Consider the following 72,089-nt stretch of genomic DNA (forward strand, 5'->3'; position numbering starts at 1 on the left):
CCTTTGCACCCATAATACTACCCTTCCAAGTGGGAAGGATTGTGCAGAGAGAAGGTTCACGCACTCGGGACGTCCTATCTGTTGAAGCAGGAAAAGTGAGTTGCGTCTCACCTAGAGATATTGTCCATTTTGGAGAAGAGTACCTACCTTTTAAGGGCAGTATTCTCCCTTACGATTTTGCCTTTCAAAAGACGCCTCTAGGAGAAAGGGATGTTGCCCCTCCACTTAAGGCATAATCTTTTCCATTACTCAACCGATGTGGAATTAAAGGTTTGTGGCCCCATTACCCCCCTAACAACTCCCATAATAGCTTTCAATGAGATGGCTTTTAGAAACATTCTCCTGGACTACTATGATCCCAAGGTTGTCCATAATTGCGTCTTTTGGAAAGAGGGCGGGTGCTTTTGGGTTGTTTATTGCTTCTGGCGTACAACCTAACAAGGTCACTCTTGCAAGCATTTTCCCTGTCCCAAAAGGTTGGGATGTTTGCATTCAGAGAAATCAATTCATGGATATGTGACCAAATATGGTTTGGGGATATTTGCATTCAGAGAAATCAATTCATGGACATGTGACCAAATATGGTTTGGATGCCCATGTTTCATTGGTTAGTGCTCTTGCAGAAATGTGCAGAAAGTGTTGAAGCATATATAGAAGTTGCAACATCCTTGCCCAACGGAGTGGCAGGTCCACAGCCTAGTCTCATGGGACATCATGAGTTCATAACTAGAGCTTAAGACTAGAGTGGTGATGGAATAAAGGCAATCAAACTCTTTCATGGTATGTGACAGAGAAAGTGTTACTCAATAACTTAATATTAGCCACTATTGTATCAATTTGGGCTAATTTTGGAGTTTTTTTTTTTTTTTGCTACAACGGATGGCTCATCCATATCTAATGTGAATACATCTAAAAAAAATTAAAAAACAATACATCACGAAGTGCATTAGGCAACTTCCTTTTTCTGATCTAGAGGGTATCTCTAGAATAATCAGCCATATACGAGGCCATCCAATCCATAGCTCTGTTGGCCTCTTGTAAACATGCCTAGTCTGAAACTCAATGTCACTCCTCACTATGATCTGGAGCCCCTCATCAATGATACTATCACCATGCCATTACCTTGCTTGACAAAGTATTAGTTAAAATATACAAAAAAGAATTTCTCTTTAGAAATATTAACTTTGTGCATTTAATCTAGCCTCTTTAGATTTTAGTCAAATTGACTAATACCAATTATAATACCTTGTCTGTGTTTGTCACAAGGACAATATTGATAGGACAACAACAATATACATGATTATATCTTTGTTCACATAAAACCATAAGAAAGAGTAAGACCAAATTGCAAACGTTAAACAACACTAGAAAGCCAATAGTAGAAAGTATGCAGCATACATTGCATCCACCCACTAATTCAGAATTCGACCTTCTCTTTCTTCCTCCCATGTTGATCACGTAGATAAAGCGTTCTCCACTCTTATCCATCTGTATCAGTTCGCTACGGCGGTGCGTCTCTTTGACCGCACCGTGCGAAGTCGGGAGGTGCCTTCGAAGTCGAGAGTCCTCGCGTCGTTTTCCCTTTTTTTTATTTTTTTCCTCCGCGTTTGCTTCGTGGGCATCGGCTCGTTTCTCGTTCGCTTCCAACCGAAAGCCTCCCTCATCGGCACGAACGGCGCACGTGCTTGGGTTGCCGTGCCTTCAAGGAGGGGATGGCTGGATTTTTTTTTTTTTTTTTTTACAACTGCGGCTCACACCAGTATAAATGCGGCCAACAAAATCAGAAAATAGAAAACTATACAAGATCCTGACACATACTCACTATCCATCTAAATGAAGCATTCAGAGTGATAAGCTGTAAAGAAAACAGCCCAGTCAGCAGCACTGTTGGCCTCTTTTTAGACGTGCGCAGCCTGATGAGAAGCACTCTCCTAGTAATATGTGAATCTCATAGATCAGCGGCCGGTCCTTGGTTATACGTCTCCGACCTCGGATTCATTCAATCATCATGGTCGAATCTTTCTCGAGAATAATGCGGTCTGCACTCAGTATCTGCGTTATATAGGAGACACTCTTCTAGATAGCTCTAAACTCATCGCACATCAATGACGAGCCGAAGATCCGCCAATTCTTTGCTGCAACTAGTTTAGCGTCGTGGTCTCAGATGATAAATTCTTTACCTCCTCCGCACCTTCCTACATCCGGTGAGAGGAGGAATTGGATCAAGTGGTTGGTGGCGGCGTATCCAAAGCCTATTCCAAGACGTGGAGACCACACGGGCCACTCGTCTCACCCCCACTCTCTTTTCCACACCTTTCTTAATAAATTAAAACAAAGAAATCTATTCTTTTATTCTTGGCTTTCTGAAGGCTGGATAATTCTCCTTGGAGCCTCTTGTTCCCGTTCAAAACCGAGAGCCGTGGGTGGGTGTGGGTGACTTATTCCCACGCCCTCTATTCTCTTATGAATCTGGGGACCAATTAATAAGAATAATCGGCACCTTTTATATAAAATATTTCTTCGCGAATATTACGGGCATATCCTAAAATCCATGACCGCGCTTCGCCCGCGTCGCCGATTTTTTTTCTAATCCTCGCCGACCAAACCAATCGCTCCATTTTATTTCCCCTGCACTTTTTCCCTAAAGATTTTTAAAAAAGAGAATAATTAAATCCGGGGTGGGCCTTATGGAGAGACAGCTGGAGACGCGGAGGGCATTTTCGTCATCTAGGGAAAACCGGACGCCGGCGAAGTCGTATGGCGGGAGAGTTTCGCGCGCTCGCGGGACGGCGCACAAGGGGCGCGTACGGGCCGTCCATTTTTATTTGATGCAGATCTTATTTTTTTAAAAAAAATATGTACGGCGGTACAAGCGTATAAGAACTTTTATGCGTATGTCTATCGACGGAAGTTTAACGTGGCCAATGCTTCCTTGTTTTCTCTTTATTTTATTTTTTTTAAAAATATGGTAGAATATTATTTTTCATCATCATGATCACATGCCCACCCACCTGCGATGCAGTAGACAGCGAAATTTATTTAATAACCCACCAAAATGGCTTCAAAGCCCGGGGCCTGCCTGCCCTTCTTCTCTACCAAAACTACCATGGGGTCTGAAAACCCAAGACCGACCCTCCCAACCTCCAAACTTATGTTTGCATCAGTGTGGACAAGTATTAAGCCGTTAGATCGTTCTTCTCATGGAGGGGATTCTAGAATCAATTTTAGTACGTGTTTCCCCCACCTCATTCTTTTCGAATGATTGCTTGTGCCACCATTGTTTCTCACAAATACCAAAGAAAATAACCACAAGAGTATCACATGATATAGTTGATGGCAAATTTACCTTTTTTTTTTTTTATTGAAACGGATGTATCATGGTATGAATAAACTTAAAAAAATTAAAAGATAATAAGTTTCGGAAGGCACCAGATAATTTTCTCTCTCCCAATCAAAGGGCTTCTCCAAAATGGCTAACCATATAAAAAATTATTCAATCTGCTGCTTCGTTGGCCCTTTGATATATATATTTAATATGCAAGGTCATAAATTTATCAAACTTTACCTCAAAGGTTCTTGCATCAACTCATGATGAATCACCATGATCATCACAATCAATCTTAGGTTGTTGGAAATTAGACATTAAGAAATGCTTGGGTTCAAGTGAAACCAAGTTTGAGTTGTCACACCTTTATTATGACAAAATATACATGACGGAGCACAATAACACAGTTGAATTTTCTCTACTAAAAACACCAGCGGAGAAGGTGGTAAATTTGAAAACCCGTAAATGCTGAGTCGCTTTTCATTTCTGATTATGTTTATCTTAATTTCATGTATGCATACAAGTATGTAGATGTAGTGCATAGAACTTATGCACTGCATCATGCATCCATGGACGCACGACCAGTTGTACTCCCCACCGCTCCATCCGAGCCAGCCGGTCCACACGGTCCAACCTCCGTCATCTCCGACGGAGACTCCACGGCGCGATTCCGGGAGCCCTTTTGTACCCTTAACGCTTCCGTCGGAGGGGGGTGGGGCGGCCAGCGTTTTGGCGGTAAATGAAAGTCAGGCCGAGGACGTTTCCGTCAATTTGAGGCGACCACATATCGAAGACAATTTTTTAAAAGAAGGGAAGGGAAAAAGAAAAGATGAGGGGTGGTAGAACAAAGCAATCAAATCGGCGTGTGGGGGCGCGAGCGCGAGAGAGATGGCGAGAGATCGAGACTCCTCCTGATCTCCTCTTAATATTAATAATTCCTCAAAGGAGAGGGAGGGAACCGGACTCCATCCCCACCCCCAAATCTCTCCCCCTTATCTCATCTGTGTCGGCTTCCGTCCTTAGAAGCCCGATCGGCGATGCGGAAGGGGCGGGCGGCAGCGACCAAGGCGATGGCGGTGCCGGTCGCGGCCGGCGCCGGATCGGCGAAGGAGACGCGGTTCCGCGGCGTGAGAAAGCGGCCGTGGGGGCGGTTTGCGGCGGAGATCCGGGACCCCTGGAAGAAGGCCCGCGTCTGGCTCGGCACCTTTGACTCCGCCGAGGACGCCGCCCGTGCCTACGACGCCGCCGCCCGCGCCCTCCGCGGCCCCAAGGCCAAGACCAACTTCCCCCTCGGTCCTGGCTCCCCTCTCCCCCCTGGGCATCCTTTCCCCTCCTCCGCCGCCGCCGGATTTCCCTTCCACCGCCGCCGCCACCATGATCCAGCCACGCCTCCCGATCTCCCGCTGCCGCAGCGGCCGACTTCCAGCAGCCTGAGCAGCACCGTGGAGTCCTTCAGTGGGCCCCGGCTGTCGGCGCCGCCGGTCCCCCTCCGGTTCTCCTCCCACCTCCGACGGTCTGCCAACCCTCCGCCGCCACCTCGCGTCCTCTCCGGCGACCAGGACTGCCACAGCGACTGCGGCTCCTCCTCCTCCGTCGTCGACGACGGCGACATCGCCTCCGTCTACCGCCAGCCGCTGCCGTTCGATCTCAACCTTCTCCCACCCCACGACGATGACTTCCACGCGACTGCGCTCCATCTCTGATGCTCGATTCCACGGCCGAGAAGAGACAAAAAAAAAGAAAGGAAAGAAAAAAAAAGGACGGTTCCTTTTCTTCTCTCTGTCTTCTTCCTATCATTCCCTACGATCTTTGTTTTTTTTTTTTTGCCCCTTTTTCCCCCCTCTGATCATTTTGTATGGGGGTTTGGGACCTGGCTTTGGATAATGGAAGGTATTTAGATGGTATAGGTTTCAAGATCGGATGGTGTCGGATTGGATCTGTGGTTTGTCTCGGATCTCCTCTCTTCCGCTTTCTTTGTACAAAAGGATATCTGTCTAATTTGATGAATGAGAAAGAAAACTAAAACACCTACCTAAGTTGATTTCCTTCTTTTTTTTTATCAATTTTCACATATGTTCTTTTGGATCTCATGTTTCTTTCCATAGATTTCACACAGTCAGATAAAAATTTGATTTTTGAATCCCCATAACATCAAAGTTGTTGCATTTCATTCTCTCCTCTCTCTCTTTATGGGGTTGGAGGGTGGGGAGATGGATTAGCTGATGAAGAGAGAACGGCCAAAAGATTCTTACCCGGGGTGTGTGTGTGTGTGTGTGTGTGTGTGTGTGTGTGTGTGTGTGTGTGTGTGTGTGTGTGTGTGTTTCATTCTCTCCTCTCTCTCTTTATGGGGTTGGAGGGTGGGGAGATGGATTAGCTGATGAAGAGAGAACGGCCAAAAGATTCTTACCCGGGGTGTGTGTGTGTGTGTGTGTGTGTGTGTGTGTGTGTGTGTGTGTGTGTGTGCGCGCAAATTTTTGAATCCCCATAACATCAAAGTTGTTGCATTTCATTCTCTCCTCTCTCTCTTTATGGGGTTGGAGGGTGGGGAGATGGATTAGCTGATGAAGAGAGAACGGCCAAAAGATTCTTACCCGGGGTGTGTGTGGGGGGGGGGGGGGGGGGGGAGATCAAACTTTTGGCATGGAAGGGAATGATCGAGTGTTTTTTGGAGCTAGTTCTAAATTCCAGTTCATGTTCTTTCTGGCTTGGGTAACATCCAAGCTACTAGCTACATCAATGGTCCAATGGCAAATTTAGTGATACATGTTGCTTGTGGATTTATGGTTGCACTAGAACCTATATATTATGCTTTGAAGAAATGATACCAATGTAGATTAGAAAAGGTGGATCAGAACTTAATCAGGAAATTGTGATTGAGATTAGTTTGGTTGCAGCATGGTGTTCTCATGTTCTGTGGGAATTATAGGGTCTGTTTGAGATTTTATTCGATTATTCAAACTTTCTATTCGGTTTCAATGCTGAAGGACTTTAAAGTTGAGCACATCCTCTTAGTTTATCAAGATCTAGGAGCTTATAGATTCTAACATCTTTTGCTTGGGCTTATGTATTTTTGTTTGGTTGCCGATGCTAAGGTACTAGCGGCTTTAGATCATCACAAATTGATGGTATATGACTGTCCGGATTAATCTTTGGCTATCTGTTATCTTCAGATTATTCTTTGTTCTTCTGCCATTTGACATTTGTGGTTGGTTTTAGTTCTTTGCAGATTTCCTTTCTGCAATTTTGTCAATGCCGTTGTCCGGCATGCCTTTATATCCGCAATCAACAATGATCTTATTTCATATCAAATAACAAAGTTGGTCCAATTAAAAATTTTAATCGTGATGCTATTTAATCATTTCCTCTATTTGTGATCTCAATCATAGTCATATACTATACAGCTTGCAAGCTTTACAGTCTAGTAAGAATTACAAATCACTACATCATAAGTAATAAAAAAATAATCAATTAATAATATCAGATAACTGGATATTGTATCAATTGTCGGAAAACTCATATGTTACTTGCATATAAGTTCTTATTATCATCTTTTCAAATATATATATATATATATATATATATATAAAATTATTTGTTTAACAATAATTTTTTAAGTCATGTAATCCATTTTTATTAGTTTGATTTCTAAATTTTTTATCAATTTTTTTTTTTGATTTTGAACTAAACAAGATCATAACTTAGTCCAAGACTGATACCAAGACTTAGTCTAAGATTAATATTAAGATTGATACCGTACCATGTTATAGCTTATGATGGCTATCTCACTCGTGGTGGCTTTCCACGCATAAGTCCGCAGAGGCTATCCTACTCATAATGGTATTCCACGCGTAAGTCCGTGGAGGCTATCCTATTCATAGTGGCTTTTCATGTGTAAGCTTGTGGAGGCTCTTTATGTATCAGCCTATGAGCGCTATGACAAGATTAGTCCAAACCATATCTTATCCGTTTGATTTATTTATTACTTTTATTAATTCAATTATCACATATATAATTAATTATTCTCAAATTCAAAATATCTTTGTTCATATAATCATATTCTCAACTTCTAATACATATACTAACCACAAATATATGTGTACTGAAAATCATATAAAAGCATATTATCATATGCCAAACCGATACAAATCTCATGATGCAAATCCAGCAATACAAACCAATAAACATATATATAGGGATTCTTACTTCTATCGCAATCCAATGCAGTTACAACGCTACCAATCCATAGCTAACATGTCCAATCAATTTAATTTTAATATAATCCCAATTTATTCCTTATTAATCACTCGCTATATTAATGAATCAATTATTTAGTAATTACCTAATTTTAAAGTTCTAATATTGGAATTATCCATATTCTCTATTCTTTCTTAATTGAAAATTAAAATAATTAAAGAGTCAAGATCTTACCTCAATTTAAAAATTAGAGTATAAGATCTTGTTGGACTTTTTTTTAGTCCGGATGACTGCAACCAATGCAAAACCAAAACTGACTATAAAAATAGATTCGTATAGGAAAGATGTACGAGATCAACTAGATGATAACGCCCAATTGTTCGAATCGATTAGCACAATATAACTCAATCCATTTGATTAAGAAACATATATCCAATCGAGAAAAGGATAATAGACTAGGGTAATCAATTATGGGTCCAATGGTAGCTGATAATAGCTAGATGCAAGACGAATAGGGTCGACTAGGTAGAGTCAGTTCGCTCTGGCCAATCAAATTAGTCAAATCATGAAACGAGAAAAACCATAATATAAGTAACACAATAAAAACTAATGATGATAGAGTCTAACAGTGTTCGGCAATGGTCGGGGTAAGGCTAGCGCGCGAGTGGTTGCAACGACACTGGTCTAGGACTCTTTAATGGGGTCAACCAAGTAGTAACATCTGGGTACTTGGATTGATCAGATCTGGTTAGTCTAATAAGTCAATTCAAGAGTCAGGCTAAAGTATAGATAGCTCAATCAAGATTGATGATGATAAAATTCAAACAAGCTCAGTAAGTGCAGTGGTGGGGGACTGGCACGCCGCCCGACGACTATAGACCAGGGCCTTTCACCAGAACTGACCAAAAGTCCCCCTAGAGACGCCCTTACGCTCCTAGAGAGAGATAATTCAAGCAGAGAGAGAAACAAGAAAGAGTAAGGAGAGAGGAAGAGAGAGGAGAGAGGAGAGAGAAAGAAGAGAGAAATTGTCTTCGTCTTCCCTAAAACAAGGGAGAGCCGGTTTCTCCCTCTTCTTTGAGTCAGGGGGTGGCAGCCCAAGGGGGTCGAGCTCTGGTGGCAGTGGCCAAGGGTGGTTTTTTGATCGCAGCATCGCCAGCGACGGTGGTTGGCCGGCGCAAGGAAGGAGGAAGAAGACTATGAAAGAAATATGGGATGATCCACATCAATCTCGGCCAAGATCATAGTCGATCCGCTGACCGACGGCCATATGATCTCAGAGCCCTTGGAAGGTGGCAAGGGTTGGCCTATTTCAGCGGCCGACGACGGTGAAACTCAGAAGAAGAAGCCAAAATAGGGTCCTATTTCGGATCAAATCCTGGCGATTTGTTGGCTCAAATCAACATGGCAACAACTCTAAAACTAGGAAAAGAAAGAGAAGGAGGCGCTGGGCAATTACCTCAGTCCAACGAGGTGCTCTGGCGACCCTTTCTGGCAATGAATCGAGGAGATTCAAAGAAGGATCGTTTATATCGGTGGCAGTCCTTGGCGATTCCGGTGGTGGAACTCAAAGGAGGAGGAAAATTAAATAGGCATGATCCTAGAGTTCGAGTCAAACTCAGATTGCTCTTAGCGAGTCTCCGATTCTGCCAGAATTAGGAGAGGAAGAAAACTCCGATCAGAGTCTTTCTCCGCTTGGATCGTGCCACTGTGCACTGTCGGGCTAAGCCTGGCCCTTCGGATCGGCCGACGAGCCTATGGGATTGGGTTGGTCACGGGCGGGCTGGGCCTGGCCACTCTAGGACGACCCACCAGCCCAAAAAATTCTGGGTTATTATAGCCTTAGCTCTGAGTTAACACCAGAGAAATGTTTGGTTGAAGCAAATTGGATTCTGGAATGGAAATGAGAATGAGTGACTCCATTTTAACCATTTGGTTGGGAGGAGTTTCATTTCTATTTCAATTCGAGAGGAATGAGAATGTCTTAAGCCTACAAAGCTCAATCCCCACTCTTTCTTAGCATTCAAATTTCATTCCCATTATAAATCAAACACAGAGGCATATGGCCATTCCGGTTCCTATTTCAATTCATTTCCATTCCAATTCCGATTCCAATCGAGAACCAAACATGCCCTAGGTTGCTTGGATTAAGAATTTGAATCAATTTACCGAAGGTCAATGTGGGGATGAGAGCATTAGTAAAATGCTCTCAACCTTCAATTGATTACACTGTAATCTTAAAATAGTATAGTTTTTATAACCTTTGCAAGCATAAGTTAAGCTGTGACTCCGTTCTCCTTAAGAACCATATTTCTAGATTCAAAACTTCTTGAGTCTCCTAAAAATGTTCGTTGCGGAAATTTACACCCTTATTTTGAGTAGCAGGGTACAACGGTTTCAAGTATCAAAGCAGGGGTGATGGTTCTGGGAGAGGCCATCACATCCTCAACTGATGGAGTAATTTCATGGAACACCATACTAGAATTTACCTATTTTACTTGTACAAGTAAATTTAACATTAATAACTCGTATACGATATGTTTTATAAAGATCTTTTTCGAGTCCTGACAAGTAACAAGCTGGATTTCTGCTAATCTAGACCAAGATCTCCATTCATACCGGATGTCCAATAGGAAAGCAGAGCCATTATTTGTGCCTTCTGGATTGTCCCTCCTTTCTCTGCTTTCCACATGGCAGTCGATGCCTCATCGAGCACAGACACGAACTTAACATAATGAGACGCCTATCTATTATGTAATGGTATCAATCTCCTATTGCCACATAGGATAAGAAATTAGACGAGGAATAGAGTGATAGACAGCATCATTCCTATCAATAAAAGACTAAAGAGATGGAGTGGCTATGATTCAGTAAAAAGCAAGAAGCCATTAGTACGAGTTTGTATAGTTCACAGAATGTAGGAGTAGGAGATGAAAGACATCACGGAAATCAAAACAGAAAAAAATTCATCAGTTACTGATGGAAATGTCATTGCAATTGACGATCGTCTTTATAAGTTGGAAGTTGCCTCAATGGTCATATCTCTCCATTTGGCAATTTCAGGTTTGGGATTTGAGTTTTAAATGGTGCATTATTTTCGCTTCCATTTCCATACAGTTTTGTGATATCTTATACTCGGACTCTGATTGATGTGTTAAGACTAGGACTGTATAGGAGGGGATAGGAGTATACGTTCTCGAGTATTGGATTGATCTCCCTCCTTTTTCTCTGAAAAAAAAAGAAGGTGAGGACCTTCTCAGCAGAATTTCTCTTTGGAACTTTAGAATCAGTATCAAATTCATATTCTTTTGTTGCAATCTTTTCTTTTAGACGTAATGTTTCTTAGTTATCAATATCAATAGGATCCGGATCATCTATGCACATCCTTGCTCTCAAGGAGCAAGAAATTGAACTCCCACTTCTTATTCAATTGGATTGGCCAAAGCATATGAGCTAGTTTTCAGAAGATAGGATGTTATCATGCCTATAACCATACAAGAAACAAACAACCATGTTTAAACATCAAGTCCTCTATCTACTTCACTTTCCTCATCAAAAAGAAGGCCAAATTTCATGATTATCCATTTTTTTGCCAAATATTTATTTAATTTGAGGTTGTAAGAGAAGGCTTCATTTATTTAATTAGGTCAGTGGATAGTTGAACTCCTTGGAACTATGCAACTTGCTATTTATTGCTCTATTTCCCACAGTCTTTTTAAATTTATTTTCCGGGTACACTGAGGCTCACATACAATTGTAAGGTATAAACAGAGAAAGGGCTTTCCAAGCTAGTTGGCATGTATAGAATTAGGACAATCAAAAGTCCAGTCAGGCATTAGAGCGAGGATGAGATTAAACCCAAATTTCTTGGTCCTAAGATCATAAAGGAATGTTTTTTTTTTTTTTTTTTAGTACACCGGCTCTTCACACCAAATATATGTGAGTACAATTAAGAAAATCAGAAAAAAAAAACTGGGCTACGCGTGCAGCAAACATCTGCTTGGTTCATCCAAAGAAAATCTTTCGAGTGATGCGCCACATAGGAGGCCACCCAGTCAGTAGTTGTGTTAACCTTCTGATCGCATGTGTGACCCTGAAGGAGCCACAACCCCTGCTATCTGCTGTATGTCAAGGGACAAGGCTTGCCTATCGACTCGGAGGGTCGCCCGCAGATCCTCTCGATCACAGAGATTGAGTTGCCCTCCAGGTGGATGCACTCCGCACCCAGAGCGCGCCTCGCGTACGAAAGGCCCTCTCATGCCACCCACAACTCCGCTCCAATGATAAATGTGTCGAAGATCCATCGACCGCCAACCGCCACAAACCTGGAGTAGTGATCTCTGATGATAAAGCCCACACCTCCTCTCGTCTCGCCCAGCATCAAATTTTAGTCAATTGCACAATTGCAATTACTATTTTGGAGCGTTTAGTCTCTGATCAATAGCTCTACCTCAATCTTTGACATGAGACACGAGACTCCCTTTCCAGAATTTGGAGACAATTAATCACAAAACATAGGCCAAAGATCCGCACACAAACAAAATCTTCATTCAACAAAGCATCATATAATAAATCCCGATGACAACTCCAACGTAGAAAATTAATAGCCTTAGCCGGCAGCAACACCTGGCTGGAACAAAGAGGACACGACTAATTAGGAGTCTAACCATTGATTAATAAGCTTCGTGTGCGTATTATGGTTAAAACCAACGTGACTCAAAACAACCAGAGAGCCGTCGAGGAGGAGGCGTATAAGATATTCCGGTCAGGTCCCAGTGTATTACGAAATGGACGATAACATTAACAAGATATTGACAAAAATCAAAAAGGCAAAAACAAGAGGATACAGTAAAGATGGAATTTATGATTCGATTTGCCAATCCTATACGCAAAGCTCTAAACAAGTTTGGGTTGGATATAAATGAGTTTTTGGTCATAAATAAATCAATTCATCTAGACCTATTTATTAAATACATTGTGTTTAAGTTTAGATTTTTAACCCGTTTAACTTGTTTAGTAACTAGGTCGTCGGATCATTATCTAATCCATTTAGTCGGTTTAAAACTGTTTAATCTATTTGAAATCTATTTAATCTATTTCTGGCTTATTTAATTCGATCTCTTGGCCTCTTCAAATTTATTTAAATCATTTAATTTGATTTGACTTGTTTAATAAATAATTTATATGGACCGCATCGAATTACTTGTTTAGTAAATAGCTTGAATTAAGATATAATTTTTAAATTTATTTAATAAATAGATCAGATTTTATACAGGAGGAGGAGGAGAATGAGGAGAAGGGTACTTGTTCGCGCGAGCCAAGTTGGTGGTTGCTGCCTCGTTAGTTCGCTCTCCGCACGTCACCTTTCTAGTAGACATAAAAACCATCGAATGCCACCCTTATGGTAGCCCATTTAAAAGGGCCGCAAGGCCTTTCTTCCTCTTCCAGTCTCTGCGTCCCTGAAACACCTGCTCTTTGGGATCACCATGGCTGTGAGTAGAACTTCTCTTTGGCTTCCGTTTCCCGTCTCTTGTTATCTTGCTTTGCCATTTGATTGATTAGGTCATTTTGACGGCATCTTTTTTTATTTTTCCCTGTTAGTTCAGGGTTTTTATTCTTAGCATGCAAAGGAAGTTGGTTATTCTTCGGCTGGGCTGTTTTTACTTCCTTGGCTGTTTTCTTATTTATTATTACTATGGTTTGGCAAAGTGATTTTGATATGAAATTTTGATGTGTTTTTTGTTGTTTGATTTTGGCATCTTGGTTTCGCTTGATTAATTATGTGTTTATATCTCTGATTTTCACATTTTGAGACATCGACAATGAAAGTCATGCTTTGTGGCAAGCAATCTGCTTCTCTGTTTTATATCGGGTTATTTGTGTGTTTCGGGGGCGATGGAGTTTCATTTAAAAATACAGATGCAATTTATTGTTTATTGCCATGAAAACGTGTAGCATCTTGTTGATCATTACATGCAGTACTTTCGTACAATCCAGCAACCTAGTTATTATCCTTTTTATTTAAATCATTACAATGAGTATGTCTCAACTTGCATATTTTCTTGCCTAGTTCTGTTTTGTAATTTTTTATAAGTAAACTCTGTGGTATGTTTCAATGGTTTTTGGTTAGTTATAATTTAGGTAGTTTGCTATGCCTAATCTTTTGTTAACAAGATGGGCATGTAGCTTTATGACAACAGAAAGCTTACAGCCAATGGAACAAGTGTCATACTCATTGGTCTGTATTCTAGGCTTTTTTCTTTTTTCTTAATTCAAGCTACTTGTCATTTTTATCTTTAATGATAAAAAAGAATGCTGTTTAATCTTCATGTTTCGGATATTCTAGACATGTCAATTCAAAAAAAAAAAATCATGAATCACAAAAAAGGTACAAATAAATGCTTGAGCGAAATCTTAATCAGCCGAAAAAAAGTTCCAAACTATTTGTTTTGAAAACTGAACATGTATAGAGGTCAATGTCCGGCATGGCTACAAGGCCAAATTTCCCCCTTTCTAGTTACTTTGGTTGGTACACGTCTTCTGGTTGCTAGACTGAGAAGCATGTAGAATCAATAAACGATGTTCATTTTTGAACATGCTTTGGGTCTTCCTTCTGTCCCTTGTGCCATATCAAACTTGAAATCCACTGGGAAGAACAGTGTATTATTGTGGACCATGGTAGCTTTGATCAAATAATGCTTTTTGAGCTGGATTGTTTGTCTGGTCAGGATAACTGCGTATGTGGCAAACTTTTGGAAGTTCAAATGTCTAATTATGTAATAACCCAGAACCTCATTCAATATGGCTGGCTGAAAGGTATTATCTGGGTTTCTTGATTCTATATAAGTACTCAAGATCTATCCAGCGAATAACTGATGTGGGATTAAATACACGTCCACACGGGTCCTCACAAATTAAGCATAGAAAAACCATGGTTAGCATTGATTGTATGGATTGTTGATTAGCATCAGGCATTAGCTTACAACAAGAATATGGGGGTTGATTGTACAGTCCCTAAATATGGTTGTTATGCATGCTTCAGCTTCGTTGCCTTTTTTATTTTTTCTTTTTCTAAATGTACATCAGATGTAGATTATTTCATTAAAGAGATCTCAAGAAAGAAGTTTCGGAGGATGCCGCATAAATAGATGCCAAGATTTAGAAAAGATGTGTTATTGCATGGAAGATAATTAGATGCGGATATTGATTCGTCTAGAGAGATCTCCAGAAATCAGAACTTATTCCAAACTGAACGGTAGCCATCCAAACTGATTCGTCTAGAGTGAAATGAATGGTAGCCATCCAAACTGATATTCCCAACTGTTCGCCATCCTTATTCTTCAAAATGCCTGAAAACCAGAAGCCAGATGTGTAAAATTTAAGCCCCCGTTGTAAATTAACCAAATCAATTGGGATTTGGTCAAGCTATGTCATAGGAATATCAAAGCTGCCTCAGCTAGCCAATGCCTGCCCAAAGAAGTTTCTTGAGAAATTCTTGCCCACAGAAGTTGGTTTCTCACATCGACTGTTTTATTATAATCCGCATGATCTCTAATTTGATTGCTTGCCTTTCATATCGTTAACATTCAAAAAGTTAATATGCACTACATGGAAGCTTTAGTAATTACTCTTTAGCAGTCACATGATTCCATCATTTCTTTCTATTTATTAATATCCAAGTTTCTCCTCCCAACCTCAGTTAATTGTGATTTCTGTACATAGTGCACTGACTGCAACACTGTATTTTTCTGTCATGCAAAATTAGCACGTAATTTCTCATTGTAAATTCCTTTCATCCTTTCATGGTAGGCTTAGCTGACTTATTTTCGAAGTTCAAAGCTTCAAATGGCTAGCCATTCTCATGTACCAAAGTTTGGAAATTGGGATAGTGAAAACATTCCATATACTACATGTTTTGAGACGGCGCGCAGAGACAAAGGTGGCGGATCAAAGATTTTTAACCCAAATGATCCTGAAGAAAATCCACAAGCTTTTTACAATCCTGCGACATATGCTCAAGATAATCAACGTAGTGAAAAACACCATAATGATACACCTAGCGATTATCGTGGGGTGAAACAACATCGCAAGAAGCATCGCAGCAGGGAAGATGGTGAATTTCAGGGATACATGGAAGCGCCGCTGCACCAAAGATCTACTTTTCAGAGAGTTAATATGGGTACACAGAGCAGCAGCTGGAACCGTGGAAGCAGTGTCTCGAAGTCCAGCAGTGGTAAGAGCTACACTAGTAACTCACTTCTACAACCTCGGCATCGTCGCATGTCAACTAAGGACTCAGCTGAAGGTAGCCATGGCTTTTCACCATCATCGCTGCATCATGCTACAGCAAAAAACGGAAACTCTAGAGAAGGCGAGGCTGTAAGTAAACAGTTGTGTGTCATTTCTATAACTTTATGACTTGTTGCTGCAACTTGAGATTATTTTGAAAGAAAGAGAAAATTATGGATTGTTAAAAGGTATAAAATGCTTGAGTTTTAATTTCATGCAAACATGATGCTTCGTACTGCATAATCTATATGCAGCAGCTCAAATCATTTAGCTAACTTTACTGTGCTCTATTTTTACAGCAACAACATAAGGCCCCATCGGTGCCGAGATTTGGTTCTTGGGATGAGACAGATCCCAAATCAGCCGAGAGTTTTACGGTCATATTTAACAGAGTTAAGGAAGAGAAGCGGATGGCTTCAACTCCATTGCCGACACTTCCAGCTAAGCTAATAACCTATCCAGCAGCGCAGAAGAACTACAGTCATGCTTCGTCAAAATCAAAGGTATCTGATTTTAGGAGATATTGACCAAAATTTCCAAATTACATGTGGTTTCTTGTACGTTTCTTCATCTCATCTTTGTTATCCTTCTGCAGATGTGTTGCTGCCTATTTCCTACTGCTGCAGAATGATGATCATCAACTGCAAGGGTGTGCAAGCTTCTCATCTGAGTTTTACGGTGTACTCTTACTGCAGTATTTACTGATTGAAGTTTGTGTGATATAGTGATCATAAACCTTGATTTGAGATCATTTTCAAACAAGAGGACGTACAGCATCCACTTAGAGGAAGATGAAGAATAGATGAATAAGTTTTTCTCCCCATCTGTCTTCAACTGACTCTTTTTGATTTATCAGAACTAGCATCATCACGGAAGGTATCCTAAGAAAGAAAAAAAACCTACATGCCTTTCTAGCATTACTGTTGTAAGAAACTATTTCGGCTCATTTTAACTTTATTGTGGATTGTAATTCAGCTAGCAAAATTCAAGTAGTCTTTCAAAAAGGGTATAGCGTAAAACGAAATGTTCTGATTGTGCCTCTGCATCCTTCCCACCGGTGCAGGATAACTAAGGAAATCATCGTAACAAATTTTGGAAAGTAAGAAAAAAATTAATAAAAAGTATGCAAAAAAAAAAATCTTCAACACTAGGCGGGCGTGTGTAAATTTAATTAATATTTAGCAGTAGATCATAAAGGTACAATCGAACCGAATCGAGTAGTTAAAGTTCGAGTTCGACTTAATTCAAAATGTTTATATTTAAAAATTAATTCAAAATTGGTTGAGCTAGTTTAAATTTAATTTGATTAAAAAAAAAAAAGGAGAGAACGGACCGATTCAAATATCAACTAAGCCATAGCCGAACTTACTATAATTCATAATTAAAATATAAAATAATATAATATTATATTTTAAAATATTGATCAATATATGTGTGTGTATATATATATATATATATTTTGCTGACTAGGTTCGTGGGACCTCGAGTCAAATATTCTACCACTCCAGCTTGGACCCGAGTCGCGGGGCTCCACGCCTCCTCGCAGCGACGAATGGCCCCACGAGCGATGGCATCCCGATTTAAACGCCGTCAGTACATTTACTGATTTACCCCCTAAAAAATGCCGTGAATACAGGACTCCACCACGTAGGAGGCCATTTGACGGCCAATAGACACCAGGATCCCGATCAGACGGTAATGATGAGCCATTCGATTTACTTCTAATTATAGCACCGGGGCTTCCTAACTTAGCATCGCCCACCGCCATTGGCGTGGGCCCGTCTCAAGGAAACGACTATTTTTTTAAAATCCGCCAACGTTCTCATGCGCTCCTCTCCTTTGAGTCTTCTCTTTCGGACTCTCGGTCTTGTCTCTTTCTTTTTCTCCTCCTCCGTCGTCGCCTTCGCCGTTTAAATATCTATGGATTTGGTGACGTCTCCGAAGAAATCTTGCACCAGAGAGCAGCAAAACATCTACCAGCAATGGTTCTCCGTCGCCGATTCTGGTCCTCTTCTCCTCCTCCTCCTCCTTCACCCCGCTTTAATTACTTTATATTATGTTCCGATGATGGAAACATGAGGGGAGGAAAGCAAATTAGGGTTGAAATTCTTTTAAGATTCCAGTAATCAATCCAATTTCTATGTATTCTTACCTATTAGTTTTCTCAATTTGTTTTTCTTTGGTCCTTTTTAGATGGAGATGGACGGGTGACAGGTAACGATGCGCTCAAGTTTTTTGCCATGTCTAAGCTCTCCAGGCCGGAACTTAAACAGGTTTTGAATTCTGTCTTCTTTTGTTCTCGGGGTTTCTGAGTCTTTTCCTTTGTTGTTGCTGTTTTAATTTAATATATTTTGCTGTTTTTAAGGATCTTTGCATTTTTTAACACAACCAGACCGATATTTCTCATGGTCTAGAAGAATACGTCGCTATACATGAATAAGAGCCACCTCCCAAAACATTATTGGGCGTCACGATGCCAAAAAGTTTCAAAAGATTTGTTCTTGAATCTACATATTGTGTTGTTACAACTGCTGTAATGGTGTATAACGACCTACAACGAGGGATATAAGGGAAAATGAGTTTTGCTAAATATATAAAAATTATTAAAGAGTTTTACAGAATATATAAGACGGAAGACCTACAACCTAAGCCCAAGCTCATCTTTTATTTCTGATAGGAATATAAAGGTTGATAAAATAGATGTTACAAGTTGGATCTACAACATTGACCCTAATCTGGGCAAAAATGAGGGCTAAAAAAACAAAGGAGTTGGTAAAAGAAATAGCATTTGGTCAAGAACAAGCCAAAAGGCAAACATGCAAGTTTACAATCCACTAATATAGGATAAGAATAAGAAAAAAAATTATCCCAAACAATTTTTTATCCTCTTTTATAGCTTCTCATCAATCCTAATGATGATCTAGAAACCCTAGCATGCTTCTTCGACTATAACTGTCACACCTATGTTTCAAGAAGGGGTGGAAAAGTTGTTGGGCAAAATTCTTGATTGTAATTGTTCGGAGAAGTCCTAGAGAAGCATAGAAGGGGACGGCTGCACAATATGTAGCTCATCCATCAGTTTTCCAAGGAGAAGTCGATTACTGGTCTCCTCACTGGGAATAAATATCTACAAATGATAATCCAAAATGATGTTGAAGTTAGAATTAAATTCCATAAATGGTTATATATTTTGCCAAAGGACATTTCAAACTATTACCTGCATGGGATTATGGTAGACTCATTAGGGTTTCAATGCCTTACATTCTTATCAGCTACCTGAGCTTTCAAGCAAAATTTCAACTACCCATCTAGAGGTGGGCGAACAAAAGTTTTGCAATGTATCCAATTTGAACCTAGTTTCTTTGTGAATAACTTTTTATGCCAGCACAATCTCTTTCAAAATTAACACTTATATCTTTTGGAAGTAGAACATGGTCTTTTTGCAATGCTTGGTATGGATTGCCTTCTTCGGAGAAAATTCTTATATTCTCTCTCATAGGAGTCTTTATTGATCTATTCGACAGTGCAAAATTCATTTGCAACTTTAATACCTAAAATCCATTGACTTTGGAAATCAACACTATTAAATGCACTGTGTTTGCTGCTCAGTGAAAATCGATACCTAAGCTTTTTAAGGTTGCCAATGGCACATTCTGGATCTCTGGAAATATAACAATAGACTTGCAAGTAGGTTATAGCAACTTGAGACGGGATCAATTGCAGGATCAGTCGGCCACCGATATGTGCAAATTAATCCATGTATAGGTTGTTTATTTTCTTATTCCTTGAACCTAATAACCACTAAAGCCCTAACTTAATCTTAGGTTTCTTATAAACAAAAAAATTTGTAATAAGGAATTAAATATCATTTAGTTACATCCTAACTGTTTGCCCTTATTTTATTGAATATCATATTTATTACTGTATAAGCCATAGTCTTATGGTAGTTGACCTTTATCTTTTGCAGTTGGTATGAATCAACAGAGAACTGGCTTAAGTTTATTATCTGGTTGGATACATCAACTTATTGGACCTTTGCTTTGTTTGCAATGGTCTTGTCATTAGCTCTCTTAGATATTGTATAAGGACGGAGGAGTTGAGCGTGTACTTAGTCTTCTGCTTGGACTAAAAGAGCTACAGGATGTTTTGTCGCTAAAATTGACAAACTGATGGTGCACTCTTATTTGGAACAGATAGATGTTTATATGCAATACTAAAAGAAGTCTAGCCTAGCTTCCTAAGAAATAGGAAACCATTAAATTTTGAAGGGTTGAATTAGTAAATAGTAAATCCAGATATCTGATTGGGCACTTGTCACTGCATAAGCTGGTCTTTTCTCATTCAAGCTAGTCTTTTGATCTTTTCTATTTTATTCGTCATGATTAATAGGTGACAACCATTGTCTCTTCTCTTGCGTAAAATATATTAGATTATTTGTACGCTAGTATTATTTTACAGAACTTTTTACCAAAACTTTTTGTCTGTAGGTGTGGGCCATTGCTGATTCTAAACATCAGGGATTTCTTGGCTTCCAAGAGTTTATTATTGCGATGCAGGTTTAAGTTCACATTTGTTTTACTTTCATGATTTGTAGTCACAAGAAAGTTGATATTTTATCCAGTCAATAATTATTCTTTGGAATGTACAGCTTGTTGCGCTAGCACAAGAAGGGCATGAGATTACTCAGGATGTCCTTACTCATTTAGGTAAGAACTGAACGAGAAAAAAAATGAAAATTTGATATTCCATGATTATGAAAATCATGCTAATTTTGTTATTCACTTTGTACTCATGAATTTATTTATCCATGACAGACTTGGAGAACATAAAACCTCCAGTGATGGAAGGTTTGGATATACTTTTAGCTGTATGTCCGTTATTCTATATCTCTGTTTCGAATGCATAGTAAATCTTCAGTAGGAATTATTAATGCTCTTACGTATTTTTTCTGATCATCTTATAGAAAAATAAGCGTTCACCAAAGAGAAATGATCCAAATGTAGATGGTATGTAGCATATTTTCTCATGGTGCTAAATATTGCTAAATATAGTACAGTTATAGGATTGTTTCTGCTGATGATGCAGAATCTCCTCAAATCCAACCACCATCACCAGCTCGCTGGTTTAGCTCAAAATCATCAAAGAAGGTATCCTGTTTGGCCCTTATTGTTTGTTTTTGTTTTTTCCTTTCACTAGCATGTTGTATAGTGGCATTCTTCATAGTAGGGTTTTGTTGGGAATTTTTGGTCCCGTCATGGTGTACTTTATTTTATCTTCAAAGAATTTATGGCTCTATAGATCCTTCTCATGCTCGGATGGCCATGAGGATCAGTGGAGAGTTCATGCATCCATAGGTCACAAATAATTGCAGTTCGACCAGTGACATTTTACATATTTTTTGTTTTCTTATGTTGAACTCCTACTGTAATTCCTGTACTTATAAACAATATTATCCTGCTTCATTAGGAATAAATTGATGATGAGTATTATGAGAATTTGGGAAGTCTCTATTTCAGGATCCAAGCATGGGGACTAATCTTATTACTTGTCATCTCAACATTTCCATTCTAGCATAAGTCTGCAGGCTATGCTGCCTAAGTTTGCATTTGGAATTGGACCTGTCATGCTTATGGAATATTAAGAGTGTGGGAACTCAGAAATGTCATTAACAGCATAGTTCTAATTAGTAGATGGGAAAACAAAGATATAATAACTATTCATCTTTGAATGATTAAATGACATTTTCTAGTGTTTTCTAGCAAAGTTCACCATCTTGGTACTGGACCCCGTACCAGTACCATCCTGGTACAATATCAATATGCTCAGTACATTGTCGGTTTAGTGTAATTGACATCTAGTATGCTCCCTATACCATGTACCAGTTTGATACCCCTAAGGTACGATACACACCTAGTACACACCAGTACTGACTGGTGCTTATGACTAGAACTATTAGATGCCATTAATCCAATCAGCCAACAGATTGTATTCAAATATTATACAGAAAATAAGTTGGAACCAAGATGCTTATGAGATTATTCCACAAATGAAGCAGTAGTTTAAATGAACCTACAACAAAAGCTTATAACTTGACTAGATGCACAGCATAGGAAATATTGAATTGAGAGACGGCGTGAGGAACCATCCTATCGGCAACCTGATGGTAGCCAGTAGGTTTGAGAAGCAATCTGCTACGTTTGGTTTATGATTTAATATGAATCTCAGACAGGCACTTTATTGCAGGAGCTTTCCACTTCTACCTTGGCTTAGTTGGCTATTGCTTCCGAGCTTGGAAGATAACCGTGGTCATACGTAGACCTCATGAACAACCTTTTTTTTTTTTCCATTTGAGTGAAATCTCATCAACAACTTTGAAGAAATAATATGTTAAGGTGATCCAGTGGCTTTAGAACGACAACCGAAAACAATAAGAAGGTGAAGGATGGTCATTTTTATATCTTGCGTGAAAGTCTTCATGCAATCAGTGTTAACTACTCGGTCACTGAGTAATTCTTTATTATTACTTTGTCACAAATCAAGCTTTCTGAAGCTTGATCAAAACATTTAAGCAGAGTTTCCTTGTTGCAAATGAATTTGTGGGAATACAGGTTATCAACTAGAAGTGGAAAATGATTTGAAGTTAGACTGCAAGAAATCATAGATTTTGAGCTCTTTAACTTTCTTCTGCTATGTTTTTAAATTGTTACCTTAATATATCCATTTTGGCTGTTGTATAGCATTTCTCTTTGTCAAAACCTATGTTATCAACACTTATCGTATACACATGTCACACAGAAATAGTGATCTAACTGATCATATATGCGAGCATGTTAAATCTGGTGACCCTCTATGGTAGCTTATTGGTTAAACATGCAACTTATAATCAAATAGTTGCTTTGCCTTGCGAATGCCAATTTTATTCCATATTTTTACAGAGCTAGCAAATCATGATGCAGTTAAAAGATGAATCAAAACTCATTCTGGTTCTTGTTGGTTTATTTACGCGGGGGCATGTCTAATCCTAGCAATTTCCAAGAATACTTATGTATCTGTGCCATTTATCTTTATTGATTTTGTTTCAAATTATAATCTTGTTATAATGCTTTGCTTGTAGATACCTTTAAAATCAGTTACTTCAATTATCGATGGCTTGAAGAAATTGTATATTGAAAAATTGAAGCCTTTAGAAGTTACCTACCGATTCCATGATTTTGTTTCTCCTTTATTGGTAAGTTATAATCCCTTGTTCCTTGTATATGGGTAGATAATCTGACAAGCTGCTATTCACACACCAAACTCTAGGCACTTCAAGGAAAGTTGTTCTTTTTTTTTAAAGTTTAGTACTAAATGGTAAACATCAGCAGGTTCTGATGTCATGTTCATTACTGATTTCTTTTGTAGACAAATAGTGATTTTGATGCCAAGCCCATGGTTATGCTCCTGGGTCAATATTCTACTGGAAAAACAACGTTCATAAAACATTTGCTAAATTCTAGCTACCCAGGTTAGTGGAATTCTACAGTTTATTTCTGACCTTTTATTTTAATCTTTTCAAAATATTTCCAACAGAGAATGCTCATTTCCATTTTTCGTAATTATCACTTTGTGCAGGTGCTCATATTGGACCAGAACCTACAACAGATAGATTCGTTGTTATTACAGTAAGTCAGTAATATTTTAGATATATCTTCCTGATAAGGCTATTATTAGTGTTCTTAGTTGAAATAATCTGTTATATGATTGATCGGTATGTGACTCAAGCAATTTCAGTATGTGTTTGCCCTTGACCTTTTATTCCAAAATCAAGTTTCCTTTCCCTGGTCGGTTGTAGTGTCAAGACAAATGAGTTAGACATTGTTTCATAACATATCATATATCCTAGGACCTTTTTGGTAGTCTCATGTTGAAACAATCAAAATTTTATTTTTGAAATTAAAATGTTCACAAAATCATGTGGGTGTATTAAATCGTTGGTAGTCTAACATATGACAATAATTTTTTTTAAAAAATTGGACCTTTCGGATACCAGAGCTTGTCACAACAACAACAACATTCTCTGAATATATTTGGAATCAAATTTCACAGTCCTGTAACTTAATATTGGCCAAGCTTCTGAAATGACCCCAATTTTGGGTTCGGTTAAACTTTTTGATTTCAGTTTCAGAGGTTAAGATGAAAATTCAAAACATGGTTAAGGTTTGCGAATTAATGTGAAACTTTTTGATGAGAAAGAGAAAAGAAACTTTTTGATTGCAGCCTGATGTTGAGAGAGAAGAAAGGCTTTGAATTTAACCTTTTTGAAACAGCCCCTATTGTTGTTTTTGTAGCAGACAGCAGATTACAGGTAAAGGTTTAGTTGATAGAGACTAAGATGAAATGTAATGGACTTTCTGGCCATCCAGCAAGAATTCTTGTTTTTTCTTTCTTGCATAAGATAAGGTCTGACAATTTCCCACTTAACATTTTTTTTTTCTTTCTTTTGATGAATGGGTCCTAAATGAACTCAAATCAGTAAATCAAGTCTAACTAAATTATTTCAGAAAGGAAGGGGAACCAGCTGTTACTGGGAGTTCGGTTATTTTGAACTAAATGGAAGTTGTTACTCCTTATTCTTTCTCCTGTTTGCTTTCTTTGCCTCCCTCTCCTGCTCCCTCTTTTCATTGTTTCCTTCTTTTCTTTGTCTGCGCTTCTTGTTTTGTAAGTGTCTGTATGCATCAATACGTAAGAGAAGTGGACCTAGGTCTGTCCCATAGCAACTTTAGACTATTGAACAACCAACTCCGATAAACTTTCTGTAAGGACCCATGCGGGCGTGTATTTAGTCCCACATCGGTTATTCGCTGGGTAGATCTTGGGTACTTATACAGGATCAAGGAACCCAAATAATACCTTCCGGCTAGCCATTTTGGATGAGGTCCTGGGTTGTTGCAAATGGTATCAGAGTAGACCCGGCCCATAACCAATGTGGACTAGAGGACACTGCAACACGGATCTATTGGAGCTGACCACGGGCTGATCGTGGTGTTTGTTATTAGATTCGAATGAATTTGAACCCTTAGTCTGACGAGGACGTCAGGACTTGAACGGGAAGAGTATGTAAGGACCCGTGCGGGCGTGTATTTAGTCCCACACCGGTTATTTGCTGGGTAGATCTTGGGTACTTATACAGGATCAAGGAACCCAAATAATACCTCCCGGCTAGCCATTTTGGGTGAGGTCCTGGGTTGTTATACTTTCTAAAAAACTTGATGCCTGCAGTTTGGCATGACATATCAAATATAACTACAGAGCTGATTTAAGGCTCGCTAGAAGATATCTACATAGCACCTGATCAATCTCCTTCAGGATTGACCTATTCCAAATATGATTATAACAACTCATTAGAGAACTTTAACTCAGATTTAAATCCAAGCTGAAAGATGTCATCCGATTTTCCTTGAATGTTGCCTACGAACCCCAATTTCTGTTCCTTTTTGTCATTAGTTTGAATTATGTATTAAATCAGGGCCATTAAACTTACACAAGTCAGAAAATGTAAGTAGTTCAAAAACATGTTCTTGAACCTACACCTTATCCCTTGGCCTATATGGTTTAGAAACCCTAATTTTCTACCGCAATTCCTCCATATTGCTTGTCTTTAGGCCAGGAATGAAATGAGACCATATTCACATTTCAACCAAAAAAAGATCTGTATTGGATGGTAAAGTTTATCCCCTTTATACTAGCACCAGGTAGCTCTAGACCTAGGCTATGTCAAGGTTGCTTTGTCTGGTATTAATGGTTATCACGAATTATTTTCTGAATCATATGTGCTGGATTTTTGGTTGTTACAACACCAAAAGAACCTTGTTTTAATGACCAAAATCATTCTAAATGATCTTCAATGAGCTTTATTCCCAGTGTACTAGCTTTTATTTTTCTTATGCAGTCAGGACCAGACGAAAGGAGCATTCCTGGGAACACTATTGCTGTGCAAGCTGATATGCCTTACAGTGGTCTGACAACTTTTGGAACTGCATTCCTATCAAAATTTGAGTGTTCTCAGATGCCGCATCCAGTATGTTTCTATCTTAGCCTTAAGAAGGAAATGTGTTTCTGTTAATTTGATTTAAAAACTAACTGTAACCCTTTATTCGTGAAGCTGCTGGAGCATATTACTTTTGTTGATACTCCGGGGGTTCTTTCTGGAGAAAAACAACGAACCCAACGTAGCTATGATTTTACTGGTGTTACATCATGGTTTGCAGCGAAGTGTGACCTTATGCTTCTCTTGTTTGATCCTCATAAACTGGACATCAGCGATGAGTTTAAGCGCGTCATTGGATCTTTGCATGGCCATGATGACAAAATCCGTGTAATTCTGAATAAGGCAGATCAGGTTGACACCCAACAGGTGCAATGTCACGGCTAACCTATGTGCCTTTTTGACCTCAGCCTATACTCTAATGTTGCTATTTCTTATTCCATCATTTAATATCTAATTTTCAGTGGTTATATCACTTTCTTTGAATAATTATATTCTGACTGCATTTCAACCAAATGATTTTATGGCACAATATCTCAGCTTATGAGAGTGTACGGTGCATTACTGTGGTCACTTGGGAAGGTTCTAAACACCCCTGAGGTCATGCGCATTTATATTGGGTATGCTCTCAGACATAATTTGTTCATCTTTTTGTCTTTAATATAATGCATTTATGTTCTTTTCTCAATATTTGTTATGAAAGAGGGATTTTATGTTGTTTTTTCCCATTGTTCGGTTACAAGATTTCTTCAAAAGTATTTTTTCCCTTAAAACTCAAAATTCTCCTTTGTGTTGTTATGGTGCAAGTTTTACCATCAGAAAATGCTGGATGAATCTCTTCAGTTCACTTGTGCATGACATTATTCTGACGGAAACTGTTGAATTTTTTCAGTTCATTTAATGACAAACCGGTAAATGAAGCAGTTGTTGGCCCAATTGGAAAGGAGCTGTTTGAGAGAGAACAGGAAGACCTGCTTTCTGACTTGAAAGATATCCCCAAGAAGGCTTGTGATCGCCGTGTAAGTTGGGTTTTATCTTGTTTGGTTCGTTTCCTTGATATGTCTACACTTCCTTGTAACTATCACCTTTTACAATTGCAGATTAATGAATTTGTTAAGCGTGCAAGAGCAGCCAAGATTCATGCCTATATAATCAGTCATCTAAAGAAAGAGATGCCTGCAATGATGGGCAAGGCTAAGACTCAGCAGCGACTCATTGATGACCTGGAGGATGAATTTGCAAAGGTGGTATTTTGCTCACTTTATGCAACCTCTGAAGCACACCTTAATAGTTCTTTCTCAGTTTTGGTAGCTTATACTTCTAGATGCACTGCAGTAGTTTTGTTGGGCAATTTTACATTGAGGATAACTAAAGGGTTGTCTCTGAAAATGAAATATTGGAACATTGTTCTGCAAGTAGGTTCCCATGCAAGGATTTAAATATCAGTGCATAGTGGTCTGTACCGATTGTATTGGATTGTATTGGCAAGGTACTAGTGTCGGTGCTCCCCTGTATTGTTACCATATTGACACATGTCTAGTACCATCATTGTTTCTGTGCTGGCACATGGACGCTTTGTGTTTCACTATGGTATCATACTGTACTGGTCCTTAACGAACCAGTAAGGTGCCAGTACCAGTACTATAAACTTATCTCCTTGTCTGAGGGGGTTGCTATTCTATTGTGATCAATGATGCTTTGATATGTTGTTGAGCTTCTCTAAAGGATTTGAGCCTTATCCAACAAACAGGAAAAAAAAAAGGTCATGATGGTACCAAACCACTGATTGAAGGCTGCTTTAGATACATCCATTCTTGCGGTTCATTTTCCCTTATTGTCTCATCAAGTATAGCAGTGACCCCACTTTGAAATGCAACAAAAACGAACATTATTGTTCCTCCATTAAATCTCTAACTAACGCCCTCTCTTACCCTTGCTCACCATGATTATTTTGCTAAATGTGCATGTCTAAAAAACAATATATTTTATTTTACAAAAAATCTATGAACAACCAGATAAAGATACAAACTATGATTAAAGCTTAGCATTTTTGCTCCATCCTACTATGGACTTCTCATATTGGTATCATTTTTTTTTATCAATTTTTGTTCTTTGAAATCTAATCATCAAAATATTAGTAGTTCAAGAGGAGTAGAGATGCCTTACTGAATGTCTTATGTTTGCTGCAATACAGAATTATTTGAGGACATCGGTGTCTGATAGTAAAGCAATCTGATATGGCTTGTGACAAGGAGCAACAGAAAGCTTGCACCTTGCACAAGATGAGTACAGCAGAAATAAGGATGTTGAAGTGTATTTGATTAAAGGCTGGAGTTTAGAATGACTAGATTAGAGAATGCATAGTATTTGTGCTGTTAAATCAGTCTTGGAGAGTTGAATAAGATAATTCCGGCATGCACTTTGTAGATTAGAATAGGCATAATGGTAGTGTCATGGATCTTCGTCAAACAGCTATAACCTAGGAAAGACCTGGCTGGAAATGAAGATAGAAGAATGGCCCTAAATTGGATAAGTATTACAGATTAAGTTTTACCTTTCCCATTTTTCAGTTTTCTTCTAAAAGTCTAGATGCGTGGCTTTTTACTATAGGATGCTTTTTTTTGCCTCCTTGCATCACTTATGCCACTTATTGCTTATGGACATTGACTGGTACATCTAAATTATTTCAGTTTCATCTATTCATATTGTCTTTATAGTTTAACTTGTCTATTAATGATTTCTTTTGAGTATGAATATATGTGAATTATTTGAATCCATGGATTAAGTTCTCTTTTCTGGTACTTCTTCTGGACTTTGTCTGAAACCATAGTCGAATACTACTGAATCAGCAAATCTAGTTTTTGTTTTTGTGCATGTTTATTTGATTATCATTATGCAAAATCGGTTTGATTTCATACAACTGCATTAAAATATTATCTATCCTGTAATTTGATGGACTTGTGGATTCTAACAAGTGTCATTTAATAGGTTCAAAAGGAGTTCCATTTACCAATAGGTGATTTTCCCAATGTTGACCACTTCAAGGAGGTGCTAAGTGGCTACAATATTGACAAGTTTGAGAAGCTGAAGCCAAAGATGATACAGGCTGTGGATGACATGTTGGCATATGACATCCCAGACCTCCTGCGGAGATTCAGAAATCCATATGACTGATGATTGCTTTCATCTTTGCATACAATATGCTCCTTTGGAATCCAATTGGCATGGAAGTATGCCATGCAGATGATGGTGGTCTGTGCGCGGCAAGAGCCATGTATAGTTCGTGAATGTTCCCTTTTAAATTTCATTTTTTTCAGAGAATTTTTGTAAAGTTAATCAAAAAATAAGTCCCTGCAACAAAATATGATATTAGGGATGATAAGTATTTGTAAAATCTCTTGGTAAAATTCATTTATTGTAAGCCTGGGGAGTGTAAGGTATAATTTTGGCCATCTTATTTTCAGTATCTGAATAGAGCTGTAATTAATCTGCCTATATCTGGACTCTCGAGAGGTTGAATAGTGGAATATATTAAACTCACTTTGTGGCTGAAATTTCGTCCCCTTATGATAAATGCTTGCACTAATGGTAATTTTGAACCTTTTGGGAAACATTTTCTGTTTTGTTGTTCACAAACTTTTGCCATATTGCTAGGAGCATGTGTTCAGTCGATTTTCGAGGAAAGTTGGACATCTCAAGACCGTGTTTAGTGGGCGGAATAAAGGCTCTTTATCCCCTCATTTTGTACTTTTTTTTTCCTGCCAAACACTATTTTGAGCATCTTGAAATAGAGTCATATCCTGACATGAAATAAGTGGGAGAGAGAATATAACTGTATTCTACAATTTTGGTGAAACAGATTTATGCTGGAAAATACGAAAAAAATGTTCTAAACTTTCAAAAAAAGGGGCAATTTTGTGCTTATAATAAAATCTAAATCGTTATAAAATTCAATGCACATTCAATATATGTACTGATCCCTTGCATTTATCCTTCAATGAAATGAAATTCTTATGCCGTAGAATAAGTCCATTTCCTCTAAATTACATTGTCTGTTTTTTCTATATGATTTGTGGAAACTTATCTGAGGATTCGATGCCGTGGTTGTTTTCATATATATGAGGTCCATCTTCCTCCATTGTTATATGTTATCCTCAGAATTTTTTCCTTCACCTGTTCTATTACTTTGTGTTGCTTTCTTTTTCTGTAATTTTTATTCCTCGAGTTATCATATGGGTAGATATTCTTCTCTGTTCTAGGGCGCTTCAATGGCTTTGAATGTTTACAGCTGCAATTCCATTTAGTATGCAAAGTTATAAGTTTTCTTCTCTTATTATTCAGTTCATCAGGGAGTGAGAGCACATTTAGGGGCTTTTTTTAATTCACGATCTTCATTATGTGTTACTATCTACGAACGACAGGCTGCTAAATTCTTTGGTTTCCAAATTAGCTTTTGTTTGCGGACATATTTTACTATCATTTTTTCCAAAAGCTTTCTAAGGTGTATTTTGGCATTGCATAGAGTGCACTGATATTTTTTTTAAAAGTTATGCTTTGTTCCTTGTGGGTTTTTACTCATTTCACTCTTGCCTTTCATTTTAGTTGTTCGACACCCAGTGTTTGCTAGTTTTTGTGTTTATTTGTTTGATGTATTGCATCAAACTAGTCAGTATTTACCACGTTGGTTTTCTTCTATATCTGATATTTTGACTGCAAAATAATGAAGAGGAGGCTCCAAGGCCAGCCCTGAGTTCCATCGAAGTGTCAGAACCTGTGTATAGGGACTATTCATCCAATACAGGCTTGACACTGAATGCGGTCAAGGACCGTTCTGTTTTAAAGTCCTCCCACTCTTCTTCTTCTGCTTCTGCTTCTTCTTCTTCTTCTTTCTTTTCGCTAAAGCGGGTGTTTCATACTATACGGATACAAATATACCTAGAAGAGTCTGCATACAAAAGATCTCGGAATGCACCAGACAAATCGTCCTCACCAACCCATAGGGTGCCTCCTGAGTGGCTCGCAACGGCTAGTTAATTCATAATATGACAAATAGGAACGGAAAATTAAATGCATAAATTTATGTTGAATAAAATAAGAATGAAAGGAGAGAACTTTACATAACGGCTAGTTAATTCTCTCTCTGACAACTATTGTGGTATAAGAAGGCTAACGACTATCAGACGTCTCCAAAAAAGCGACATTTTAAAGATATCATGGATTTGATTAGAAATTTCCAAGTTCCTTACATAGTGTGATTACCAAAGATAAGTGGTGCCGTAGGTCCCCATCTTCCTCAAAACTCTTTCGAAATCTATTTGTCTATGGAAGCCGAAGGTATCTCGTTTGACTCCATATCCCTCTCTAGAACCTTAAAAGCTTCTTCCTTTACAAATAAAGCAACCACTTTTCCGATTACTCTACTCTTCGATTGCCATGGCTGCTGCGAACAGCGACGATGGCTGAGGATTTGGGTGGCCTGGTGGTCACTGAATCCTTGAATACAATAAATAAAGGACAGATATAATTAATTATATGTTTGGATGATTTAAGTCTAGCCCAGCTTGTAATCCTATGTTTTTATTGGATATACTAGCTCAATTCATAAATTCAATAAAATTTTCAGCCTAATCACCCAAACAGATTTTAAATTACCTTTGAATCCCTTATTTGATAGTTTTGAAGCAAATCCATCCCCAAGGTTGCCGGCATAAATTGATGTGAAATACGATGAGAAATAAATATACATACATTCCTAAATGAATATTAAATTGCTTATAAGTCTATAAGTCACAAACGGTAGAAATCAGCAAAGTTTGCTGAATTGCTATAGTAACACATATATGGATCTAAGGTCACTGTATCTAGTAAGTTTAAGGAAAGATAATTGTTAAATCCTTAACAAACCTTCAATTACTTGGAGGTTTTAAGAAATAATTTTCATAATTAACCACAGAATAGTTCCATGATCGCTATATAGTGACATTAACATGGTTATTATATGCTAAAGAAAAAATTGTAATTGAACTGGTAGATTTTTTTTATTGATTTTCAACATGAAGTTTGATTCTTTTGGTTAACCTTTTTTTTATTTTTTGACAACATTAGGTTCGCCTGAAAACTATCTACTAACGACATTAGGTTTGACCTTAATTCCCGGTTTTAAGATCTTTTTCTCTAACCCGGTCACAAGCGCCGAGTTGTGGAACCCTTCTCGCAAATCCCCTTTTCACCGTAGCACTACATTTCTTTTAATAACGTCACAAAGCACCATCCCACATTGACTTGCCCCCAAAATTTAGAGTTTTGGACTTTATTGTTTCGAGATAGATTAAAAGGTGGTACATTGTATGGTGGAAGTATGGAACCACGGTCAGAGTCAAAGACCTTTGTCCTTATTTCAAACAAATTCGGACACCTAAAGTAATACTGTCATAATTATAATTACTACGATGATAAACTTTTTAAACCAAAAATCCTAATAAAATTGGAATTTGGCAATGAATCTCAACAATATAATACCCAAGGATCATCCAAGCTTCTTATGTTCCTTCTTCCTCAGATTCTAATTTAATTATTGCAGGACTTTTCTTCCAAAAATAGTTGCTACAGAATCTTTTTACAAATGCAATCAGAGCCAACGACAAGCCCCCTCTACCTCCTGAAGCGGTAAAACAACCAATAGAATCCAAACTCGGTCAAACACCTAACTAGGCAGCTGGCACTTGTAGCCATATATATATATATATATATATATATTGAGAGAGAGAGAGAGAGAGAGAGAGAGAGTCAAACACATAGCTAGACAGTTGGCACTTATAGCTATATGTGTATATAGATATAGTCAAACACCTAACTAGGCAGTTGGCACTTATAGTGTATATATAATATATATATATATATATATATATATATAGAGAGAGAGAGAGAGAGAGAGAGAGAGAGAGAGAGAGAGAGAGATGACTAGGTTACATTTGAGTATAATCAGGTCCGAATTCGGTTGCCTCTGCTGCCATTACACCGGCATGGATTTTGAAGCATCCAAATAGCCGTTAACTGCCAGCTCGATGCATTAAAAGGGCAAAAAAAGAATAATTAATGGAACTGGACTGGATGCATTCCCTATGCCCAGTCTCTCCATCTTTTCAAGATAAACACTAACTTAAAAATGATAAACATCTAGTTTGGAGGATAAGCATAAATATTGTAGAAATAAACAGATAAAAGATCTGGTCATTTGTTAAGGGGAAACACTAAATGTTTGAAAATAAATACGAATATATTGGAAGAGAACATGCAAAAATAAAAGTTAAGATGTCTCCGATAAATACCAACGCTCAGATGATAAATACCAACTCTTAGATAACAAATATCTAGTCTGCAAAAATAAAAAAAAATTTTGCACGAAAAAGCAAAAAATAAAATCTCACTTGGGACGAGAGAAAGAAACAGGGAGATAGGTCCTGCAGGATGAGCATGAGAGTGGACATCACGTCACATTCCATCCCATTAAAACATGAGTGTTATACTTAAGAGGAGGAGGAAAACGGCATTATTTTTATTTTTATTTTTTTGGATATAACGATGGAAGGTTGCTCGTAACGTTTAGATATATATGTATGTATGTATGTATACTTGTACGTACGTACATAGGTTGGTAGGTATATACGTATATATATTTATAGCCGAACCTCCGTGCGACAAAAGAAAGTGGGCATTCACTGCCGCCTTCTACCGTAACGGGAGATCCGCATTTGGTTTCATCTATTTATCCTGATCAACCGACCTCCATGCATGAGAACTGTCGGCCATCCTCGGCAAAGCGGCACCTCTGTCAAAATTAACTTCTGTCACTCCACAGGAAGGAAAGGAGAGTGACATGGGCAGCAAGACAAGAACATGGCTCGCCTCATAAAAATCTTCCTCTCTCCGATGCTCATCATCCTTAAGAGTTCTCCCATGGCCGTAGATAGTATGGTTTTTTTTTTTTTTTGGCCACACTGGCGTCTCACTACACTCGGGTCTGAGTACGCCACGAGCAATCAGAGTGCAAAACATAAGCTAGTCCCTGTGAAATAGAATCAGTGCCGTTCCATGAGAAGGCTCCGGAATGATGTGCTATGAAGGAGACCACCCAATCCGCCACACTATTTACCTTCCAAAATATATGTGCGACCCCAAATGACGATATAGTTATTTAAAAAAAATAAAATTAAAAAAAAGGATGGCAACATCATTCTCATCATGGTCAACAACAAAGACCAGCAATAAAAACAACAACAACAACAAATGCGATTTGCAATTAATGCTCATCATAGTAAATAGGATAATACAATTACAACTAGGCCTATTATTCTCCAATTTCACGAGTGATTGAGCAGCTTGCCCATTAGGATATATCAGGGAATTAATTGCGAGAAAAAGTAATGCTAATTTGATAAACAATACTCTCTTAGTGAGGAATAAACAAACAAACAAACAAACAAAAATCCTTCCACTCGGCTAAATTATTTCAGCCTTCTCCATTGAAAAGTTATATTTTCCTATTAGGTATGGCCTAAAATTGTTATACATCTTAGGCTTGCATTTTTCCTATTAATTCATTGTCATTGTTATAATCATAAATGAAGTTAACAAAACATCTCTAACTTTGAAGAGGACAAAAAAAAATTATAAAATATTTAAATTAGTGCTACTTAAAGGACTTATAAATTTACTACTTATCTGGATAACAAAGTAACTACATAGTCATTACATAGTTATATATATATGGCTCCAAATGAGACTCTTAGATTTACATATTAACATACATCACACTAACCAAGCAGTGAATATAATTTACTTAAATATGCCTAGAGTAGTTTTCATGAGTTGAGCGGCGATAACAAGGTTCATCCTCTCGGTTGGGTGGAAGGCATCCCAGAAGACATACTTGTTCGCATCTTGGCATGTGAATAGACTCCTTCTATTGCATGTGTAACCCATCTCAAACATTCCTGTTGCGCAGCATCCGGACACTGCGTCCTCAAATCCTGCACACCATGTAATCAAACACATTGATCAGCGTTTGATGGCTGATCTAATCAGTTTAATCCAGTTCCTTGGCAGTATTCGTCTTTTCTTTTGATTGAAGTTAAAAAATATTTGTTAGGACCAATAAATTCTTACGTAGATGTATGTCTATGATGCAAATAGTATTGAATAAAGAAAGATTTGCTAAAAACATTAATCAAATTGGACATTATAGAGCGAGCAAATTATGATTATCTGAAACTTTTAAGCTCGTCGGGGATTATTATATATTCTTTATATTAGTTTTCCAATATATCAGAAGTGGCTCCTTCAATATTTTTAAAAAATATTATGACATCATATGTGAGAACCCACTTCTGAATTACCATCGAAGATGTGTTGCGATCTATATGCGATACACTTATTATGTGGATGGATGGACCACAGTCTAACGTGCGATGTCCATGCCAATAATACAGGCATTTATGGGTAAGAAAAAGTTTTTTTTTTTTTTTCCAAAGCAAACGCTTTTATGGATCATCGACGTCTGCTACGTGTTGCTGCAATTAAAGCAGAGATTTAGCTTGAACTCACCGAATGTCAATGGCTTCTTGATCACACCCAGCAAAACATAGTAGATATCGCCGTATACAATTGCGATACCAGGTAATTCTCGGTTAAGCTTGTTGATCGAGCGCTGCAGCTTGCTGTTAAAATTCGAGGCCACTTTGTTGTAGATTTCATTGCAGGCGTCCCTGGATGTCGGATTGGCGACTCGTTCCAACGGCAAACACCCCATTGGAGGAAGTCCAGTGAGGTCTATTTTGCGAGCACCTAATCTGTGAAGGTCCCTGATAAAATCTTTCAGCAATGCCAATCAGGAAGTCCTGGTATTGTTCCACGTTGTATTGCGACCGTCGGCCGCCGGGCACGGTGTAGTAGTTCTCGAGGAAGTCGTTAGTCCCTAAGCTTATAACATACACAGCCTCACTCAGTGTCTCTCGGGCCTTTGCCTCCCCTTGGTAAGCCTTCAACTTCTCCTGGTATTCTTTGAAGTATTCCAGTTCCCTCCATAGAGGTATGACGGACTGCAACAGGATGGAACAAGTTAGCATTAATTCAGAGGAAAAGGAGATGCCATGAGATATTGTGCGGTTGCGGCCTGAGGACTTACGAACACATCAGATGTGGCATTGTCGTAGCCACTGCCGGCGGAGGCGAAGCAGACGCCGGTGGCGAAGTCCTTGATGCCGTACTGGGGGTCGAGGTAGGCCGGCACGGCCGATGGGAGCCCAAAAGCTTGCGAGATGAAGTCGGTGGCGAGCCGCCCGTTGCAGAACCGACCCGTGGGCTGGCCGCCGTTGAAGTCACGGCCGTAGGGCTCGAAGTTGCTCCTGGCGATGGTCGGTATGAAGTTGTTGTTCCCGGCATCGACCGTGGAGTCCCCGAAGATGATGATCGCCGGAACTTCGGCTGCGATCTCGGTGGAATGCAGCAAGAGTACCTGGAGCAAGAGAAGCCAAGGCAAACAGCTGGGCGACATCTTCTCCCGACCAGACCAAGTGATGTGGGGGGGAATGGAGTAATGAGCAAACAAATAAATAGTTGAGTTGGCGGGGACCGGAGGGAAAGCTAAGATGGAAGCTGGTAATGAGGGATCCGTTAAAAAAATTTCGGTGCGCTTGCTTTGCCGTTCTTGTTGCCCACGAATGAGTTGTAGTGAGAGTTCCCAACCCTCTGCATGGATGGCTAGACTAATGAGAACGTACGACCGCGTGCGTGACCGGCAACGCTACTGAAGGTGAAAGAAACCAGAAACCCCGTGCGATCGTTCCCACCCAACAGAAAATGTAGGCCATTAAGACATCATTTAAAGGCCATCTGCTGGTCTCTTCCAAAGCTCACGTTGTTCAGTTTTTAGTGAACCAGCTGCACCGTTTAATCTGTTGGCTTTGATTTTATCTTCTCCTTAATTTATAACCCACCAGTCTCTCATTATAGAGTGTCGTGACAAAGACAGTCCATGAAAGTATCACGCACTACATAATAATAATAATTATTTGTACACCAACTACTCATACGCAATGAATATGGATGCGAACTAAAAATGGTCGTTCCAAATAAAATCCGCAAAATAATAAGCCGCAAAAATAATCGTTCAGTCCGCACCATTTATCTCTCTATAGATATGGATAAATTACTGAAAAGCATACTCTCTCGATCAATCACATCCTATGGGAGGCACGACCTAGATCATACTACATATTGTTTGGTGGCCGATCATTTAACTCTAACAGCAGCAATACAGGAGCGCAAAGCATCTTGCGCGGGCTACACGACACAGGATTTCGGCCGTTCTTTGAAGGTTTAGCGATGCTGTAAACTAAGGGCTCGTTTGGTTCGTGGGAAGCATTTTTTCTCCTAAAAATATGATTCTTGGGAAACAAATTCCTATGAAGTGGATGATTAGGAAAGTAATTTTAATATGTTTAATTGATTGACCATGAGAAAATGACAAATTTCTAAAGTGCTTATATTTGGTTGGCCATCCATTTTCCTGTGAAAGTTATGTATAATTTCTATTATGCCCTTAATAAAAATTAGGTATTTAATGCCTCTTTAATGCTTCTTTAATGCTGAAGGGCTTTTTTGGAAAAAAATAAAAATGAAGTGATTCCCGCCTCATGGAAAAGTAACTTTCCCATGTTTTTCATGAGAAAGACTTTCCCATAAAATGTAGGAATCATATTTCCATGGAAATACAATTTTTCTGTCTCTCTCCTTAGAAAACTTCAATCAAACAAGAAGTATCTTATTACTTTTTCGTTGACCACACTTTTTTTTCTTTTTTTTTCAGGAACCAAACGAGCCCTAAAGTTTTCGTCCTGCTGCCCCAGAGTGCTGGGGGCAAAATCCTATCTTTATCGCGACCACAAATATAATTGAGACTCCTACGTCAATATTCTCCTAAAGGCTTCCGTATTTTTTTATTCTTTGAATGCGTATGCGTGTGTGGACGAGGTTCTACCGCACTTAGAAAGTATAGTTAGGATTTGTTTAATTAGAATTTGCATCATACACTCTTACAATAAATGTCCAGGGCCAATTAATTAAATGGAAACACACCTTAAATTTATGGTCTGTGCGACTATACGTACTTGGGCTCGCGTCTTCTCTATTTTATAGGTAGATTAATAGGACACCTGATATAATTTTTATAGAGTTACATTTTTTTTTCTTCTTAAATTGAATTCTAAATCAATGATCTAAACGATACGATATGATTTAATATCTCTACACTACTTACATATAAAAAATATATAATTGGAGACATCTACTTTTGCATCAAGTATGCCAATTTTGCGTCATCTCAGGATCAAAGATAATGTGAGTGATAGTGATGAGATCATCATATTTGGTTGTACCACTATAATCCTACACGGCAATGATCCCAAGTCACCCCCACTCCTCAAATTACCGCCGAACTCAGTAATGAAATATCTATCCCTGAAGTTGGATATTCGAAATCATCCCAGGAACAGCGATCTTAATTAGGTTGAATTTGAAAACAAAAATATTCCTCAATCTAACAAAAATATTAATATATTATATTATATTATATTGATATTATCTATATTATATTTATTATATATAAATTATATTATCATAGATTATTAATTATATTATTGTCATATTATTATTTATTGATAGTTTTAAATTATAGTAGAAATACTATTATACTTTATATTTATATAATAAAATTATTTAATATATTACTCCTATTTATTCTATTTTTTTATCAAAATAAATATTAATATTAAAAACTAGATATTATAAATATTAATATTAATATTAATTTTATAATAATAATTAATATATCTTTATATAAAACTCTGGAACAGATTGTTAAATGGTTGGCTGATTGGGATTGCATAATATTCCACATGTGCATGCCGAAAAGATGGACGGCTGTCTTGTGGAGTAACATCTGCAACATAGTTGAGGGCCTGAGGCAGCCGTCTAGAAATTGTTTGAGATCATGAACCACATCTATTTCTGGGAACAACTTGGATTTGTGAAAATTAAATCATTGGACTAATTTAATTTTGGAGCATGTGTCAAACTTACTGAATTAATTAACTAACAGACTTCAAGTGCTCTATTAAGGGTTCGGGTTGTATCTTTCATGTGAAAAAATAATGCAACCTTTTTTTGCAACATTAATGGTTGGATTGTGATAGCCATTTTAACTTTTAAGATGTATGCAGATGATTGGGAAAAAAAATAGTGCTTTGAGAGCTATGCAATGCATGCTCTAATAATTAATATGCCGCAAAAGGAGACCAACCATACTTTTATAGGAAAGATACAACCCAAGCACCTCTGCCAATGCCAACAGTGGAATATTCACCAACATTGGAAATTAGAAAACGTTAGTTCCCAAAACGAGCGCATAAATTCCCATGCTCCAGTAATCTGACTTGCTTTTCAAGCTAGCTAGGCACCAGAGGAACTCTGGCTCATCAGTTTATTCTTGAAAGCACTAGAGGAACTCTAGTTCAATCCAGCTCCTTAGTCCAGTGGCCATATCTGACTGAGGATAGGCTGCAATTTTGGAGGAACGAAGTAGGGCTACAAGTAGGTTGGGTCGGATCGAGTTTTAGATCATATGACATTTAGAACATGTTTGGTTGGAAAAAATTGAAATCTAGAATAGAAATAAGAATGTGGCTCTCCATACAGTTGTTTGGTTGGAGATATTCCATTTTCATTCCAACTTCAGAGGAGAATGAAAATGGCCCTAATTCTTCAAAATGCAATTTTTATTTTTCTATTGTATTTAAATTTCGTTCTAATTCCAATTGCGAAGCAAACATGTTGAAGGATATAACTATTTAAATTTTTATTCGAATTAGTTCTGATTCTAATTTTGGTCGTGAACTAAATACACCGCCATGTCCATGCAAATCCAATCACCCATCGGGTCAGACCGGGTTGGGTTAGATACCGTCGGATTTCCTCCTGCGCAAGCTGGTAGGGATGGTCTAGCCAAGCCCGGTCCGTTACCCGGTTCCAGCCTTATTTTGTTGTCGCCTCACTCTGTCGATTTGCAGTTCGAGAAGAAGAAATGGGTTCTCAGAGCCAAACAACCTCTCTCCAACGCCTTCATCTCGTCGAGAAGGTAATGCCCGGGATTCCAGTTGTTTTGTTTCTCCTCCTTTGGCTGCGTTTTTGTAACGGAGCATTCTTGAGCATACCGCAGCGAATAGTTCGGGAGGTGGAGTTGGCAGGGTCGGTGTAGTCCTCTGGATATATCGATATTACAACACAAATACGTATATGGAATGACTCGGTTCTTTTCCTTTTTGCTTCGATAAAATGATCTTATGGCATCAAGTTACAAAAAGAGAAAGGGAAAAGAAAAATAGAAAATCTGAGTGAGTTTAATTACAATGAGTTTGCTCTGGGGTTGGTCTCCACCCATCTGGGAGAGTTAGGGAAGAAGACTCGGTATGGATTGAGCACCCGGCAACTATTGAAGGCCTTAAGGCCCGTTTGGGGGAGCTTTTGGAGGGCCAAAAAGCACTTTTAGATGAAATAAAGATGTTTGGTAAAAATTTTGAAAAGCTATTTAGCTTTTTTCAGAAAGCTAAAAATAGCTTTTTGGAGGAAGCTCCATTTTGGAGATTTCCGAAAAAACACTTTTAGGCCCGGTCGGAAAGCTTTTTTTAACCAAAATACCCATATTAAAATATAACAATTACACAAAATGTCCCTTTAATAATTGTTTAACCAATTTTATCTAGCTAAAAATTTGTTATATTATGAAAAATTAATTTATGCTAATAATTATAATATTTTATACTTTATTATTATATTATACTATAAATATAATAATACATTACATTATATCATAATACATTGATATGTTATGTTAAATAATTTAATATTATATTAAATTATTATGCTATAGTATGCAATATTATATTACTATATTATAATAATATTATATTACATTATAATAATATTATACTATATCATATATATTTATGTATTAATACATATTATATTTTATTATGCTCTGTTTTATAATACTATACAATGTTCTTTATGGTAATTTTGTCATATCAAAAATATTTTCTCAGTTTGTTTACCAAGCACATGTTAAGTAGCACAACACTTTAGAAATGTTGTTACCAAACAGCAAACAGCTTTTTATAAAACTCTACCTCAAAAAGCTTTACTTATAAAAGCTCTATTGCCAACAGCTCCCCCAAACGAGGCCTAAGTCAGTTTATTGTTAATTCATATTGTTCAATTTGTGTTAAAAGATGGCATAAAAGTAGTTTTTTTTTTCTTTATTATGTTTAAGTTAGTATGCTAATAATCTTGTAATCGTATCTTGTGTTACAATTTTGGCTTATGTGGCCTAATGATTGCCTTTAATAACTCAAAACAGAAAAATATAATCCACCAAGAGGCCAAGGCTGAGCTGCTAACCTTAAACCTTGCCATGCAAATTTGCTAAACAACATTATGATCAATGATTTGGCCTGAGCCAGGGCAAAGATAGCATCCTGGATCTTGACTGCATCGAGTCCATATTATTTGGATGCTGAGTTGATATGCCTTTTGTTCTCCAATTTCTATTCAAGAAACACTTTCTGATCCTCACTAGGAAAAGACTATTTTACAAAAACACTGACTTGGAAATTACTAACTTTGGTTAAAGGGAAACATGCAGTATATTGTCACTGGCTCTAAAATGTTAAATTCCAATTTGGTCGGTCCGAATGATGGATAAAAAGCATATTTTGTACTAAAGGGCTGCACAATGCATCTGTTGATAGAGAAAGTATCTACCTGAGGAAAGATATTGCTATCAATCTGTTAAATGTTGCAAAATACATAACATTTAGGATCCTAGCTGCAGGAAATTATAAGCTTTCTACTCATTTTGTCATAGGATCAATCACTGAACACTATCGATCTTAGCTTGACACTCCAGTTACAAACAGATTGCAGTAGTAGCCTCCACATACATCCTGCATGCCAACCACACTAGATCCATATCGTAACTTGTCACCTACATGCAATAGATCCACTTGGCCAGTTACATCCTGGTGAGCAATTCCATAAGATGAAACATCTCAATTCCTGCATATTCAATATTAGTAAGGCATCTTTATATCTCATTATGTGCTTGAGACATTCTTATATCCCAATAGCGAAAGTCCAACATGAGTGAGTCATTCTGTTCTTTTCTTAATGAATGTTTTGTTTTCTTCCTCTTTATATAGTGAACGTTGCATGGAGCTCTCTGAACTTTGTGTACTTTCTGAGTTTTCTCAGAACCCAATCACATGATTGACGTGATAACTTGCCATTTTACGTGTAGCATAGTTTCCAAAAATGCTTTCGAACACAACGAACACAATCAGGAATCGATTCAACTTGGTTATATCCAAAAATTAAACATGCCAAAATTGTATGGCTGAATCTCATGGCAAACCGGTGGGAACCTTCATGGACTTGCTTTGACATGATGCAATGTGTCCAACCTAGATCCCAACATGCATCAGCCATCACTAGCACCAGAGGGGGAGAGAGAGAGAGAGAGGGATGTGGCCCGGCTTGTTTCAGTTGTCATCCATCACTGCTGGTCTCTGCTGCCATTTGTTGCTGCCTGCCATCAGTGCACTTGCCACCTTCCTTGGCTTTCCTACTTGTCACTTGCTCTTGGTGCTCCTATTCCAAGCCCTATAACTCAAAGGGGTAAGTGGAGTCTATCAAAGTGATAAATTATATAAAATTAACTTCTGTAAAGGTGCACCCATCGATGTTAGATCCAGATCCATTCTCTTTATTTCATAAAGGAAATATTGATCATAAGGGAGATAATTTATCAGCAAAGGAGTAGCATTATCAGACTTAACTACTGAACTGCCCTGCTTGAAGGAACCTGGGAAATTTCTATGGATGAGCCAAATTTTCGTCTGGTCAGACTTGCTCCGTCATTCAAGCTTTGCTTCAGCTGGAGCTGTTCTCAGCTATGAATAAATACTTGGGCTTTTTAGCCACTTAAAAAGAGCTGATTCTCAGAGGTTCTTTTTAAGTTTGCAAGCTGGGGCCTGTCAATGTTTTGCTTGTTTCCAAGCCCAGTTGTAGCTTCAGCTTGGCCATTACCTTATCGAACGTGTTTAAATGAGCTAAACCCGAACTGTTCATGAACAATTTGAAGCCTTTGTAGCCAGATGAACATAAATCTACATCTCAAGCTTTTAGCATGGTTTGAGGTTGGCCTCAGCATCCTGGGCAAGTACGTAACTGGGTAATCTATTAACAAGTTTGGGCTCCCCCCCTGCCAGCTGCTCGACACTGGGGCAGCTGAGGGTCAGGGTTGGAGGCCTGTTGTTCTGGTCCATTGTTTTCATTTATTTGAAAAATGGGAGGAAAAAAGATGATTATTTGTATCCTCTAGTCTTAGGACCATGCATATTGCATTTTGCAGGACGAGTGATGCAACATTATTGAACATCAATTGTTCCTTGTAAAGCAGGTAAATAAATTCCCTTTTCAATTATTCATCTTCAAAACTTTGGGCAACTGAGGTTTCATATTGTCATTTTCTTGGTAAGAATGCACCAAGATATTTATAGATTGGTATTAGATAGGAGTATTTGCATCATAAAGATGACTATCTTGTTTGCCGATATGCCTACTTTCTTAATTGTTCCTACTTAGTCTGCAGCGGCTTGACACTTACTCCACAACTAACTCTTTCCAGACAAAGGCAATCTTGTGTTAGCTATTCAAATCTCTTTGTTTTGCTGTGCAGGTTCAGCCATTTTGAGTTGAGCCTCTTTGTGATAAAAGAGTTTCAAGAACCCTTGCTTTTGTACATTACAGATACTACATTTGTGTAAAAGTTCCGAACCAGGTTTACAGTTTCTCATGGACTGCTTCTTTGGTTCAGTTAATTTGATTTAAAGCACAATATTTTTGGTTATTCCTGCTTGTTGGACTTAGATACAAGTTTGTAACCAGCTACCTAGCTATAACGATACAAAGGCCTTCGATATGTTTATTTTTGGCTCATGCTTCTGCTCATATAAAATCCCATGCAACCATAAGGCCTTTTCCAAGTCAGCTTCAGTTAAATCATAACTACAATTAGTTCACTTGCACAATGTTTGTTTAATGCACTTCTCAATTTTCTTTTCAGGATTACACTTGCGTTTTTCTTTTGTATCGTAGAGTTCAACTCTGAATATTCTGTGGCTGGGTCTACAGAACAGCTTGAACTAAGCGGATCGCCATCAGAAACCACTTAATAGCTCACGTAATATTATGAACTTTCTTTCACCTCTTTCTCTCTTGTATATGATGAGATACATTCAATGAACTTGTTCTAGGAATAAATTTAGTTTCGACTTCAGATGCATTAGTGGCAGGGGTTATTGTTTGAAGAGCTTGTCGTGATGATGCTTCAATTTTATTATATCTAATAACTTCAATTATTACTCTCCTAATCATGTTATCATCAAAAAATGTGATTTATCGTTAAAAATTAGAAATAAATAGATATAACAGTTACTTTTTGTCCATTTCAATTCTAAACTGCAATTTCGGAAAATAAAATTTGGTTGGTACTAGATATATATCGAGTGACAGCAGAACATAACGCTTAATAACAATATTATATTTAATTAGTGAATACGTTTTCTTAAATTGTTATGAAGAATTAAATTTATAAAAGTATTTCAATCGATGTAAAACTGAAAATGCCAAAGATAACTGCAACTGTCATCATATAATAATGCTCATTGCATCAGAACAATAATTAATAATAATTGTTATTTAAATACCTAGCTATAACATTAGTATGCAATGTAATGGTCATATAAATATTTAATCTAATCAAGATGGACAGTTCTAATTCTAATTTCATTCAAACTAGAATATCATAAAATTTTTTTATCAAAAATGTTACTTTAAAATTTTAAAGATATTAAAAATATATAAATATCATACAAATTCTGGACAGATGGAAATTCCACCATCCCTTTTTCCTTCCGTACAACCTTGTCTCTTCTCAACTCGCTGCTACCCCCTATTCTTCACCTTCCTCCCAGGAGAAGAAAACCAACGGCGGATTCCTTATCTTTTCCAACTCCTCTTCGCCAAGAGCACCGCCTTCCCCTCCCTTCGCCCCTCCAACCTCCCCGCCTCCTCTCGTCGCTCCTCCCCTCTCAGCTCCACCTCGCTCTCCCTCCGGCTACCAACCGCGGCGGCGGTGGGGCCGATCGACTTGGCCTTCGCCACCGTGGAGCCGACCCTCAGGCACGCGAGCGTGCTCTTCTTCAAGTCGGGATACAACGTTCAGATCGTGGTGGACGGGAAGGAGCCGGAGGAAGCCCTCCTGCGGCGGTTCCGGCGGGAGGTAGCCAAGGCCGGGGTGATCCAGGAGTAGTGCAAGCGGCGTAAGTTCTTCGAGAACAAGCAGGAGGAGAGGAAGCAGAAGGCTTGTGAAGCCGGGCGAACGAATTGGAGGAGGTGATGGACCTCCCCCGAAGCTAACGGTGCAATCTTTCCGAGACTCGGTAGTCAATTTTACCTTCTATTTTCCTCAAACATTCTTCTGGCATTCTTAAGAAAGGCAAGAGAGAATTTGTTGTTGGTAAAGGACATGCATGTATCTAGTAGTTCCACAAAACTCGTTGCAAATACCACACAAATCTAACGGTAAAGGAAACCAGAGAAAAATCTTGTGGGAGCAAACCAACTTCAAGCTCTTAACGAAAGCAAAACCTCGTAGCAGGATTCTTGCATGACTCGGTCATAGAAAAGAGCCGTCTCCATACCCCGGCCACTCATTTTCCAACTACGTCTACCCACCAGAAAAACCTCTCCTCAGACTAACCAAAAGTTTGCGTCCTCCCCAACCCTTTTAAGTACCTCCCCTGCATCCCTTCCCCTTTGCCTTTCCTCATTTCCATCAACATCCAATCATCGCTGACACGATGGCCTCCGTTCGTGCATGCGTTGTAATTGCGATGCTCGCGTGCTTCCTGCTGACGAGATCGGATGAAGCCGCTGCAGGGATGGTAGAAGAGACGCCCCGAGAGAGCGCTGTCGGGGCCAGCGCCAGGACCGCCGGCCACCACTGCAATCCGGCCGATGAGACCTGCCGCCCCGGCGACCCGGACTCATCCGAGAACCAAGCACAGGAGTTGACACTGAGCGTGGCACCATCCAGCTACGATGAGAGCGACCTCGACGACGTCGCGGAGATGATTGAGCAGGAATTGGTTGTGTTGGGTCACTGAGAAACATGCGTACATCGGTACATAATGCGCAATGCTTCATCCCTAAGTCCTAGTAGACTATAACTGTTCAAAACTTCTCTCTGCTCGTCAATTTCTTTTGTTGTTTTGGAGAAGTATTTGAGGTAATTGCATTTATTTCCTTTGGGAAATGTAAGTGAAATGTTATATGTAATCAGCTAACTTCAGCAGTTTAGGGAGCTATGAATTGCATAACTATGCAATATCATCGTTGCATGTCCCAATATGGTGGTGGTATGGATATGGTCCAAATTCATCTAGCCATTTAACGCCTCATAGAACTCTTCTTCTACAATATATTTCCTTGTCATTAGTTTGGGTTTGGTTATTTTCCAAGTTTCATGGTTTATTGCACATAGCCTAGTTGGGTGGCCCCTTGAACTGTTGAATCTTAATTTGTATCCGACTCATTCAGCTTCACTCCAACCTTCATCACGAGGTATCTTTTGTGCGCAGGGCTGGTAAAAATTAATCCTACCTAACCTGATCCTATTTGGGTTGGATTTGGGTCAGGTTTTTTCTTCTTTGGGTTTGGGTGCGGGTCAGAAATTCTGACCGTATAAAATTCGAGCCAGGTTCGGATTAGGTTTTTGACCTGGCTCATATCATGAGGGCAATTTTTATTGAGAGACTTGGTTGGGATCTACATCATCCTATCAGCTTAAGCTTTTAAAAAAATACAAAAAATATAAATAAATCTACATCATCCTATCAGCTTAAGCTTTTAGGATAAATGGTGATTTCAACATGGTATCAGAGCAGAGGTCTTGAGTTCGAACTCTGTCTCCGCACTCTTTAATCTCATTATTAAAAATTTCACATGTTAGGCTCGCCTATTAAAGAAAAGTCAAGCCCACATGAGGGAAAGTGTAAGAAAATACAAAATATATAAATAAATCTATTTCATCTTATCAGCTTAAGCTTTTAGGATAAGTGGTGATTTCAACAGATCCTTTGGTTAGATTAAATGTACAAGGTGCAGGACTGTAACTATCACAAGATACTCTATTAAACACCTTCCCAATCCCACCCACCCATGTTTCCTTTTTTTTTTTGGTACAATGGTAGTTCATACTCTACAAGTGTGGATGTGGCCAACAAAATTAGAAAACAACAAAGCAGATAAAGAATTCGGCACTCTAGCACACTCCAACCAAACGAAGCCTCCGGAGTGGTGGGCCACATAGGAGGCAACCCAATCTGCTGTACCATTCACTTTCTAGTAGGTGTGTGTGGCTTGAAGGGTGCCACACTCCTGCCATAGTCTGCGAATATCGAGGAGCAATAGCCTACACCCATCTCCTCTCTGTGGACTCCCTTTTTTTTTTTTTATCCAATTCTACATTCACGGGACCCATCGTACACTCCCTTTGTTTCTGTCACCATGAAACCTACGCATTACGTTTTCTAGCTACCACCATGAGAACTAAACTACCCTCTTTTTCCTCAACAATTGGAAACTCGGAACCTCTGCGAGATTGCATCTTCTCTCCTCCCCCTCTCCATCATATATAAAGCAGCTTGATTCTTGCTTGGTGGAATTGTGGAAGCCTGCATCGGCTCTGCAATTTCTAGGATTCTTGTTCATACCAAGCAACAAATAGTAATCCATCAATCTGGTATACAAACTATCTCTAATTTCTTTTCTAAGAAGACTTCTTTTTATAGTTTAGCATCTATGTTTTTTTGGAAAAAATACGGGATTAAAAGCATGTTGCATGTTTGGCAGTATTTTTTTGATTGCTATACTACAATTTTTTCAAATGCAATGTGCTACTCTGATTTGGTTTGCCATTAGTTTCTTTTTAATGGGATGTTCTCGGGGTTTGAGAGGATGCTTGTTCATAATTGTTCTTCTGTGATTACCTTGATAAGCTGATATCAATAATCCATATAAGAATGTTCGGTCCTATTTGCGTGGTATCTACATGAGCTTTTCCTCATATTTTCCTCCAATTATGAAAATAATTTATGTGTTATTTTTTTTAATTAATTAAAGTTTTTTTGCCTACTATGACTGAAATTGGATCAGATATAGATCGGACACTAGCATATCTAAATTTCTTTTTATTTTGTTCGACGAATACATATACGTATATGGATGTTAGTCGGATATAAAAAGTTCATATCTATGCTTATTTTAAATAGATAAGGACACAAATCGGATACCGAAAGTATGGATATAAATATGGATATAAATCAGATAATTAAACTTTAAGAGTATAAAATCAAATATGAAAATGAAAAACACCAGAATAGAGGTGAAAATAGTATTGATTAAGGTTAAACAGCCCCGAAGGATAGTGTTAAAATCACCACTTGTCCTAAAAGCTTAAGCTGATAGGATGAAATAGATTTATTTATATGTTTTCTTACACTCTCTCTCATATGTGGGCCGGATTTTTCTTTAATTGGTAAGCCCAACATGTAAATTTTTTTAATAATGGAAGAGTGCGGAGACAGAGTTCGAACTCAGGACTTCTGCTCTAATACTATGTTAAAATTACCACTTATCCCAAAAACTTAAGTTGATAAGATAAGGTAGATTTATTTATATATTTTATATTTTCTTACGGATAGAAACCTACTTTTCCAAACTGATAGCTTTGAATCAAACTTTTGGATAAGAGGTAACTAGTCGGACTTACAAAACAAACCTCCTTTTAGCGGCGACCCAAGGTAATTAAAAGGAATTTTGGTAAAAGGGCTGCAGTTTAGCCATGAAGCATGATCCACCTTAGTGCTTCCTGAAGGGTTAATAACGGCAACAATGCTTTTCTGAAAGTTGATGGCAAGACTTGTAATCAGTCATTCCTTGAAAGTGAATCATGTCGATTAGAATTATATGCTTCTATCCAGGAAATAAAGGCCATGCCAATGTCCTTCGTTGTTCTTCTAAGATAAGGAATCATGTGAAGTCACCCTAGAAGATCGATTTTTTGAATCATGTTATAGATTCATTTTGATGCAAGCATCAATATTTTATTTCTCATGGATTCATCATCTAGCACTAAAATATTCACTAATCATCTCTACCATTATAATGCAAGCTCCTTTGAGCCGCTTTTTTTTTTCCAAAAAAAAAAAAAAAAAATCCAAGTGCCTGTCGATTGCAACAAAGGTAGATATTCTGATAACCATCCATGAATGGTAGGCCTCTCTTCCCTTGGATATCTCCCTGCTTATTTTACTCTATGATATGAGTGAAGATACAAGACATAAACAAGCCTGAAAACACCCCTGCTTATTTACTCCATGATAGTATGTGCTTGCATGCATGCATCAAATGTCATAGAAATGATATTTGTCAACAACAAAATCGCATCCATCCATCTAATGTCCCCTGCTCTCGAGCAAACCGCACGTATTGGACTTACGAAGACCTTCACTCCCATATTAATTTAATAATGCCTTCGCTTGTATGATACGAGACCGGTTGCAATTTGAATTAGTGTAACTTTTCTATTCTTATGCTGCAAATGCGAAATTGCATGCAACCTTGGTTTCAAAAAGCAGACCAACCTGTCTTCCAAGTGCTTCCTATCATCGAAATGCCATCCTGATATGTTTATTTCTCGAATCGATTTCATTGCAGATTGATTGAATGGTGCTTAGAGTATCAAATTGATAGTTTTCAGATTTGTTTTAAGATTAAATCATCAGTATTAAATTGATGTTTTATGGATCTTCATATCTAATTTTGGATAACTCTTCATGCCTCATATCCTCTGTCACCACCCTTCTATTTCTCAACTTATTTGATGATTCATATGATATTGTTAGAAATTTGTAGCACTCCCATCATTACGCATACTTCCTTCAGTCAAAATGGGATTAGTTGCGAAGGACAACTTTCAGTCAAGAATGAAAGAGAGAGCAGAGTCTCTCGACAAGGCTTGTTTACTCTGGTCTGGCACAGTGCAAAAATGGGGCTGACGCCGGACCTGTTGATTAGTTTTGGATTTTTGACCATTCTTCTAATTAATATGGTCTCGTAACGTAGAGACCCACTGCCCTGAAACTCCCCTTGGTAGATGCGGCTGTCTTTCTTTGTCTTCACAAGCAGACAAAAGCCTTGGCCTAATTGCCATGCATGATTGAAACACGGGCTTTCCAAGCCTTCATCACTTACACGCCAAGGTGGTCCAAATGCCTTTGGAATGAGAGATATACTGAGGAGAGAGAGAGAAAGGAGGAAAAGAGAACTTCCCTTTTCCCTAACACACTCATCCTATCCACCAACACTACGCAAAGAGGAATGCACCACCTTAAAAGAGGCGGACCTTCAACTACTCAAGACAGCATCTTAAGAAGTGCTTATCTTTATAAAAGTTGCCAACAATTTTTTGAGCCTAGTTTAATTAATTTCTCTAAGATAGGTGAGAGGTGGGTTCCATGGCATCATAATTAGAAGTTCAGATGAATTCCCCCCATGGGTGAAATCTCAGATAGTCCAAGCTTGTTCGATCGTAAAGCGATCTTGGGTCTCCGAGCTGCCATTAGACGAGGTTATCACGTGAGGAGATTCAAGTGTGGTAGCAGAAAAATGGTGGTCCTTAAGAGTAACAGCGAACGAAAGAAGCCTAGAACAAAATGAATAAAATAGAATGCTATGTTAATGACATATATAGGCACAGTACTCCTTTTGGGAGTTAACTTTCATCTAGACTGATGGCAAAACTTACAGTCACTGGCCTCCAAGCGACTCGTAAAGTCAAGACTTATTATATTCCTAGTTGGCGATGAAAGAGATCGAGGTTGCCATATGCGTCTCATCCTTCTAGGCGGAGGCCATTCTTGCTGAAATATTTTTGTAGAAGACTTCTTAGAGGACTAAAGCTACAATACAGTAAACAAAATCTACTAAACCTTTTGAATAAAGTTATTGTCATCATTAGTTACTACTACTACCTCTGTTGTTGGTGATACGCCGAATGCTGCTAATTGTATAACCATTACAAATCTAAAAATTATCCAGAAGAGAGTATTGTAGGAGAATAAATGAGTTAAAAGAATATTTGTTGTACCATAAGAAGGCTTTGTGTAATAAAATGACATATCTCTGCTGTCATATGAATCAACCTTGACTCATCCAATTATGTTCATATAACTATCTGATTATTTCTTCAAATGTGATAGAAGGATGTATTTGTGCCTGTGAGCATATGATTGCTTGTTCTTTTTTTTTTTTTTTTTTGGTAAAAGATAGGAGGGGCGGAGAGGCGAACCTCACCCGCATAGCAGCCCCCACTGGGCCCCCTTTCCACCAGAAAATGGTCGATGCAGGCCGCAAGTTTCTATGTACCCTCTCCGACCTATGGGCTCCCCCCACTGAGATCAACGCCCATGTATAAGTACGTCACCCCAGCGTCACCTCGGTACCGGCAGAAGTCGTCGGTCCGCTGTTCTAGGTGTAGAGCAGGCCTCTTCCCTTCCCTGGGTTTGACAAATCCCCCTCCCACTAGTCAAGTCCATCTCGTTTTTGATAGAAATGAGCAGGAACATTAGATAGCGACTTCACGTACCGGATGAGCCAGGCAGGGGGCATCCGGTCTTCACATTTAATCGACGCCCGTGCATTTCAATCCTGAGCCACTCCGGTGGAATCAAATCCTCATTCCCACCGTGCTACCACCTCAGTGGCTATGATTGCTTGTTCTGCCTACATGCATGTGTGCATATCAGGAGTCATCTTAATTAATGTTAAGTTTGTGGAACGAAAAACAACAACCATCATAACATTTATAGGTTGTAATTAATCAACCGAAGGATAGCTAGTCAATATGGTGCAAAAGAATTGATAGGGCACACAACCTAGGTGAGTTTCTCTTTCTATTATAATCCAACCTCCTAATGAATTGGATTAGAGCCAAAGTTGCGCAGATAATAAAATTTTACCGCAAACCCCTATTCTATAGGAGTTCTTTTAGCTAGGGTTTTTTAAGAAATGATATCCATGCTCTTTTACTTGATCTAGGCACGTAAATGGACAACTGTAATTAGCACTAATGTTGCAACTGCACTCCACTTGGCGACTTCAGAATATGAGCTAATGCCTTGCTAAGATCACCACTGTTTGCTTGTGTTTTGCTCTACGTTGTACATTTTGCTTGTTTCCTATTTTATATATATATATATATATATATATATATATATATATATATATATATATATATATATATAGACAACTCAACCTGTAATTCAGTTATGATAATTTGCGAAATATGCATACATGTTATTTCACAAGCCAAATGCATGCAAATTAACATTTCTTAACCATGATGTTAAGCATAACAAAACAAAGAATCAAAAGTGTTCTGGAATACAAGTACTATTTGTACTTCTACTATTATTATCATTGCAGGAGCTGCCTCTTTTACTGCTCCTGCTGCTACTATTCTATTATTGTTTTTGCTGCTGGTGCTACTATCATGCTCTCTCTCTCTCTCTTATATTATTGGAATGTATTGGATCATATAATAGATGAAAATGTCTATGTAAACATAAGAGCCGAAACTCATCGGTTTGTTAGTAGTTACGCATTGAGGTGGCCATACCCATTATGATCTTATATTTCAGAAATTAGGCTACAAGTAACATGGCAATGCATTGAGGTGCCTTTACCCATGGATCAGTCTCTAATCAGATTGATCATGAGCCTGTAAAATTTGCGTGCATGCAATCTACAGTTACCCAAATATATCGAATGGGTTTTACCCCAGATGTTGCTCCAGTACTCAAAAGTGATGTAATGTTCAAACATTAAGAGGAATTGCAAGTTGCAACACATGGTTAACTAAGCTAATTAGTTGCACTTCTTCCTTACATGTGGTCCAAAAACTCCTGTGGATCGTACCGCACGATTTCCGAAGGTCGTCCAATCCGATCCAAGGACCCCCTCCCCCTCGTGTGCATTGCATGACCACACGTACGTGCCCCAGGTACCTCCACACTAAATACTTTTAAGTGATTTGGCTGCATATATGAATGCATTAATTCTGGCACCACCCAAGTTTGCTTTACGATTAGTGGTAGACTGGTAGGGATAAAAGCCACTAGCATGGTAGCTTGCCTTTACCGCCATGCTGATAGCGGAGAGAGAGAGAAAAGCTTGTACCATTATATGTATTTGTTTTACTTAAAAAAAATAAACTAACATAAATAACTATATCCAAGGTAAGTAAATATTAATGTTTATGTTCTATATACTAATGATGTCGTAGATGACATTCTACGCTAAAGAAGTGAAAGGCCATGCTATTATTCATGTGCCTCAGAAGATGGGGAAAAGTATGTGTGCTTTTAGTTCATATAATATAAAATTATCATGTGCATGAGGGGTGGAAATCCGGGAAAAGATCAACGTGGATGCTTGTGAGAGCAAACATGGATGTCTCTTTGTCCACCACCTTAACTAGGACCATGTCGACCTCCAAAGCCTCCGAGTCCTCGTTCCTGTAGCAGAGATAGAAGGATGGGAGAGAGAAAGAGAACGAGAGACATCCATATAGAGGGAGAAGGGAGGATGATGGATTATGGTTAAGGCGTGGGAATCTGGTTAGAAGGTAGTGGCACGCCACCTGAACTACTCCTATCATGAGGTCAAGAAGGCTTCTGATACCACCTTTCCCCTTTGTTTCCCCAAGGAGGCCACCATGCACCCTTGGACCCGATGACCTGCTCGGTTCACCTTATCAAATTATATACACGCGCATCTGCCCATCTGCCACGTACCTAATCCTCATTGTGGCCCAACAAAAGATACAACCTGCCATGGCACTAAGATCTTTTAAAATAAGTATATACAGAAGAGAGGGCGAGGGTTCTAATTTCTAGCGAGTGCTACCAAAAGAGAGAGGGAGAGAGAGAGAGGAAATGGTGAAAAGAGGGGGAGCACCCCAAGGGTGGCTGTCCCCACTTGTGGTGCCATGGCAGAACCACTTTAGCGCCGTTGTCCCCGCTTGCGGTTGGAGGGATTAGAAGAGGGGAATGCGGCCCGAGTCCCTCTTCGTACGTGTTTCCGAAACTTCTTTCTAGGCACACACATTCTGCGCTCCTGCTCCCAAGGCTCATAAGAATAATAATAATATAAAGATTCTTCTCTCTCCTCGCCCCAACCAGAGCACTACTTCATCTTCTCCCTACTTACTCCCCTTCTTCTACGTTCTCTAAGAGTAAAATTATAGACGTGAAGTGTTAAACAAATGAGGTTCGTGGAAAAGGAGAGGTTTGGTGTTATCCGAGTGGGGGAATATTGCAGGTGGGCATGCGCGAGAGAGGTGGCTTAGTAGAACTCTTTCTCTCTCTATTCTACTTTATTTTGTTGATATTATATTATATTCTAGCGTTCATTGGGCGTGGAATGGTAGGAGCAGCTAAGCATGATTCACCTTTTAAAGTTCAGTTTGGGATTTGGCTCACCCCTCCCTTTCCATCATTCCCCTCACCTTCTCCTCCCCATGCCTTAAAATCCCGAGGCACTTCTCCCACCTCTTTTATACCCTCCCGACCCTCCCCATCCCCGCACTGCATTGCTTCCTTCTCGTCCTCTTCTTTCACCACCAATACCTTCCTCACTCTTCCTCCCTTGACCATGACTTCTGTGGATTCCATGTTGGTTTCTCACCCAATTGTGGCAGACATGCAAGAAAGCAATCTCTCTCTCTCTCTCTTTCTCTTTTGAGGGATAAACTCATCAAGAAAGCAAAGTAAATCATAGATCTAAGCATCATCTTCCACTTCCACACAACCCATGTACAGCACGCTTTGCCATGAACCTTAGTGTGATCCTATAAGATAAGGAAAAGCAACCCCGCCTGACACTTCAGGCCTGCCGCATGCACCACCAACAGGTGCTTCCAAGTGGGAATTGCTATAATAATAGCTCGGTTGTCTTTCTTACACAATAGTAGGGTGGAGCAGATGGTGGTGTTTTTAGGTAAAGCTGGCGGTGAGAAGCCATAACCTAAACTAACGTCATATTCGATTGGATGTGCGGGCTGAGCTGGTGGATTAGGTAAGAAGGCGTGGTTGTTATTGGGTGGAAAGAGTTCTTCTTGGATGGATGATTAGGTGGATGAAAGAAGCGATATTGGTGAGGTTCAATCCGATGATGGACTTTACGTATGATCGTAAACTAATCTCAGATTGAGCCGCGCCAATATCACTTTCTCCACTGCGATCTCTCTCAACAACTCAGGTTTCTTCCTTTGTCTGTCTTCTTCTTATGCTTCGTCCTCCATTTCTTTTTTGTTCTTCAAATGAAAGTTTTGCAAATTTATGTTCCTGTTGTTATGCTTCTATTGATCCATCCATCTATATACGGATCATAATATTGGCCAACTTATGCAAGTTACTTGAAGATTAAAATTGTTTATTTTCATCAGCAATTGATATTTAAACAAATTGAAGTCTTGAGGTCTTAGGGTTTCCAAGGTTTGATAGTTGCTTCGATGGTGGAGGCAATAGCTGTGCATGTGCAAGTTATAAATAGGTTTATACAAATCGATAACAAATACCATTTATGTGGTTGGTAATAGTGGAATTTTCGCGCCTTCTATTGTCAGCAATTAGTGTTTTCCTCTACGAATTGTTTGTTTCCATCATATGTTAATTGCTATGTATTGTTTCTCTGACTAGTTTTTCTATATATGCTAATACGGGTATATGAAAGCAGATTGTTCCGACCAGAGTTCTATGAAAACAAACTGAATCCACTAATTATCTTCTAAATGTTCCAACAGTTGAGATAGGTGGATAAGCCAACTGCTTGAGGAAGCCATCTTGCATAGCCTCAATCCAGCATATTCTTCTTCGGTTATGTTTCACTTCTGATCATAGGTATGTAAGTTTCTTTTTTTCTTTTTTTTGAGAAAAAATTATGGGTATTGATACACCTTCAAACCGGCTACAGGTCACTGGAAGATCCAACCAATTAAAACACGTCACGATGCCAACACGTGGTGATCGAGAGCGGCCACTCGGCAGGCTTAATACCATACCGCCGAACTTGCATATCAGAAGCTTCCCATAGTTGGCCGCATCCTAACTAGAAGACTTAGTGATCATCGAGATCCCACCGGTATGATATGTAGGACATCATCTACATGCGAAGCATTCACGCCTGATGTCTAGGCCATATGCTCTAATTTCCTGGTGGAAGGTAGGCTCCTCTATTGGACATACATAAAAAGGGAGGATTGAAGAGGTAAGAAAGAAGAAGAACGCCCTAATAGACTGAAAGACGACCTCCTCCTGTTTCTTAATTACTATATTGGCTTAGACATCGGAGAGTCCCCCACTAGATATGTTCCAACCAGAGGACTTTTTTTGCTCTGTGTTGTTTCAGATCGGAGTGCTACCATCCGATGAGGATCTCGGCTGCAGTGATCGAGCGATGCACGCCTTTTTCAATTCCGACCAGAGCGGCCAACCAGCGAGCTCTCTATTGTCATCGCGCTTCTCACTCTGGTGCCTAGGGCCAGTCAATTCTTAATGACAACAGGTATGTAGTATCCTTTGTTTTCTCGTGTGTTTTGCTTTACTTCCATGTCCAAGACTAGTAAATGTTAAATAGGATCACGTATTTCAATTAGCAATTCAGAGCTAAGCATCTGAAAATGATTATTCTGTATGTTGCAGCATCAGCTAACATTTACTTGATAACAAAGCATGGCCAACATTTGCGTAAGGTTATAGAGGTTGGTATTAGTTTGTGAACTTTAGTAACACGGGTCATGGTATTCCATTCGAAATATCTGCTTGAACAATTGCATTAGAAAAATCAACGAAGATCGGTAGTAGGCGAGGAAGCAAACTAATTTCACAGAATGAGTAAGAGTTGAGATGGAGCATAGAAGGGTCAATAGTGCCACCTTCACGCAGCTAGAGGACATAGAAATTTCCTTCTTTTTTTCAATGACTAGAAGGCAAGTCTTCTTCTATAGACATCAGATACATGGATTTATGGCTCATATCAAGGCTAAATTTCTTATGTAATTGTTGAAACTGCAGTTCATGAATTTGAAACTCCAATGTTTGAGCAATTTTATAGCCCTAAAACAAACTGTGGTTCTTTAGATATACTCATAGTCTCTCTCTCTCTCCCTCTCTCTCTCTCTCTCTCTCTCTCTCTCTCTCTCTGTGTGTGTGTGTGTGTGTGTGTACGTGTGTGTGTTGAGTTTCATATTTGAAAGGGTAAATGGTGGTTCAAACTTTAAGTTTTGCTATATTATCAAACAATCGACATCTCCTCTCTAAAAGTTGAACTGCATCTGGTATGAAGCATGAACATCAGTTGGTTCTTTATTCAAACAAATGGAGAAAACAAAGAAGACATTGTTATTTCAATGTGTTTTATTTAGTTTTACAAGCAACATGCTCTTCGCCTTTAAGTTGAAATTATCCCACCAGCTGTATCAATACAATATTCACACTACTCTCTCCATGCTGCAGTTTACTATTGTTCTGATGATACTAGTGTGCTCTAGCTTTCAGTCTTTTTAAGTCTTTAGTTGATAAAAAGATTTTCTTTCTATATCCTTTTTTTATTATGTATATTGAAATCACAAGAGTCTCAAGTCGTACTTTTTACTCTATAAGAAGAAAGATTCTACGTTAGACATTGAATTGAACTACTGTACTTACACAAGATATATTCGCATGCACGCATGAAGTTTGTAGATCCTTGAGTATATTGTTTGATGGGTGAATTGGTGAAGGATCATATTTGTATTAAGCTTCACACGAGACAAGAAAACTTCAATTCATCCCTCATCAATAGGTAAAGCTACTAGGAAGCTTAGTACTGCACTTAAAACTGCAACTAGTTCTGGCTGTTTATTCAAATGGACCATAGGATCTGTACAGTATCTGATAATCAACTTAGAAGCAGAGCAGGTTTATTTCTTTATTCACTCTAGTCATAGTGACCTATGCTCTTTGTTAAGTGTGCCTTAAATTTCTTAAAATGCCCAGCTCCATTCCAGCTCAAAAGAAAATTGGAGAAACAAACTAATTAGAAATTTCTTAATCTCTTCCGAGAGAGTGTGGGGATGGAGCTCCCATCGTATGGACCGATCCGATTCTGATATCACCTTCTTTTGCCTTGCTCTAGAAAGGTGTGAGAAACGAGATATCTTGAGGTTAGGGTTTCGTTGAGAAGCAGCTCTGTTCTTTTACTCCATCATTTTAAATATAGTGGAGTCTCTAGTCCGACCATGAATGTAGGCCTATGGCCGAATCAAATAAATCTGTGCGTGCTGTATTTTTATTTCTATATTTTCGAATCTCTTTGATCTTCTTTTATTTTGAGCCTAAAAACCTTGTTTGTTCTAAACCCATTCCAACACTCCTTAATACATTCATTGAAAATGTATCTGTAATCTATAGTTATCTTTTCATTCACATTGACTCCAACACATGAACATAATTTGTGACAGAAAGCCCAAGAACTACCATTTTAGGCTTTTGTCAATCGTGCCTCTAAGTTGCCGTGCTCTTAGCATTTTTTTTTTCATAGAATAACCACTAAACAGGATGAAATATGTAAACGCCTCTCTTAAAAGTATATAGGTTAAAAATCCCCTAATAATGGATGACGAATACTGCAACAAAGATGCCCAAATAGAAGCACGCTTTCATAACCCATTCTCCATGAGCCTATAAAGCTCTTTTCAAAATCCATTGTTGTGAGACCCGCTCCTTGGGCCTTGCCTGAACCAGGCCTGGTCCATTGACTGGCCTGACTTCGAGATGGGCCAAGCCCGATTAAGTGGGCCGGCATGAACTCCGCACGAGCTCTGTAGAAACGGATTCCCGATGGGAATATTCTTGCTCGGTGAACTCGAAGACGAAATCCTAGATCTTGTCGGAGGGGCGGAACCTACGGCGTACCCCCCATCGTCGAATCTTCCCCAGCCATCTTCGATTTCCATGGTGAAATCTCTTGGTTCTTGTTGAGATTCATCGCCAATCGGGCCTTGATTTCTCGCCAAAGCCGAGGTATTGGACCTCCATCATTAAGACTTTCTTCTTCCTCATCTTCCCCGGTCTTAAGGTTGCTGTTGCGGATGGATTGTCGCTGGATTCCATCAAGACAAACCTCCCTTGTTTCGATTTGCTTCTCCCCTGTCTTTACTTCTTAAGCTGTGATTTGAAGCAAGTATGCTTGCCGGAGCTCTGGCCGAGCTCTTAGCGACTCCTCGCAACTGTTCGAAGGAACCTCGGCTGCTGATGAGTGAGCCGAGTTGCTCCAGTCCCCTATTTTAGGCTAATCCATGCGTCAGTTTTTCTTTTCTCTTTCTTTCATCTTGCCTCCGGTCACTAGCGTCTCTACCGCCGTCGTAGCCTTCGCCGAAGGCCAAGCCTCTGCCCTCTGGCAAGTGCGCTCGCTGCCGCCGATGCCAGCCCTCCTCCACTCCATTTCAAGGACTTCAAATCCTCCCCTATTTTCGTTACCTTCTCTTTCTCTCTCGTTCTCTCTCTTTTTAATCTTCTCTTTGTATCTCTCCACATGGTTAATGGACCAACAAGAGGTCCCAAACTCTTGCGGATCGTTTGGTTTGCGGAAAAAAAAGAAAAAAGAAAAATATGGTTAATGAGAAAGTAATAAGATGCCTCTTATTTGGTTGGAGTTTTTAAAGGAGAGAGACAGAAAAGTTGTATTCCCATGAGAATATAATTCCCACATTCAGGGAAAAGTGTTTCCCATGTTTTATGGAAAAGTCTTTCCAATGAAAAACATAGAAAAGTTACTTTTCCATGAGACGAAAATCACTCTATTTTTATTTTTTCCTAAAAAGGCCCTTCAGCATTAAAGAAGCATTAAAGAGGTATTAAATACCTAATTTTTATTAAAGGTATAATAGGAATTATACATAACTTTCTCAAGAAAGTGGATGGTCAACCAAATATAAGCACTTTGAAAATTTGTCATTTTTCCATTATTAACCAAACATGCGAAAAGTACTTTCCTAAGTATCCTCTTTCTAGGAATTTGCTTTGCAGGAATCATATTCCTAGGAGGAAAAATACTTTCCGCGAACCAAACGAGCCCTTAGTAGAACCTGGTTTACCCTAGCAGGGGGATTCTAAACCGACATTGCTATTACCCTAGCTTTCATAGAACATCCATCATTGACAATGCTTGTCTTATCACCTTTGAACTAATTGGATTCTGATCGAGTCACTCGGATTGGATCCACTCAAGTTGCCAGGTGATGTTATCCTGATAGCCATATCCTTCTCTTTCTTTATTTTTCCACCATCGACCATAATCACTTTATGATTTTTCCTGCTTATTGATTTCAGATATGTGTGGGTGCAATTGACTAGACGAGAAGATGTTGAGCAAAAAGGCTTTATGCTTTAGTTAAGGTAAAACTCTAATCCTTTGTTTATCTTAATTTTGAATAAAGAAAGGATAGAGAAATTATGGATAATTCGAATATTAGGATTCTGAAATTAAGAAATTAGTGAGTAATTGGTTTATTAATGTTAGTGGTTGATCGGGAATAAGTTGGTTTTATATTAATGTTAAATTAATTGGACTTATTAGGTGTGCACGTGGATTGGTAAACACTGTATCTAAGTTTATCCATACAGATAAGAATTTCTGTACATGATCACCAGTATATATTTATGGATCTGTACTGTTAGATTTGTATCAATGAATTCAATTTTATATGAGATGATACCATTTTATATGATTTTCGATATGAGTAAATTTATGTGTTTATTATACATGGATACCAGTTATTGAAGATACGGTGATAAAAATTATGAAATCAGTTATCTTGAAATTATAAGAAGTATACTGTTAAATTGAAATTGATTTGATAAGAATAATATGTAATAATCAGATGGATAAGAAGTGGTTTGGACTAACCCCATTATGTGGATAGCTTCCTTAAGCTTATATGCGTTTGATAGTCTCCATGGGCTTACGCGTAGGATAGCCTCCATAAGTTTATACATGAGATATTCTTCATGGAGTTACATGTAGGATAGCCGCCATGGGCTTGCACATGAAAATTATATCTATCAGTCATGGACTAGGGCATGATCCTTGTTAGTCTAAAGCCAGAAAGTAAATTATTATCAAATCTAAAATTGTGATAAAAGAGGAATGGATGATAAGGCACATGAAATCTACGTTAAATATAAAATTTTACTTGTTGGTATATTGTGATATATCTCTTTTGAAGATGGATACTTGATTTATGTTTATGCGGATATTTGTTGGTTAATTAAGTTATATAGGATGTTTGATAAGAGATTTCAAGATTTATATTTCCACTTTGATATTGCTTATTGTTATTTGCAAATTATATTATTATATTAGTGTGAATGTATGGAGATTTTGATTGGACTGTAAAGCTCATCCTATCCTTTTTCTTTTTCTTGACTATGCTTAGGATCACTGATGAAAGAAGGGCTAGATATAGCATATGCTAGCATAAGGCCTTTGCAACTTAATATGCTTCTTTATTGGCTAAGTTGAAAGACCTTCAAGTAAGATTGAGTTGAAGCTTGAAATTTTTAACTCTGATAATTGCAAATGAAGCTTAGGGCTAATATTTTGTAAACTAGATATCGAGTACAATCTAGTTACTTTTTTTTTATGTAAGTATGGATGTTTTGATGATTTAGATTCGTTCCTAATCTAGTGTGAACAGTTATAAAGTAACTTTCCTATATTTGTTTTCAAGTACCTTGTAGGCAGACATATCATCTATAACCATTTTATAGTAATATTAGGAACTTACGTCATATTCATCTAAATTCAAAAGTAAAGACAGCATGTTTCGCCAACTTCATATGAAACTTGAAAGTGAAGGGCTCGAGCAATTTAATGATTACTTAGGCAGATAAAAAAAATATATATTTTTCTTAACAGCCTCTATACCTAGATATATAATATGATATTGAAAGCTTATTCTGGCTTTATATGAGACAGAATTTAGAAACTGAGTAGTATCCCTAAAGGGACTAGCATAGCAGGCCTAATTTTATATGGTGCTTGTTAACACAAGGAACTAGATCTCAGTTAAGGAAACAAATTATTTTCCTTCATCATCTCATATAAAGAGAATTCAACAAGTTTTGCTTGACTCTACAAAAAGTAACTTATAAACTTGTAACTTTAAGAACCTAATTAGAACTTCAAAATGCTTTTCCTTTAACATATATTTCAGAGCCCGCCCAATCCAAAACGAAGTTCATAAATCATAACTCAATAACTTGCAAATATTTCAAGGATCAAAATACGAGTTGGGAAATAATTTTTTCCAACAATTCTATGCATAAAGTCCGCGAGCTCTGGCGATTCCATGCAAGGCTTGTAATAAACAGCTTATTAGCAATATTCCATCTAGCGGCAGCGGATCTGCCAACTTCTTACGAAGCTCAATACTCCATGGAAATACCTTCTTATGAAGCAATACCTTCGAATGATTTTAAAAGTACTACGAATCTTATGGAACTCGTGGGTGAGACCGGTAGGGAAAGAAATGGATACTATAGATTGCTTGAGAATGATGGAAGAGACCGTTAATTTATTTAAGTTTCTTTGGGATAATGAAAAACTAAAGAATTCCATTTGTCTTCCTGTATTACGTAGGATTTGTGAGACACCGAACACTAAATTTACATAAACGTTGAGAAGGAATGCGTAACTGTTGCATGAGAACTTTCTATGTGTAATTTACCATCAAGATCATCACAGTCATGATCATGTGGTTTGACATTAGATTGCATTACTACAAACACAAATACATACGTACTGAGGCACACACACACACATGCACGTACGAGAGCGAGAAAGAGAGAGTGAGAGAGAGAGACATAATCATGTGTTGCGTTGAACACAACACAACGCTGCCGAGAACTTATATTGCTGCTGCCGAGAGGGGGGGGGGGGGGGGAACAGGGAATGACTTGCGAGGAAGAGGCCTGGCTTGAGCTCCCCAGATTTTATAGAGAGCAGGTATTTGGTAGGGGGCAGAGCAGGGCTTGTGAAGGACTTCTTTCTTTTCTTTTCTAATTTTCTTTTCTTTTCTTTTCTTTTCTTTTTTTTTTTTTTTTTTTTTTTTTTTTTTTTTTTTTTTTTTTGGTCAAAGCGGCATTTCATTTCCAATAAATTAAAATTAAGTACATCCTGCCAAGTCAAAAGACAGTAAGCAGTGCAGCAAATGGGGAACGGCTGCTAGACTAGTCCAGATGACGTCCCCGGAGTGCCGAGCCACATATGAGGCGACCCAGTCTGCAGCTCGGTTCACCTCACGATATACATGACCAATCTGGACAGCTAACATCTCCTGAACTAGTCTGCGAGTATCCCGAATCAAAGGGTGGCCATCACCATATCTATCCACTCCCCGTATCCAGTCAATCACCGTGGCAGAGTCTCCCTCAATGCACAATCTGTCGGCCCCCAACACACATCTCGCATATCGGATGCTCTCCCCTTGTGAAGGACTTCGAAGAAGGGCCGGGAAGCGTGAGCTGGACGGTTTGAATAAGTTTCTCTCTTTAAATTAATTGTATTATAGTTATTGCAAAGCGCAACACAATTTATGGAGGCATGAAGAACAATATATTTCTAAAAGCTATACATGCAGTTTTAGTCGTATCAGTTTTCCTCGTACTCATAAAATTATTAGACAAGTATATTTTGTCTCTCTCCCCCGTTTCTCTTACCCATTTCAGGTACATCTATTTCTTCCCACCTATTTATTAATTATTATTATATTATTATTTATTACTTCTTATCTTCTTTTCATGTTTAACTCCTCCCGAACGCCTTCTCTTTTTTCTCATGTACTAATTTAATTGTTGTTTATACCCTTGACATCATATCTCATCGACTTCATCTTCTTCGCGCGCTTCCTTAGAGGGATAGCAAGGAGGGATGTACTCTCATGGGAATCAATGATCGCTGGGTATGCACACTATGGGATATCCTCTGAATCCCTTCTGCTTGTGCTCATGTAGGTTGAGTCGAAGAAGGGATGCACTATTTTTGCTTTGATGAGCAAGGAAAGCAATAAAGAACCATGCGAGAATTGAGCATTATGCTTGCATGGTAGATCTGCTTGGTCGTGGTGGCCAATTTAATTTAGAGAGCGGAGGCTATTGTTTGGGATGGAATTTCTTGTCTGGGTTGAAACATATTTTTTGTTTATGCCTTTGAAAAGTACTCCTAGGCGCATGCCATGCATGCACGTAACCACTTGAGCTCGGAGTTCATGTCACAACTAGGATTTTAGAGCTTGAACCTGATGATGAGACTAAACATGTTCTCCTCTCAAATCTCTTTGTTTAATTTGGCTTGTGGGAAGATGCAATAAGTGTGAGGATGATGAGAGAGAGAGAGAGAGAGAGGATGGATTAAAGAAAAAAGCTAGCAGGAGATGGTTGCCACGAGATATCGCGTATGCCCACATGACAGTGTGGGCTCCATGATGTTGATGAGGCTCGAAAGGAAGCCACTTCAAGTTGTCATAGCGAGAAGCTAGCTGCATCATTTGCCGTACTACAGAAGGGAGCCACGAAGGGAGTAATTCAGGTGATCAAGAACCTCGACTTGCGACGGTTTCATGTTTTTGGGGATGAGAAATGTTCATGTGGAGATTGTTGGTAGAAAGAAAGGAGGTAAAATTAGAGGAGTTGGCTTAATTTTAAGCATGACTGTTTAAAAGGACCGCATGCTAGATCTTCTCAGACCCCTGAGAATAGGATATGCTGAGATGTTCAAATTCTAAAGAGACTGTGATGCCCTTGCCACAATGGTGAAATGCTGCTTTGGAAATGTCACTTTCTTTTCTTTTTTTCTTTTTTTTTCTTTTCTTTTTTTTTTTTGCTAGACCGGGTGATTCATACAACACATGTACAGATGCACCCAATAAAATCGAAAAACAAAATATCACGGAGCTCCTGAGGCAGCTCCCCATTCCTCGCCCCCAGCGTGCTACTTGCATGGTTAGCCACGTACGTGGCCACCCAATCCGCAGTCCCGTTGGCTTCTCTAAACACAAGCTTCGCCTAGACCACCCCTCCGTCCCTCATCATCATCCACATATCACGAATCAAGGGATGGCTAGCAGCAACGACCCTCGGACCTTCCTGGATCCAACTGATGACCGTAGCCGAGTCACCCTCCAAAATGACTGAACTAGCTGAAAGCACATGCTTAGCGTATCGAAGATCCGCCTAGGCAGCTTTTAGCTCCGCACCAGAAACTGTACAGTCAAATAACTCACAGCCTCCCGCTGCCACGACCCTAGAGTTCGGATCCCTATTGACGAAACCCGCTCCACCCTTTGTGCCTCCATCCAGCACCAACCCATCAAAATTGACCTTGAAGAAGTTTAGGGATGGAGGCTCCTAGGTGAAAAACACCGTACGAGAAGCTGCCAAGGCAGAATGGAAACTCCAGATATCCCGAGCTATCAAAAGTCCTTCTAAGAAGAAAATATGACTAATCTCTGCCGCCTGCACCCGAGCGCTCTCCTCCACGAGCCTTGGCAACATGCTCTACTCGCCGAAATGTCACTTTCTAGATAAAGAATTAGTTACATGAACTTGTGTCTTAATAAGTTTGCCGAGTTTTGCATAGAGCTCGAGGCCGATCAAATGTTTTGGAAAATATGATTCAGTTCAAGTTCATCCTACCATCCATCTACCTTCATCATCTGATGGTATGCACCCAATTGAGATGTCAGAATCTAGCATTATATATGACAATGGTATTAAGCAAGCAAAGTAATGCTGAGGGCATATCAAATATTTGGGAGTATAGGTGTGGCAAAACTAAAGCAATTTATTGTGATATTACTGAAGAGTGATGACAAATCAAGTTCAGAGCACAGTGATCGTTCATGAGGAGGAAGCGGGCAGCTGTAAGACACCTGATAAAAGGAAGGCTTCATGTCATAGCACGGAAGAAGGTTCTTGGTTTCTTGGTTTCTCTACCATCCATGGCCCAATAGGCATTTGCAACAGAAGTTTAAGGTATAATGGATATAGGAAAGTACATAACCAAACATGCAGGTTTTATAAATCCACGTTGCACAAACTACTCACATCTGAATTCCATAGGAACTGCGTTTGACACAACTTTATGATTACAAACAACTAATATCTATATTTTGACAGTGTGGTAAAGCATCCACCTTAAGCATATATTGAGAGGAAAGGTAGCAACATCTTCTCAAACCACAGCTTAACATTACTCTCACCATCAATGTTCCTCGGTAGGAAGACCTACAATGCTGGAATCTCCTGGATTGCCGAAATGACTTCATTGATAGTTTGGAATCGGCGTCTTTCCTTGAGAAGCATTTTAGCAAAGTCAAGGGCACGGCGCTCACAATATGCTCGCTTGCTAGCATCAGCAATTGATTCAAAATCTTCAACATGAGCTACTCCCACTATTCTCCTGTAATCCAAGAAATTCAAGTGAATGTTAGAAACATTGAAATACCATGTGTGAGATGCATCAATTTTTCCAGTAGAAGAGTGCAGCACATACAGATGAAATCAGCTGAATTAAATATGAAAGATAGTTGCGGGGGGAGGGGGGCGGGTGGATGTTCTCCTATTTTGCTTTTTTGTCTTTTCAACATCATTATGGTATAATAGTAAATTCTGCTAAGGATGTAGATGATGTAGACTTGATAACTGTTTACACTTTCCAGTGTATGATTACCACTATTCAATCATTATTAAAAATATTATGATCATTAGAGAATCCTTAATTATCTGGTTATTTGCAAGAGTATTCATTATAATAAACTAGAGTGTGGCACATGCAATTCACATGGCCTTGGAAACTTTGGGCACATGCCTGGGAAATGTGGAGCTGCAGAGCATCTAGAACTCCCCCCATCGAATTCTAATTATATAGTATAATAGATTACCAACCATTTAAACAAAAGGACATGGTGGTGAAACTAAGAAAGTAAACGCAGACCCATGCGTGATGTCTCAACCAATATGAAGTTATAAATCTTCCAAATGTTTAATCCAAAAGGGAATGCCTGAATGTCTCATCAAACAAGCGTGCATGCAAATAGAAGTGGTACCCGAAGAAATAAAAGCTTGAGCATGGATATGCTAATGTGTATAATCCTATTAACATTGTCAATAGTATGTCTAGTTCCTATTATAAAACTTGTATTGAAAATCAACATATTAAAACTCTCATTTTTTTTTTTACTTTGGCAAGCAGAGCACGTGAAATTTTTGCCAAGATATTGTTGAAGGGGTATCAGAATAAAGTCTTAACATTATTTGCATAATTGTTCTTTATGAAACATAATCATCAAGAATAATTTGCTTCCTTAAGCTTGAATTAGTAATTCAGTAATTCTAAAGTTGAATAAAATGAATAACATAACAAGATATACTTCTGCAGGATTACCTTATCATTTTAGCAGCACCAAATCCAAGAGCATCATGGAATAAATTGGCCATGTACCTCTTCTGGGCAAGGAGTTGAAGTTCAGGCTTGTTGTATATAGACACAGGATAAGCCTCACCATTCCCATCCTTGTGTTCATCCCAGAGCGAAATGAACTGCTTCTGAAAAAGATTCCAAGTTTCTTCAGTCGTCCTCAAAATCCACTGTTTGTATGCCTGCAAAATAAGACAGATACAGCTCATCAGAAAATAAAAAAATAGTTCCAGTGTCAGTAGAAAGATTGACAAATTGGCCTGGGCATGAACTACAATGTAAAAACACCAGCAATGCATTATTACAATCTTAAGACAACAATGAGAAACAATAATCAAGTGATCATGAAGTACATGAAACAACTTTCATGTGGAATTTAAAGGAACAAACATATGCAACAACTGGAAAGTTCGTCGATCAGCAATTGCAAACATTAGCTGAAAGAAGGAGAAACGTCCAATCTCTAGTTGTCATATGTCAAGAGATGTCTACTCATGGGAAGTCCATGATATGTGTCACTTTCCCTTGACTGCACATAAGATTTTAGCGGATACAAGCTTAATTGAAAATTGGGAAATTTTGTCAAGTCATAGCTACTTTCATACTTCTTCAAGTAATAGCCTTAGATTTTGGTTGGTTAGCAATCCATTTTTGGATAGAAGAGCACTAGTCTCTGTTGGTGTCCTTAATAAGTCCTGGTAAAATACTAGGTTGGTCCTACAAGTCAGTCATTAAGAATGATTCTCTGGACTCGAGTGTATATAGTACTCCAAGGGAAATGATATTAATTGAAATCCATCAATCACTTCCCCAACCATTAAAAACGGGGTTTTTCCTTAGCACCTGCATTCTCTATTCCTATATTTCCTTCAATTTTGAACCTCTTATCCTTCTGCCTCCTTATCTCTCGTTTCCCTTATTCATCTTTTACTTTCTTCCTTGCTCTTTTCTTCACTTAAGCGGTATTTTTTACATGTTTGACAAACTTGACCTTGTCCACGTGTCTAAACCATGACTGCAAACAAAAGCAATCAAAAATTTAAGCTGAGAACAAGCTGCATTACGTACTGCAATTAAGCATTTCACAGATAACATCATTGTATTATAGACTGCAATTAGATCTTCAAATAGATTGCAATTAAGCTTATCATAGGCTGTATTATAGACTGCAATTAAGCATTTCACTGTTTATAGACTGGAACTAGATCTTCAATTAATCATTTCACTGATAATATCAAAGTATATCTAGCTGTATTATAGACTACAAACAAAACTTTTTTTTTTTTTTGCTTAAGACTACAGGTCAATTGTTCATTAGTAATAAAAACTATAATGCAACACCTATGATATCAAAGGAAAAGGCGATCAAAAATTATAAAAATTAATGCCTTTTAATGGATTTCTCAAAAATAAGTGGAATATGAAAAATAGAAATATGACAAAAGGTTGTAGTAAGAAGGTTCGTTTATATTTTTTTGTGTATGTAGTAAGAATTCACAAACAATGTGACATTCTCAAAAACTGTTCTGTATCAACTTGAGTTCAGAATACTAGTTTGGCCACTGGAAATTGATTAATTATGGAGATACATGGAGGACTTAAACATTTCATGCCTCGATTACTTACTACTAAATTGAAGAATTATGCCTACTGCACACAAATGAATACAAAGGAATAGTATCTGATGAGAGAGAGAGAGAGAGAAGGGGGGGGGAGGGGGGGGGGAGGATAAACATACTTGACGGTCATTCCCTTTATCAGCATGTCCGTCTTGTGCAAAGAAGGCCAATATTAGGTTTCCTAAAAAGGCTCCTAAGTCAAACCCCATGGGTCCGTAAAAAGCAAACTCTGGATCAATGACCTGGGTAGAATCGCTAGTCACCATGATAGAACCAGTATGGAGATCTCCATGGATTAGGGCTTGCGCCCTCTCACAGAACCTACACAAAGGAAAATATGTCTCAAATGACTTTTCATATGCAGCATGATGCAAACGAAATATACATAGTAGTGTTCAGAAAGAAAGCATCATTAGCAAGACAGGGATTACTTAGATTTCAACTCAGCCACTTCAATCTTTAAACAATCATCATCTCGAACTGCCTCAGCATCACGATCAAGGTAAGGAGAAGTCCAACGATTATACTGAGACACCTTATATGGGTCTGAAAAGACAACCTGCTCAGTGAGCCTACAAAGCTCCACATTTCCACAAAATTCCGCAACTGCAAAATGCATTTAGAAGCCATGTTAACAAAATGATTATATGCATGCTACACTTAATCTTGTTAAGACTTTTGATACAGAGGAAACTACTAAATTTTATAAATGGTACAGAAAATGTCAAGCAATGCTTCTTGAGAAAAAAACCTCTTATTTGCAAGAAATAGCATTCAGCATGAACTGCAGAGACATCCATTTAGTATTTACATATATGTAAGAATCTAACAAAGTAGTAGGGCTAGCACATGTTTCACACTACCAAACAGGAAGAAAAACAAAATCGCAAAAAATCTGAATAAAATATGGAAGCATAACAAAGTAACACACAACTAAAACATTGAAAGGTGGAAAATATGAAGCAGTGCTTCTTGATAAAGACTCTCCAATTTCCAACATGTACTACTCAACATGAAGTGGAAATATACATTGCACTTCAGACCAGTATACACATATGCATAAGTTCTTAGAATATTAAGGGGCAAAAAACTTTATAAAATGTTCCTTGGGAGAAAGTCTATAATTAATAAGAATAGATACTAGCAAGAGGATGAGCGAGAACTGAAAGTTCAAGTAAAATCTATAAGGCTAACAAGTAAAGAAAGTTTAACTTGACGCATGTTAAAACGTTTTTAACCAAATTTTATGAATAGAACATTTTTAACACTGTAATTGATGTCGAAGTGTGGCGATCCATCAGTGTTGTGGGATTCACAGTTTGTAACAAACTTAGCAAATTACCTTATTCCAAGCACAAGTGCCAAGGTCTGTTAAGCACAAGCCACTTTTGAACTTTTTGCACACCCTTTGTTCTACGCCCTAAGACAAGTTTCAAGACTTCAGCTTCAATGCTACAGCCACACATCCAAGCACCAAGAAGAACACAAGAGACTAAGAGAGAGACATAAGTGGAAAGGTTATTCCTTCAATTGGATTACTTCCAAACTCTGTTTGCTCACAAACAAGGGTGACACTCTTATTTTACGCCCTTAATCCAGAAAAAACCACTGGACAGGAACCATGCAGAAATAAGGTTCAGCACCTATATAATGCCTAGATATTTCGCAGGAATTAGAAACTCTAACCTCCCAAAGAACTTCCACCATCTCACAAATACTGTCGTTTTCTGGAACCTTCCAGACTACCTCAGAGACCTCCACAAAGTGTAGGACTCCATTACTTTGGTAAATAATAAACAATCAGCTGGATCAATTGCTCCAAAAATTACAATCATTCTTTAAAGCCTTTGCTAAACATCATTTTAAAGACGATAATTTTCCTATAGAAAAGATAATTTGCTTAGCTAGTGGCCGTCATGGAGGGTCATCATATATCCAAGTGCGCAACACATCAAGAAATTGAAGACTTCTACTTTTGGGGTAACATTAGGAATCCTGTACAGCTGCAGAATAAACACAAAGTTATGCATATTCTCATCTTTATCATTGTTGTAAACCAAAAAAAAATGCACACGCATGAGTTTGTAGCTCACCCAAAGGAAGCAGTGAGATTGCAGTAGAAGAATGCAAAAGAAATTTGAGAATTTAAGCCTTAACTGTTTCACAAAAATTTAGGAAACTAGCAAATTTCAGAAAGTATCAAATAAAAAGAATTAATAACTAATATAAAATGTAGGAGGATATCTACAAGATTATAGCTATCATCATCAGTCTTACAGTTGTGACTTTCAAAATATAATATTTTTAAAGTTAAAATCAAGAAAGGAAAAAAAAAAGTAAACTAAATGATGAGACAATTCATGCATTTTAATCAGCATTGTCAAAAAGCTTTACATAGAAGCCACACCTGCACGTTTATGCTCTGATGTAGAATGATAAAGAAGGGATGTGAAGAAAAGTGTCTTTGCCATGTAGTCTGACATATGTTGCGCAAGCAAGGGATATTCAATTCCAGCAATCAATCCTTTCCGCAAAATTATGTGTGGCGGCTTCAAGTAGCGCATGGCAATCAAAGACATAGGCCGGTCAAAATGGTAAACTTCTGGTACATGATTTGGACACACTCGCCATGCTCTTGTAATGCCAATGTCTCAAAATACGCGCGCTCCTTTGTCATCGGCCACGATTCACCTATGCAGCGAATGTATGGAAGAGCCTGGTTTGTCATGAAGAAAGGATGGGATAATCTTGAAGCAGCATCAAGAAAAGGAAGGCAAAAGCCAACTCTTGTATTATACGATGAACAGCAAATATTGCCCATGCAGTA

General features: G+C 38.5%; 5 protein-coding genes, 1 long non-coding RNA gene and 1 pseudogene across 6 annotated transcripts; 5 read left to right on the plus strand and 2 right to left on the minus strand.

Annotated features, from left to right (window-relative positions):
• The first annotated feature begins 4,147 nt into the window (after positions 1-4,147).
• Positions 4,148-5,370, plus strand: LOC103715872 (ethylene-responsive transcription factor 3-like). The gene has a single exon (XM_039118044.1). It carries the CDS (start codon positions 4,363-4,365, stop codon positions 5,026-5,028), a length of 666 nt encoding a protein of 221 aa, XP_038973972.1. The 5' UTR covers positions 4,148-4,362; the 3' UTR covers positions 5,029-5,370.
• Positions 5,371-12,906: 7,536 nt separating this feature from the next.
• Positions 12,907-16,785, plus strand: LOC103715880 (NOI-like protein). Its single transcript, XM_017844655.3, has 4 exons — positions 12,907-13,008; positions 15,326-15,895; positions 16,105-16,308; positions 16,401-16,785. The coding sequence occupies exons 2-4, from the start codon at positions 15,362-15,364 to the stop codon at positions 16,434-16,436; spliced, it is 774 nt and encodes a 257-aa protein (XP_017700144.2). The 5' UTR covers positions 12,907-13,008; positions 15,326-15,361; the 3' UTR covers positions 16,437-16,785.
• An 856-nt stretch (positions 16,786-17,641) lies between these two features.
• On the plus strand, positions 17,642-29,361 carry LOC103714098 (EH domain-containing protein 1-like). The gene is made up of 16 exons (XM_008801235.4): positions 17,642-17,810; positions 17,999-18,078; positions 20,293-20,361; positions 20,454-20,511; positions 20,620-20,672; positions 20,769-20,811; positions 20,891-20,952; positions 22,920-23,033; positions 23,207-23,309; positions 23,417-23,466; positions 25,734-25,862; positions 25,947-26,198; positions 26,370-26,449; positions 26,722-26,848; positions 26,930-27,073; positions 28,818-29,361. The coding sequence occupies exons 1-16, from the start codon at positions 17,726-17,728 to the stop codon at positions 29,001-29,003; spliced, it is 1,635 nt and encodes a 544-aa protein (XP_008799457.1). The 5' UTR covers positions 17,642-17,725; the 3' UTR covers positions 29,004-29,361.
• Positions 29,362-34,318: 4,957 nt separating this feature from the next.
• LOC103714106 (GDSL esterase/lipase At2g04570-like) lies at positions 34,319-36,598 on the minus strand. Its single transcript, XM_008801246.4, is given in 4 exon segments — positions 34,319-34,858; positions 35,433-35,700; positions 35,702-35,926; positions 36,013-36,598. Coding segments are annotated over 4 exon segments (1,056 nt in total). The 5' UTR covers positions 36,382-36,598; the 3' UTR covers positions 34,319-34,664.
• An 8,288-nt stretch (positions 36,599-44,886) lies between these two features.
• LOC120105491 (30S ribosomal protein S21, chloroplastic-like) lies at positions 44,887-45,312 on the plus strand. The gene has a single exon (XM_039118030.1). The coding sequence runs from the start codon at positions 44,887-44,889 to the stop codon at positions 45,310-45,312; it is 426 nt and encodes a 141-aa protein (XP_038973958.1).
• Positions 45,313-55,593: 10,281 nt separating this feature from the next.
• On the plus strand, positions 55,594-61,872 carry LOC120105489. The gene is made up of 3 exons (XR_005507897.1): positions 55,594-56,026; positions 56,100-56,690; positions 61,603-61,872. It is a non-coding gene; the product is annotated as an uncharacterized LOC120105489 (long non-coding RNA).
• A 4,321-nt stretch (positions 61,873-66,193) lies between these two features.
• The window catches only part of LOC120104006, a 10,395-nt pseudogene continuing 4,499 nt past the window's right edge, over positions 66,194-72,089 (minus strand).

This window comes from Phoenix dactylifera, unplaced genomic scaffold, assembly GCF_009389715.1.
Source record: "Phoenix dactylifera cultivar Barhee BC4 unplaced genomic scaffold, palm_55x_up_171113_PBpolish2nd_filt_p 000299F, whole genome shotgun sequence".
NCBI lineage: Eukaryota > Viridiplantae > Streptophyta > Magnoliopsida > Arecales > Arecaceae > Phoenix > Phoenix dactylifera.

What these genes read in the sequence shown, in the direction of transcription:
- LOC120105491 (XM_039118030.1), top strand. Translation starts at nt 44,887, where the DNA reads ATGGAAATTCCACCATCCCTTTTTCCTTCCGTACAACCTTGTCTCTTC.
- LOC103715872 (XM_039118044.1), top strand. Translation starts at nt 4,363, where the DNA reads ATGCGGAAGGGGCGGGCGGCAGCGACCAAGGCGATGGCGGTGCCGGTC.
- LOC103714098 (XM_008801235.4), top strand. Translation starts at nt 17,726, where the DNA reads ATGGATTTGGTGACGTCTCCGAAGAAATCTTGCACCAGAGAGCAGCAA. An exon ending in ATTTTGTTTCTCCTTTATTG is followed by an intron (nt 23,034 to 23,206) that starts GTAAGTTATAAT and finishes TTTCTTTTGTAG; the next exon opens with ACAAATAGTGATTTTGATGC. An exon ending in ATCAGGTTGACACCCAACAG is followed by an intron (nt 26,199 to 26,369) that starts GTGCAATGTCAC and finishes ACAATATCTCAG; the next exon opens with CTTATGAGAGTGTACGGTGC.
- LOC103715880 (XM_017844655.3), top strand. Translation starts at nt 15,362, where the DNA reads ATGGCTAGCCATTCTCATGTACCAAAGTTTGGAAATTGGGATAGTGAA. An exon ending in ACTCTAGAGAAGGCGAGGCT is followed by an intron (nt 15,896 to 16,104) that starts GTAAGTAAACAG and finishes CTATTTTTACAG; the next exon opens with CAACAACATAAGGCCCCATC. An exon ending in ATGCTTCGTCAAAATCAAAG is followed by an intron (nt 16,309 to 16,400) that starts GTATCTGATTTT and finishes ATCCTTCTGCAG; the next exon opens with ATGTGTTGCTGCCTATTTCC.